The following is a 68,321-nucleotide window of genomic DNA, read 5'->3' as shown; positions in this document are numbered from 1 at the left end:
CCACTGCATTCTCTTACATGTATGTAATTATTTGAATGTTGTCTCCCTCATTAGATGATGAACTCCTTGAGAACAGAGCTCTGATTTTGGCCTTTCTTTGTAACCCCAGTACTTAGCACAGTGACCGGAACCTAGAAAGCACTTAATAAATGCATATTAACTGACAAACTCTCTTGGGTATTGCAATAGCCAGTTAATTGGTCTCCCTGCCACAAATCTCACCCTATTCTTCATGTATAGGCCATATAAGCCAAATGATGTGGGATGGCAAATTAATGTGATAAAATTGATTGTGAGTCATCCCAAAAGAATTGTAAGACTCAGTGACTCAGTTTCCCAAGTTTTATTGCAATATTGTGAGTGACCACAGGGAGAGCACTATGGAGGTGTCTCTCAAATAGGGAAAAGGAAAGACAGTTATATTTATAGTATGGATAAATTGATTATCAGTCTCATTATAATAATCTTCACCTTAGGGAGGTACAGGGGAGGGCCTATCCTAATTTGGACTTCCTGGGTTCCTAAGCCAACCCCTGAGGTGAGTACCTCAGGTGTGTTTTGAGGGTTTACATGTCATAAGGTGAGCTGGGCAAATTTGGCCTTTTCTGCGCATGTTACCTCAACTTGCCAAGGTCAGATTGTCCCTTTATTTTTCACTCCCAGGCTTAATTTCTATAGCCTGTCTCTATGTCTTTGTTATAGTTAAGGTCTCTATGACTTGCCTCTATATGTTCTTGTTATGAGTGGTGATTAATGTAGGTAACAATAACCTAGGCCCTGACTTGTATTAATGAAGGCCCAAGTCTTAAATTATCCATTAATCCCTTTTGGAACTGGGGTCTGAATCCCTTTTAGAGCTCAGATCTAGATCAGAGCCTGGGTCTTAAGTTTGTCTTTTAACCCTTTTTTTTTGCCTCCCACATCACTCTCACAAACTAGTCTTAGGTCTTGGAGTAAGACTTTGTCCTGCAGGGTTCTAGTCTAATCCCAGATGATTTCTATTTCATTGACTGTAAACTTAACCACTAGTGGGGAGACTTGGTGCTTTACCCCAAGCTTAGCAGTTGAGAATCATTTAGTCACCTAGCCTTAAGTAGCCTTTTTTTTTTTTTTTTTTTAGTGAGGCAATTGGGGTTAAGTGACTTGCCCAGGGTCACACAGCTAGTAAGTGTTAAGTGTCTGAGGCCGGACTTGAACTCAGGTACTCCTGACTCCAGGGCCAGTGCTTTATCCACTGCGCTACCTACCTGCCCCTTAAGTAGCCTTTTCAACAAGGGGATTAGCTAAATTGGTAGAGCAAATCGTGGTACAAAACATCCCCCAAAAGTGTGCAACACACTTTCCACACAAGTATATAAGATTCCAGGAGGAAAGTGGGCTCAAGTTTAGAGAGCACATGTGGCAAAGGGTAATGCATAACTCCTGGTTGCTAGAAGACCTTTTCTTTCATTCAAGGGGTACACAAGAAGTTCCCTATAAGCATGCTGAATCTTCATTCTTTTCCTAACTCCTGATATAGTCACTGCTGTCAGCTAATCCAGGAGTGCTGCTAGGACATTTCGAAGAAGATGGTAGATTCAACATTATCTGGACTTTTTGAAGCTCACAAGGTCCTTCTCTGGACAAAGGGAAGGTGGAAAGAGGCCTGTCCAAATTGGAAGCCAAGGTCTTGCCTCTGTGCTTCCCAACCCAGGTGGCTCCTCCTCAGGGGTTTACTGGAAAGCCACCCTTGCTCCAATTTCTAAACTTCCCCAGTTTCAGCTAACTGGATGGGGTTTTTTTGGTAGGGCAATAAGGGTTAAGTGACTTGCCCAGGGTCACACAGCTAGTAACTGTCAAGTGTATGAGTCCTGATTTTAACTCAGGTCCTTCTGAATCCAGGGCAGGTACTTTAACCACTGCCCTAGCTGCCCCTAGATGCTTTTATATAGGATAGGAAAGAATGGAATCAAATCCCCCTGACACTAGGAATAGACTTCAATAGGCTTTCAAAGACTTTTCACACTTAAGTCTTAAGGATTGTGATTGAAATGAATTGTTTGGGCATCTTATCACTTACTTTAAGTGGGGTAAGGAAACTGGATTGAGTCAATCAATCAAACTCCAAACCTGGAGTGTTTTCCTTCCTCACTTTCATCTCTTAATTCCCTTGGCTTCATTCAAGACTCAGTTCAAATGTCACTTTCTCTTAGTAGGCCTTTCCTGGTCCCCGACCTCCAGACCCAAATTTCCTTCTATCTATTCTATATGTACCTGGATATGTTGTCTCTCCCATCAGGGTGTGAGCTGTTTGAGGTCAAGGACTGTTTCTGCCTTCCTTTTTATCTCTTTGTATCACCAGGGCTTATCACTGTGTTTTATTTAAGACTGTTGACAGTGAGAGCTTCACTCTTTCCTATAAATCTCTTCAAGCCCACATCTCTCCCAGCTTCTTTCTTTTTCTGTTGTCTTCAAAAAATAAAAAAAACCAAACAAACACTGTTTTGGGGGGCAGCTAGGTGGCGCAGTGGATAGAGCACTGGCCATGGAGTTAGGAGGACCTGAGTTCAAATCCGAACTTAGACACTTGATACTTACTAGCTGTGTGACCCTAGGTAAGTCACTTAACCCTCATTGCCCCACGAAAACAAAACAAAACTCTGTTGTCTTAGATTCGATCTCATTTCTGACAGTCTATGTTCAAAGTTTTACTCAGCTCTAACATTAATAGCTCAATAATAATTGCCATTTATGTTGAGATTTAAGGTTTGCAAAGTACTTTACATATGCTATTTCATTTGATCTATAAATCAAATAACATTTATTATAACATAAACATTCGTTGTTGCTTATCGATGCTCACTAAAACTCTGGGAGTTCGGTACCACAATTATTCCCATTTTGCAGATGAGGAAAATTAGTTTGAGAGGTTGTGAATTGCCCAGGCTCACACAAATATTAAGTGTCTGAGGCAGAATTTGAACGCAGGTTTTCCTTGCTCCCAGTCCAGCACTCTTTTCATTGAACCACCTGGCGGTTCCTAATAATAGTTATTCACACTAATAAAAGAATAATTACATATATAATAAAATAATTTCACATTTGTGTATGTTTTAAGCTTTACAAAGTGCCGTGTAACCCTCATCGCCTTTGATCTATAGCCATTTGCGTTCTGTGTTCTGAGATTCTGTCCAGCTCCGACTTTCTGAGCATTGCTTCTTTTTCTCTACATCGTGGCTGAATTTCTTTTTTTTTTTTCTTTTCTTTTTTTTTCGTGGCTGAATTTCAAAGGGATGTCGAGATAATCAAAACAACCAAACCAAACCAACCAACCAAACAACAACAACAACAACAAACCCTTCCACTAACAAAACCCCAGCAAAACAAAAGCAAACAAAAAGCAATCTCCCAAACCCCAACCCCAACCCCAGTTCCCAGGGATTCCAGCCCTGGAGAAAATTATAAACTGAAACCAATTGGTCAGAGGGAGTTAGTTATTCTCTCCGCCCTCTCCGTGGCGTCCGCTCTCCTCACCCCCCATTCGGCTCTTTGTTTGCTCCCTCCGGGCGCGCGGAGAGGGAAGCTCTGTGCTCCAACCTCCCCTCCCCCGTCCCGGGGGCCTTTGCAGCTCCGGGCTCATTGCCCAGCCTAGGCCTGGAGCTGGCAGGTCCTTAGGGGCTGTTCCCAGCTGGCCCCAGGCTGCCCCCAGTGATATCCCAGGGGAAAGGAGTAACAGTGGCAAGGTCAAGGACAGATCTCTGAGAGGCTAAAAGACACGGTCAAGATGATCTAGTCCAACTCCCTCATTGTAGGAAACTAAGGCAGGAGAGGTTCCATTTATAAGCGGCAGTTGTAGGTATTTGAACCCGTCTTCAAACTCCAAGTCCAATGCCCATCCCATTACGCCCAGCCAAAAGGAAGAAAGGGCAGCGCTGGGACTCCGATCACCCTCGGAAGACTCGCTTCTCCGAGGGGCAGACGGGTTTGCATGCTCGGGAGGCTGGGGGTGCGAGGCTGGTCCACAGATGCTGCAGAGAGTTGTGGGGAAAAAACACATCATTCGAGGTGGGGCTGGGGTGGGAGGGTATATATAGTTCAAATTTGTAAAGAACCCCGGAGTTCCTGCTTCCCCCATCCTCAGATAGCCAGGAGTTGCTAACGCCCACTCCCCCACCCAGCGCAGGCTCTGTCCCTCCCCTCAGCTCCCACTCCGGCAGCCAGCGAGGCCAGAGAGCAGCCCCAGGCCCCACGCGCTCCACCCCACTCCCAGCTCGGCCCCGACTCCCCTCCTCCCTTTCCCCCAGTCACGTGACCATCCCGGCTACATCTCGGACTGGAGAGCCGGACTCAGGGGCTGTCTGGGGTTGGGGGGCGGTGACTGTAGCGAGCGTGGCGCGCGCGCGCGCGGCCCGAACGAACAGCATGGAACGCGCCCGGGAGGGCTCTCCTAGCTCCTACCCTCCTTCTCCTCCTCCTCCTCCTCCTCCTCCTCTTCCTCCTCCTCGCGCCTAGAACCTTGGAGTTGGGGAAGCTCCCCTCGGGGGAGGAGGAAAGGAGGGAGGAGAAAGTGCGCGAGACCCGGACCACCCCCTCCACCCTAGGGATAGGGGCGGGGCAGTGCCCCGAGCCTAGTGCATGCGGCGGGCTGGGGCATCCTGGAGGAGCCTCGGTGTCCGGCCCTCGCGCCGTGAGTGACCCTGCCGCGCGCGTGCGGGAGGGAGGAGGAGGAAGAGAAGGAAGCAGCCGCAGCAGCAGAACGCGGAGCCGGGCGCGGAAGGAGCCGAGAGATGGCCAGCGACGCGCTTCAGGTACAGGTCTGTGGGTGGCAAGGCGGCACCTGCCCCAGGCCTCTACTTCCAGCCGGCCCCCCGCACCCCGACCCTGCAGCCTGGGTGGGGAGACATCCTCCTTCTTACCACGATCCTCTATCCTTTCACGAGGGAAGGGGCCTCTGTATTTGTGGCACCTCTTATCTCTCCAACCTCCCCCGTACCCCCCAAAATAGAAACCACACCTGGGACACCCGTGTACACCTAAGATTCTTCCCATGCAAACCACCCACTCCTCGGCCACAGTGAAGTTTCCTGTGTCTGATTTAGCCCTCCTCCCCCCTTGTCGGGTCTCCAAAGTCAGTCCTGCGAGTCCTTCCGGCTCCGAGATCCTATGACTGATTCTTGGGGCCTGGGGCCTTCTTTCTGGCCCAGTGAGGGGGCTAGAATGGGGAAGGCGATTGCCCATCCCTGCCCCAGCTCAGAGGGCTGATCTCCTTCTGGTCCAGCGAAGAAATCATCCCCTCTCCACCTCACTATTTTCCCCCAGGCTGGGGACCTTGGAGAGCAGCCCCTAGCTCAGACCACAAGTTGAGAGGGCCAGGAGATTCTCTGGACCCCAAGTCCTCCTGAGTTCAGTGGTAGCTATATTTTCTTGGGGTGGGCGTCGAGAGGAAAGCTATGTTAATCTGATTCTGGGGACTGTATTTCTTAGCCCTATAGGCTGTCGACACCTCCCTCCATTATTTGTTGTATGTCCTGTGCTTGCCTTCCCTCGCCCGTCCCCCTCCCCCGCCCCCTCCCCCAGGAACTGAGGCAGCCTTCCCCATGGCCCCGCCTCCCCAGCAGGTGCAGCTCCACCTGTCAGCCCTGCCTCCTTCCTCCCCATCTGCCGGGAGTGCCAGATCCAATGATCATAGGATTTGGAGCTGGCAGGCAGCTTAGCGATAATCTAGTTCAACCTCATTTTACAGAGGGGGAAACTGAGGCCCAGAGAGAAGGAATTTGCCCAAGTTTGAACAGGTAGCAAGTAGAGGAGTCAAGATTCACAAACCCAGATCTTCAGCTTCAAATGCTGTTTTCTTTCTATTATCCCACACTGCCTAATTCAAACCCTAATTCCTCCAGGAATCCCTCCCAGACTTCCCCAGCCTGGTAATAATTTTTCATATTTGAACTGGAGTGTAGTGGGCAGTGGCTTACTAACTCGAGGCTCTGTGGGTGGCTATTGGCCTCCACCCTAGAGTTCAAAGAGAGGAAAGGGAAGGGACAGAGAAAGTCCCATAGGTACCTTTCCCAGTGTACTACGCTAAGCCCTGAGCTGTGCCAGAACATCAGGATCTGCTTCTCACCTCACCTTGGCCCCCACCTCCAAGAGTCTCAAACCTCGAGGCTGGGAATTAATGTTATTGGCACCTGTTGATAGATGCCTTTTTTGACCTGAGATAAGTGCTCTCAGAAAACAATCCAGGAAACCACATCTTCCATCTTGTCCAAGATACAGTTGGGCGATGGATTGTTTATAATCATAACTCCCAATTCTATTACTGGTATATGACTGGCACAAGTGCCTTTCTTCACAATGACCCTGTGACGGGAAACTCAGAGAATCGAGGTGACTTTCCCTATGGTCACACAGCTTGTACTTCAAACCCTATATCTCTCTGAGTCCAGCACTTCCTTCATCAAATCATACTGCACCCCCCTTCTGAAACCTAGAATCTGGATACCCAGAGTCATTCAGGTCACCTCCTGTGCCCTCCTCCACAATCACTGTCCTGACTACATATTCCCATCCTTGAGTCCTGAGTTGCAGAGACAATATGGTGTGGTGGAAAAGAGGTGGAGTCATGGAAATTCAAGTCAGAGGCCCAGTAATTTTAGGTGATTTGAGTTTACCCTGAAAATTTTGGAATGGAATTATAAATAGTTATTTCAGCGAGCACCGGCAATTTGTTTCCTGGATTTGGTCATTATTCCGCCACAGATTATTAAACCATTAAAAAAAGCTTAATTCATATCTAGCTTCAATGGAGCATAAATGCATTTTAAGAAACTTTAATAGAAATGCATTATAGGAAACTACCTTATTTAGATGTCAGAAGGTTTTTCTGAACATAGCAACTCTTAAAAAATTCACACCATTAAAAAACGAGTTACTGGGTTCTGCTGTGGACTCTCTGAGTAACCTTAGACAAATCCCTCCTCTCTGGGCCTCAGTTTTCCCATGTATAAAGCAAGTGAGATAGCATCTTTCAGCTCTGACATTCTATGAGTCTACAACTAACCATCAGGTAACCCTCCTTTCTAACATCATAAACTGAGGGCCCAGTCAAGTCTAAAAATGACTGTGTGCTCCTGTCTCCTGGTCTCCTAGTCTCCTGCCCCAGACCCACTGAGTTTCACAGTCCCAGAGCCAAAGGTGGAAATAGGTGTAATGTTTTCAATCACTATCTTCCCTCTCCCCCTCTCCCCAAAACTAACTCCCCTGCCTGTCCAGCTGTCGCTTTGTAACTGGGTTTTCATCTCCTTCTGCAACCTTCCTGTTCCTCTATCCTCTATCCCTTCTGTGTCTCTCCCTCCCTGGTGGCATTCCCTCCCCCTCCCATCTCTGTCCTTCCCCACTACCAAGTCTGGAGGGAGCACCCCTCGGCCAAGCTGATGGCAGGGCCCCTGTGTGGAGGAGCCAGCCGCGTCTGGTGCTGCCGATCGCACAAGGTTAGACACCAACCCACTGTTGATAATGTGGGCAGGGGACTGGGGGAGGGGGGAACATAGAGGTGTCTGGGAGAAGGAACATGCTGGGGAGGGGGCATGTAAATTACCTCCTGCTCCTCCTTTCCCCTTTCCAACAGAGCAGGGAGATATAAGCCTGGAGAAGGAGCAAACCATTGGGGGAGGATCACTAGATGCCCGGATCCCCAGCATCATAAGAGGAAAGGAGATGACTAATTTTCTCTGTGCCTGTTTCCCCATCCTGGAACACCTTCCCCCAGGAATCTAGTAGTCCTGTCTGTGATCAGTCTTCCTGGGTCCTGAGGAGGACCTGAAAGGAAGAGTTGACCCTGCTGTACACAGAAATATACCCTCTCACAGTGACAAATACTAGGGACACCGCCCCCCACCCCCCCACCCCCGGGTCATAGCTGGCTGTCAGGAAAGGGTAAGGGGTAACCTCAGTTCCCTGACAAATTTGGCGAAACTTCAATGCTTTGTTCAATTTAGGCCCTCTGATCCCCAAGTTAAAGTGAGCATGGTTTCCTCATCTGTAAACAAGGGTGACATCTGTGTTCTGCCTCAGTTTCCCACCCTGAATATAGTAGTTTTAAAAATTAAAAAGATCGGGGGCAGCTAGATGGTGCAGTGGTTAAAGCACTGGCCCTGGATTCAGGAGTACCTGAGTTCAAATCTGGCCTCAGACACTTGACACTTACTAGCTGTGTGACCCTGGGCAAGTCACTTAACCCCCATTGCCCTGCAAAAAAAAAAAAAAAAAGAATTAAAAAGATCCCTGCCTCTTCTAGCTTCAAGGCTGTGATTGCAGATTAGATTTGGGACCGTTGTTAAGCCTTTCTCCTTCCCGTATTTCTTCTGAGAGGAGACCCTGGGACAGTCCCAGGGTCAGTCTCCAAAACAGAAAGGCTAGTGCCTGGATCTAAATCCCTACCCAGAGGCAAAGTCCTGACCCCCAAGGAAGACTCTAAGAGACGCTAAGATACAGGGGGCAAGTACATGAGGAAGCACGGTTCTAGCCCAAGTTTCGTCCCTAGCTTTCTGTGTGACCTCATGTAAATCACTTAACCTCCACTGACCTAATTTTGCCCATCTTTAAATAAGGGAATTGAATTACACAGTCTCGGATCAGCTCCGATGATAATAATAATATCAGCTTATATTTATGTAACATTCATGGATGGCAAAGTGCTTTCTCAATGTCAAAATTGATATAAATGTGTTATTGTTACAAAGTGCTTAACATACATTATCTCAAATAATCCACCCAAGTCTTGTTATCTCCGTTTTACAAAGGAGGAAACTGAACCTGAGAGTCTGTGGCTTAACAGTATTTCATATTCCTGTGGCACTTTATGGCCTCCTCCTCCTGACAGACAGGAGACAGCTTGCAATCATGGAGAGAGCCCTGGGATGTGACATCAGAGGGTTCAGATCCCAGCTCTCCCACCAATGGGACGCCTCTCTCTGGGCCTCAGTTTCCTCCTCAGAAAATGAAGGGACTCACTAAAAAAAAAAAAAAAAAGGACCTGGGAACACTTACTAGCTGTGTGACCCTGGGCAAGTCACTTAACCCCAATTGCCTCACTAAAAAAAAAAAAAAAAGAAAATAAAGGGATTGAACTAGATGATTTCTAAGAGCCCTACTCCCCTATGAGATCAGTTAGTAGAGGTTTTAATGCCCTCATTTTACAGCAGAGGAAACTGAGGCTGAGAGGGGCTAGCTAAATGATTTGCCCGTGGCAGGAAGCGGTAAAAGTAGGACGGGGGACTGGGGTAAGGAAGGAGAGAATCTGCACTCAGTCCATCTGTCCCAGAACAGATGGTAGAGGGCGGCTTCTCAATTCCCTCTATCCCTCCATCAACTGTTCACCCCCCCACCCCTTATGATGGGGCCAGGGCATCTGGGGGAAGCTGCAGGTTCCCCTGTTTTTTCTTCCCCGAAGTCCTCATTCTAGGATAAGAACAAAGGATGCCTGGAGCTTCACCCCATGTCAGACTTCGGGAAGTGTGTGGGCTGGAGAAGGGAGCCTGGAGTCAGGACGCCTGGGTCCACAATGGGGGAAGGTGGGGCCTAGAGCTGTTTATTCAGGATGCTTAGGTCCTTGGGGGAGGAAGGAGCCCCTCCTCCCCATGACTCACCCCCCCCCCAGGGGCCAAGGGGTTAATTAACTGTCAAGGCCCTTGAGGGGAGGAGGAGATGCACAGGCATATCTGTGTGGCCTGCTGCCCTATCCTCCCCAGCTCAATACTTTTTCCTTCCTTCCCTCCCCATTTACTGGCCCTGAGTGGCCTCCCCAACCCCCCACGTTGCCTGTCCTGTCCCTCTGTCTGTCTATCTGTCTCCATGCTAACACAGTCTGTCTGTTTGTCCATACCGTATCCGGGTTAAGGATGTCCGGTCTCTGTTCAGGAAGCCTCGGAACCATTCAAAATGCCAGACATCACTGAGGGTGGGGATTCACTGGGGGTGGGGATGCCTGGGTCCTGGGTTGGTATGTAAGCTGTAGTAGGAGGATTCGGGGCTGGGGCTGCCTGGGACCTGGGGACCCTGTTACAGGAAGTGGTGATTCCTAGAGGTGGAACTAGCTGGCCCAGCTTGGCTCCCTGCTAGCTAGGTGACATGGGGCTAGTCTGGTAGCCCTTGCCCATTTTTATGTCAGTCTTGGCAGTCTGGTGAGGCCTAGGGAGAATATTGTTTTAAATGCATGAAATAAAATGCATATGATTATAAAGAAAACCAATTATATTGAAATACAATAATAAAAAAATATATTTTAAAACCCAACAGTTTGTGGACCCCAGGTTAAGAACCCAGGGCTTGTCACGATCTCTAAGGCTCTTTCTAGCTTTAAGTCATATAAATCCCATGACTCCTGAAGTCAGCCACAATTTTCAGCCTGGAGGAAGGGGAAAGTTTCCCCCTGACCTTAGGTGACCCTGGGGCAGCTGCAGGCCTAGGCCTCAAGGCCCTAAAGACAGAGCATCCCAGTCAGGGTGTGAGTAGGGAGTCCAGAGTAGGAATTGGGGCAGGCCCAGTGGCCTCTCTCCGCCCCACATTCCTGGGTGACTGAGGTCACCAGGTTCCAGCCCTGCTGCTTATGCAGCTGAGTTCAGCTGGCCAGAGAAATGAGGATTGGAGGAGTCTAATCAGTGACAAGAGACAGCCAGAACTCCATGCCCCCTCCCCATTCCTGGCCTTTCTGGGGGGGGGCCTCTCTGCCTCCCCCTGGAGTGGCAGGGTAATGAAAAGAACACTAAACATAGAACAAAGAAGACATGGGCTCAGATCTTGGCTCTGTTGCTTACTATGACCTTGGGCAACTTACTTCTCCCTGTAGGTCTCAGTTTCCTCATCTATAAAATGAGAAGGTAAAGGAGATCATTTTTAAGGTCCCCTCCAGCTTCCGTTTCTTCCTTCTTTCTCATGATCCTACCAGTGAGGGAGGAAGAAAAATTGTTCTTCTCTACTAATGAAGCTGGCTGGGTTGGGAGCCTGGACTCTTGGGTCCCAAGATTGTCAGGACTTAAAACGGCTGGGCTCCGAGAAGGCCCTATCGCCTAGAATTTGCTCTTTTTCTAGGCAGAGCTTCAGAGAGATAGGTTGTGTGCTGGGGAGACTACAAGAAGAATCTGGAGTTTGAGGTCTGAATCCTATTCTACTTATTACCTGTGTGACCTTGGGCAAGTCACCTCTCTGGCCCTCAGTATCCTCATCTGTAAAATCAGAGTGTTGGACTAAATGGCCTGTGAGGCCCCTTCCCTCTGTAGATCTGTGATCCTAAAACCCAAGTGCAATTCTTGAATTGGGGAATAGCGCTGAGACTGCTCATTTAGGCATAGGCCTCAGTGCCTGGGATGTTAAGGAGCAGGCTTAGAACAATGGAGAGCGGATGAGGGGTAGAGTGTGGGGTGCTGGGAAGGAGAGGGAACCTTCTGCTCAGGCTGGGGTGGTGGTGGCCTGAATAGGTCCTTTGTGGGGCCTGGCCCAGCTGGCCCCAGCCCTGGGGGGATTGGGTGACGGGCAGCTGGGAGAGGAAGGAGGTCACATTGCAGGCTAGGAGGTGTGGCTCCTGGGCTCCATGTTGGGTGGAGGAAGGAAAGGGTCCTTACCACAATGGAGACAACCACTTTCTCCTCCCTTCACCTCCCCCCACCAATTCTGCCCTTCTCTGGAAGGTGACCTAAACTTGGAATCACCCCATTAGATATGGGGTTCAGGGGAACCCAACCTCCAGCCCTAGGATTCACAGAGCAAGACCAATTCTAGAGTGGTCTTGTAAGAGAAAGAAGACTAGTTTTGGAATCAGAAAGGACTGATTTGACTCCTACTACTTTAGTCTCTTACTAGTTGTGTTTGGAAAAGTCACTGACTTCTCAGGAACAGAATGAAGAAGATTGGGTTTTGATGATCTATAAGGTGGTTTTTAGCTCTGGATCCCATGTTCTCTCCTGATCCAGCTCATCACAAGGGCAGCAGGAAGTGGGCTCCAGCCTGGGAGGAAACAGGAAGTCTGTTCTGAGAGACTTGGAAGGACAGGCCTTAGGTATGGGGGTGGGGAGATGGGAATTCCGGGAAAAAGGGAGCAAGGCCTGTTAAAAAGTTGTGTTATAGGGGGCAGCTAGGTGCTTTAGGTGGCGAAGCACCAGCCCTGGAGTCAGGAGGACGTGAGTTCAAATCCGGCCTCAGACACTTGACACTTACTAGCTGTGTGACTCTGGGCAAGTCACTTAACCTTCATTGTCCTGCCAAAAAAAAAAAAGTCCTAGAAATTAAAGAGAAGAAACCAATATAAAACCAGCACATAGCCTATAGTTCCCTGGCTGCAGGTGAGGGAAGAAATTTAAGTCTTCCCAGTGCCATGCAAATGATAATGGTTAAGAGTCCATTTTCCTATAAAAAACTAATACTGATGCTGTTAAGTAATTTCCATTACTTTAAAACACTTTCAATGATGCAAAAAAGTTGTGTTATAACAAAAAGAGCATTGGTTTTAGAGTAAAAAAGAGATGACTCGAATTATTTCCTCCTCTTACTAGGTATATTTGGATATCCTATAACTAATCTGTACCTCAGTTTACCCTTCTGTAAAAGAAAGAGATTGGACTAGAGGATTTCTAGTCCGTTCCACCTCTAAATCACATGAGCCATCAATCCCACAGGCCAAGATTGGTCTCTTTGTGCCTTTATAGGGACTTTGGGCCATGTGGCCTAATGTGGAAACGTGCAGTAGATGAAAAGGCCCACCAGGAGGCACCCTCACACACACGCTACCCCAGCCCTCCTTGATGACCCAAGTCATCCCTAGAGCAGGAGGAAGTGGGGGTGACCCTCACCCTTTCACTTTGACCCTCACCCTTTCACTTATCCTTCCTTTTAGGGGACCCCATATGTTCCAGCTGGAATCTAGCAGGCTAGTCCCCTCTGTGTCTAGGAGAGGGGATTACTCCTCTTCACCCAGTGTTCCCTTGAATCTCTGGTCCCCTTTCCCCCCTCCCCCAGGGGGACCCACATAGAGAGGCCTGGGACAGGCAGGAAAGAGGAAGTAGCAGATAACAGAGCTCTGGGCCCAGCCAGGAAGAGAGGGCGGAGCTACCCAAGGACCCAGGATGGCGGAAGCTGAGCCCCCCTCGGACCTGGAGCTAGAGGTGGGGGACTGGGCCACGGTTGGGGGGAACTTTGGGGTTTGGACTCGTAAGCACTGGGGATAGGGTCTATCCTTCCACCTTCTTCAGCTGTCTGTCTCCTCCCCCACTTCACTCCCTCCCCAGCTACTGTCAACACAGGAAGGCCCGAGCCAATGACATATCTTCTTTCTGGTACAACCAGGGTAAGGGGTCTAACTGGACAGTCCAGGAGGAGCTGATGTGGGATACAGAGCCACCGGCTACCTGGGGTCCCCACTAAGACGACTGAAGAATTTTCTTGGTCAGGGTTCCAAGTGACTTAAGGATCAGTCACAACAAGGATTCTGGGTGACCCTGGGACACTCCTGGTCAGGAATTTGGATTTATTGAAATCACTTCCCCACCAAAATTCTGGCTCATCGAGGGTCATTCCCTCTAGCACTTTGGGTGACACTATCACTTGAGTCAGGATTACTAAGGATCCTGACACATCTTTTCTGTCAGAACCCCTGTTACATACAGCTTTCACCCTAGGCCTGATTCTGACTTAAGGCTTCTCTGAGCTCAGGGGAAAAATATGTTCTAGGATGTTGGCAGGGGGAGAGGGAAGAAGGCAGCCCTCTGCCCTTAATTAGAAAAAGAAATATTTTAGGTCAAAGATATTTGAGCTATATGGATTCCCAAGAATTGATCAAACCAGGGGTGGGTCCTTGGGCCTCTGCCCCACAATCCTTCTGTAGTACTCCATCCAAGAAGTCTATACCTAGCACCTAGTGTGTTTATGATCAGCACTTTGCAGGGCTATGTTGGCTGGGAGGCTGAGACTGGGCTCTACCCACTGTCTGGCAAAGGAGCTCAGACTCCTTATCCCCTGCCTGCCCCTCTTGAAAACTGTGAGCTAGTATAGAGATGAGGTTCCATTTAAAAGGGTCCTAGGTCTCCAGAGAATAAAGACATCTCTATGGGCTGGGGTAGCCAGTGATAGCTTTCTGGAGGCCATGGGATTTCACATCCAAGGATGGAGAGAAATAGAGGGGTTTGCATCTGCTAAGGTAGGAAAGAGTCTGGCCTATTCTGGTTTAGGAGAAGGGGAATTTGGGGGAGCTTTACAGTGTGACCCTGGGCAAGTCACTTCCTCTCTATGGGACTCAGTTTCCCCCATGTAAAATGAAAGAAGGTTGGGCAAGATGATTTCTGAGGTCCCTTCTATTAAATCTTTAGGTCTGTGAAGGTGGGAACACATTTTCAGGAGCTTTCAAATGCTAGCCTAGCATTTAGAAGTGGAAGGTCATCTGGTCCAACCCCCTCATTTTGAGAGGGACTGGGACAGATTGAAACAGGCATGAAAAGGTAGCATGAGGGCAGCTAGGTGGCGCAGTGGATAAAGCACCAGCCTTGGATTCGGGAGGACCTGAGTTCAAATCCAGCCCCAGACACTTGACACTTACTAGCTGTGTGACCCTGGGCAAGTCACTTAACCCTCACTGTCCTGCAAAAAAAAAAAGGGGCAGCATGAATTGTTGGAGGTTACATACTAGCAGAACTGGGATTCAGGCTCAGGACGTCTGATTCAAACCCCTTTCCACTGCCTCTGTTTCCTCAAATGAAGAGATCTAATGGGGTGTTCCCTAAGCTGTCTCTTCCATCTCTAAGTCTTGTGATGCCATGAAGTGGGGCTTGCTTTCATGTCAGGTTGAGGAGGCTGATCATGGTCCCCCAAATGGGGTGTTTCCCCCTCTTACCCCCAGCTCTCCTAATGCCAGGTCCCTAGAGTGCTGAGCTATAGCCTTTCCCTCTATCCCCCTCACAGAGTGATCCCGGCAGTTGGTCGGTGCTGGAGCAGCTAGGCCTGGCAGGAGCAGACCTGGCAGCCCCAGGGGTCCAGCAGCGCCTGGAGCTGGAGGTGGAACGGCTGCGGCGAGAGATCCGAAAGGAGCTGAAGCTGAAGGAGGGGGCAGAAAACCTGCGGCGGGCAACCACAGACCTCGGCCGAAGCCTGGGGCCGGTGGAGCTGCTGCTTAGGGGTTCCACACGACGCCTGGACCAGCTGCACAGCCAGCTGCAAGAGCTCCATGGCCTTGTGGTGCTGCATGAGCCCAGTCAGGCCCAGCCCCAGCTCGGCCAGGCCCAGGGTGAGCCAGCAGAGACACTGGGCCCTGGGGAAGGGGGGGAGCTGCTGGGGATGGGGAGAGGGCCCAGGTTCAGGGGCAATGTGGATGCCAGGGGCTCCAAGGAGAAAAGAAGGACTCTACTCCTGATGCTCCAAGACCACAGTAGGGATTCCTCCACAACATCTCAGGGTGGTTCCAAAGTGTGGGAGGCCCGGGTCCACTCCTCATCTCTTGAAGCTGGGGGTAATAAGAAGCCTAGCTCCGGTCTCCAAACTCCATCTCCACCAGAGATATCATGGGGGGATGCAGAAGGGTCAGGATTCTAGGCCTCCAACCTCCCAGCCCCCAACTTGTCTTTCTGGCTTAGGGTGGAAACCACACCAGCGGCTCCCCTTACCTCAGCTCCCCATGAAATATTCAGACTGCAGCCAGGCAGGGCAGAAGCAAAGCAGCCGGCCACTCTGGACCGGGAGGTGGGACACTAAGCTCCCTAGTTTAGCTACTGTTTTTCAGGGAGAGAGAGTTCTCTAGCATTCCAGGAAGAGAGAGGGAAGCTTGGACTACTGTCCCAGGCCCAATCAGTCCAACCCTGGGAACTCCTGGTTGGGCCCTTGGGTAGAAGTGACTCTGACCTGCCCTCTCTCTGTGCCTCCTAGATGGCCCCCAGTCCCCCAACTGCACGGCCACCAGTCTGAGCCTGGTGGCTGGCTTGGAGAAGCAGCTGACCATCGAACTCAAGGTCAAACAAGGGGCAGAAAACATGATCCACACCTACAGCAATGGCAGCACCAAGGTGAGCTCAGAGCTGAGGCCTGGGCCTGGGGGAGGCCGGGGATGGGGAGACACTTCCCCAAGCTACTCTGCTAGGAGCTGGGGGGACAGGAAAGGAAGGATTAGGGGAAACTTAGCTTGGCCAAGACTTGGCTAATGCATCTGTGTTGTAGGGATAGAAACCCTAGACTCAGGCAGAGGACCTGAGGTAGAGCCCTACACCTACAGTTCACTAGCACTGTAACCTTGGGCAAATAAGTCCCCTTCCCCTTCTGGGCCTCCATTTCCTGTCTTTGAGATGATGATGTCATACCTTTTGGCTCTACAATTCCATGATTCTAAATTGGAGGCATCTAGAGCTCTGGGGAAGAGTGATGGCAGCCCAGATCAACCCATTGGCCATTCCCTATCCTCCCTCCCTTCATCTCCAAGATTCTGGGGTTTAGATTTGGAAAGGACTTTACAGAACATCTAATTCAAGTCATTTTACAACAGAAGAAACTGAGGCCCAAAGAAGGGAAATAATTTGCATAAGTTAGTAATAGAGATTTTAGCAGAACTGGGATTCCATCTGGGTCAGGGCTCTCTCCACTGCCTTCTGAGGTTAGGTCTGGCGGGGGGCACCCCAGGGGGAACACCCAGGGCAGAGGGAAAGGGAGGGGCAGCTTGAATTCCATCTTTTCCCTGGTCCTCCTTCATTTGCAAAATGACAAGTCCCTTCCAATTGGGATGCTCCAGGAAGGACTTGTATAGGAGAGAAGCATGAACTTTGCTAGAAGTCCCTTCTCTGCTTCTGAATTGTAATGTGACCTTCCCCTTGGCTGGGTCTCATTTGCCTCATCTGTAAATGAGGAGGTTAGGTTAGACAAACCCCAAGGTCTCTTCCAGTTCTGACTTTCTATGAGTCTATAAGGACATACATGAACAGAGATAATAAGCTTGCAAACTTTGGTGAACCTTGTCCTTCAAAACATAGACAGGGCCCACATCCAAGTCCATCAGCCCTGGGAGACACCCATGCAGAGGCACACACACATATCCTTCATATGCCAATACAAGAACATAGGTATCACATGATCCTGCAGGCACACATACTCTATCACCCCCCTCCCCCCATTCTCTACGTGTGTGTGGAGGGGGGGGGGTGCACGGTTTGGTGATTTCTCCCTCCCCTTTACCTATTTATTACGTCGCTCTCTTCCAGGACCGGAAGCTGCTGCTCACCGCCCAGCAGATGCTGCAGGACAGTAAGACCAAAATTGATATCATTCGCATGCAGATTCGAAGGGCCTTACAAGCCGGGCAGCTGGAGAACCAGGGCTCGGAAGAGTCCCATGGTGAGCCCCTGCACTGGGAACGTGCCCCTCACCCCCACCCCCACCCCCACGCCTGGCACAGGCTCCTTCCCCAGCCAGGAACGAGTGGGAGGGGTGGAGGTAGGGGGGTAGAGACAGACCGACACGGAGACAGACAGACAGACAGAGCCAAAGCTTTGGGAGGGAGGGAGGAGGGAAGGGCTGGCGGACGGCGGGAGGGAGTGTGTCCGATTGTGCTGGAGCCCCAGTGTAAGTCTGCAGCTAGGTGTGCACTGTGTGTGTGGCCTGGAATATCGTCGCCGCTGGTGGGATGGGGGACACCTCTTTTCACACGCACGCTAACTCCTCGGTGGCCACAGGGGGCCCGGACCTGGGGGCAGTGGAGCTGCGCATCGAGGAGTTGAGGCACCACTTCCGAGTGGAGCACGCCGTGGCCGAGGGGGCTAAGAACGTGTTGCGCCTGCTCAGTGCTGCCAAGGCCCCGGACCGCAAGGCTATCTCCGAGGTACCTGGCGAACCGACCTGGGAAGGAGACGCCATTGGAGGGCTCAAGGCAGAGGGGCGGGCCCGTGGGGGCGGGCCCTGGAGTGGGCGGGGTCCTTAAAGGGTGGCGGAACACTAGAAGGGGAGGGCTGGGAAGCAGAGGACCCGGGTCTGAGGATCCCTTCCTCTTCTGCCCCTCCGCTCCCCTCTGCTCCTCCTAATGCTCTGCCCCTCCCCGCTTACCCCACCCTACTTCAGGCCCAGGCCAAGCTGACAGAGTCCACCCAGAAGCTGGCGCTGCTTCGGGCAGCCTTGGAACTCCGCCTTGGGGAGCTGCCCGCCGAGCACCCCAAGGGGCGACTGCTGCTGGAGGAGCTGGCCATGGCTTCATCCTCCGCCTTCAGCGCCCGCCTTGGTCCCTTCCCCGCCACTCACTACAGCACGCTCTGCAAACCCTCGCCCCTCACAGGTGCGCCCTCCTGTACTGTGCGCCCCTCACAGTTGCGCCCAGCCTGCACCATCTGACCAAACACCAGAGCGTTGGGCGTCCAAGCCCAGGCCCAGGGCTCCCAGGATCCAGCCCAAACCTTGCCTCTTGATTCCCATCTTCAAGCATAGTAGCCCCCCCCCCCCTACACACACTTTCTGCTACAATGATGTCCAAACCTTGATTTCACTTCCCCTAGATGGCAAAGACTTCCTGACTGCATTGTTCAAACACCGATCCTACAAGACCTGTCTAGTGGCCAGACTGGATTTGGGTTCCCCACCCCACAAAGTCTTATCCAAACTCTGGCCCTGGGCTTGGAATCCCCACTGCTCAATCCCAGAGATTGGCTCCTAGCCTCCCAACCCATTTCTGAAACTCTATCCCTTGAAGACCCCTATAGAACCTGAACTCCAACACCTCTCCATCAGTCTGGTGCATCCCCCAAATCTCTCCCTGACCCTCTCCCCAAATAGTTATTCCAACTTCCTTCCCTCATTTCCTTAGGACAAGGAGGTCTGGCCCCTAGTTATACTTCAGCCCCATAAACTCCACAAAGCCCTCCTCAACTCTCCAAGCTCCACCCTTCACATTCCCTGGGATCTTGCTGAAAGTCCCATGCTCCCTTAAGACCCTTATCCAGGTCCTTCCTCTAAGTGTCTGAAGCCAATACTTTCTATTCTGGCTACTTTGCCCCTTGATTCCCCTGGGAATACAGTGCCTGGCCCCAAGATGTTCTTCAGGACCCCTGCATTCCAGACCCCTGCATCATCCCCACTCCAGGATCTAGGCCCTAGCTGCAGGTCATAAGCCTTACCCTTTTTGGTGCCTTACTGATCTGCTTCTCCCCACAGGGACTCTGTCAGTACGTGTGCTGGGCTGTAGTGGGCTTCCTGAGACTGTGCCTTGGAATTCTCCATCAACTTCAGGGAACTCAGGCACCCCTGAAGGCCGTACCCCTTTTCTGGGCCGCCCAGCCAGGGGCCTCTATAGCAGAAGTGGCAGCCTCAGTGGCAGGGGCAGCATCAAGACTGAGGAGCCAACCAGTTGAGTATCCCTCGGATATACTGAGGAGAAGGATAATATTGGGACTGAGTATTCATCAGTAGATGTTGGAGGAGATTTGTGGGGAAAAGGAACTGACTGACACCATGACCTCTTCACAGATGAGGTCAGTGCCGTGCTCAAGGTAGACAACACAGTGGTGGGCCAGACACCATGGAAGCCATGTGGCCTGAATGCTTGGGACCAGAGCTTCACCCTGGAGCTGGAAAGGGTAGGTGTTTGGCAGAAAAGGGTCTGGGAGGGACATGTAGGGGCCCCACAACTCGAGAGTGGTGCTCTCACTGTGGTGGAGGGAAGGCCATGGAAACACAAGGACCAAGGACAGTTCCCCTCTGATCTGTCCCCTCCCAGGCCCGAGAGCTTGAACTATCTGTATTCTGGAGGGACCAGCGTGGCCTGTGTGCCCTTAAATTCCTGAAGCTTGAGGATTTTCTGGACAACCAGAGACATCAGGTGCAATTGGAATTGGAGCCTCAAGGCTGTCTTCTGGCAGAGGTATGGCCCTGCACCCCTGTACCTCCCAGGGACCCCAGATCCCTATGCCTCTCCTTTCCTGAATGCCCAAACTTCCTAGGAATGTCCATTATCAGAAGTATGTCCTCCCACATGCCTAGTGCCACCATCCTTCCCCACAATTGCTCACTGCTGGAGGTTCAGCCCTCAGCCTCCAAACCTCCTGCTGGGATCCTGCTCTCTGAAGCACCATCCTCCCCAGTGCTCCACCCATGGTCTTGGACTCAGAGCTCAGGATTTGGAGGTATCTCCCTTCCCTCCCAGGTCATCTTCCACAACCCCGTGATCGAGCGGATCCCACGGCTCCAGAGGCAAAAGAAGGTGTTCTCCAAGCAGCAGGGTGAGTGAGGTGGCTTGGGCAAGGAGAGAGGGCAAGAATCAGGCCTTGGGTGCATGACCCTTTCTTCCTATTGATGCTCAGGCAAGGCTTTCCTTCGAGCCCGGCAAATGAACATTGACATTGCCACGTGGGTGCGGCTCCTTAGGCGGCTCCTTCCCAGTGCCAATTCCACAGGCACTTTCAGCCCTGGGGCCACCACAGCTGAAAGCCGAACCTCAGGGTAAGAACCCCTTTGCCCAACTCGTTTCCCTTCCCCAATCTCTGATCACACTAGAATCTTCTAGTATGAAACCATCATTACTTGAGCACACAGAGTAAGAAACTTTGGTGCCCCTTCCTCAAACCCTTAGCATAGGCTAAGGACACTGGGGCCCGGGATCACCCTCCCCCAAAGCCCAGGCTCATAGGATGTGGGACTTTTAACTCATATCCTTTTCTGAGACCCTTTCTGCCCCACTGCATATGGGATTCCCTACTCTCACATTCTCTCCAAGCATTGGGAACTGAGCTCAGGCATCCATTTCGACTCCTCTCCCTCACCCCTTAAGAAAGCAAGTATTTATTAAGCACCTACTGTGTGCCAGGCTCTGAGGATACAAAGACAAAAGCAAATTTGTTCCTGCCCTCCAAGAGCTTACATTCTTACTAGGGCAGATAAACATGGATGTGCATGTGCAGGTATATTCAAAATAGATACAAGGTAATTTTTTGATGGGGAGGGGAGCACGAATAGGTGAATGGATCTTGTAGAAAGTAGAACTTGGGTCTAGTCTTGAAGGAAACTAGGGGTTCTAAGAGACAGAGGTGAGGAGGAAATGCATTCTAGGCACTACCAGTGCAAAGGCATGGAGGGGGGTGATGGAGCATTGTGTGTGAGGAAGTGCAAGAAGGTCTGGTGGGCTGGTCTGGAGAGTGCTAGGGAGAGGACCAGGAAGGTAAGTTGGGGCCACTGTTTGAAGAGTTTGACCCCATAGACACCCAGCCAACTTGTATGTCCTATTCCTGGTTCTCTGCAGGGACATTTCCATTGAGAAGCTCAACCTGGACTCTGATAGCTCCACCCAGAAAAGTCCCCTGGATCTCCTCTCCAGCCCCTCCAGCCTTTCCAGCCCCTCCTCCCTGGTGAGAGCCCCTGCTCACTAATGGGGGTGGGGAACCTTAGCTGACAACGGGCTCTTCCGGCTCCCTGCATTTAGAGACCGGGGGAGTTTTACTTTGGGTAGAGCAGAGGCTCATTCAAAGCGATACTGAGTCTGGGGCACCCCAAAACTAGAAGCCAGATTATGTGGGTTCTGCTTCTTGATCAGAATGGAGACCCTTTGGGAGAGGAGCATGGGGCAGGAGAAGGATTTGGGGTTGAGAGGTAGGATTTTTCTTTCTCTCCCCTGATCAGAGTCCCAGAAGCCAAGATCCACCACAGTCCCTGGAATCGATGCCTGAAGACAAAGAGACCTCCGGACCCACCCCATCCAGGTAACACTGCCCTCCCCGCACCCCACTCCCCCTTTCTATCCAAACGCCTGGAGCTCCAAGACCCTCTCTCCCCTCCAGCCCCCTGAGGACATCCCCACTGAGCCTGAACGACTTCAAATTCCTGGCGGTACTGGGCCGAGGCCACTTTGGGAAGGTGAGGTGGGAGGGGCTGGCACGGGAGCGGGCTGAACCCTGGGTCCTTTAGAGTGAGGAGACGAGGGGCCCTGAGTCATACCTGCGCGTGCCCGCCCGCAGGTGCTGCTATCGGAGTATCTGCCCAACGGGGAGCTCTTTGCCATCAAAGCCCTGAAGAAGGGAGACATAGTGGCCCGGGACGAGGTGGAGAGGTAAATTGCGGGGTGGGGGCGGGGCTGGAGGGGGCGAGGCAGGGACGGGGCCGGGGTGGGGGGGCGCAGGAACTTCTGAGTCCGAACTCTTCCCTGCCTCCTCCTCAGCCTGATGTGTGAGAAGCGGATTCTGGCCGCTGTGACGGGCGCCGGCCATCCCTTCTTGGTCAATCTGTTCGGCTGCTTCCAGACCCTCGAGCACGTGTGCTTTGTCATGGAATACGCGGCCGGCGGGGACCTCATGCTGCACATCCACAGCGACGTCTTTACGGAACCTCGAGCGGTGTAAGCCTCGCCCCAGGCCCCCCTCTCCCGCACCCCAACTCCTGCCCCATGCCTGTCACGCACGGCCAAGGGAGCTCCGAGCCCCCCATGTGCAGGGTGCGCATCATCCCGCTCCCGCGGGATGCCCTCCTGGCAGTCATGCCGATCCGCTGTTGTTCAGTCGATTAGTGGTGTCTGACTTTTCGTGACCCCGTTTGGGGTTTTCTTGGCAAAGATACTGGAGTGGTTTGCCACTTCCTTCTCCAACTTGACTTGCCCAGTCACACACACTAAGGTCAAATCTGAACTCAGGTCCACCCCTCTAGCCACGGCGCCCCCTAGCGGCCTCCTGATTCCCTGATCTTATATTCACACTTCTTGGTTCCCAAGGGCTTCTCCCATGGGCCAGGGTGTCTTCCACTTGTCCCCAGCCCCCGCCCCCTCGAGAACCTCCTTCCTTCTCTGGGAGACACCGTCTCCTAGCTCTCCTCGCCCCAGACAGGACTGTAGCCACCTCCTTTACCTTCCTCTCCTCAGCTTCTATTCTGCTTGTGTGGTGCTGGGGCTGCAGTTTTTGCATGACCACAAGATTGTCTACAGGTGAGTAGGGAAAGTCTGGGCAGATTTCTGTGGGTGTGCTCCTGTGCGTGGGTGGGAGGTGTGTGGAGGGGATTAGACCCTGGGGGGTGCAGGTGGGGGTGAGTAGGACTCGAGCCCATGGCCAAGGAGTCCCTGGGCTAGGGAGGAGATCCTAATTACTACCTCCAAACCCTCTAGGGACCTGAAATTGGACAACTTACTGCTAGACACCGAAGGCTACGTGAAGATCGCCGACTTTGGGCTCTGCAAGGAAGGTGAGGGCCAAGGCCAGGCTTAGGAGTGGACAGACCTGGTGGAGACAGGGTCAATACACCAAGACAGTGACTCTTTCTCTGATGCCTTCCCGACTCATCCTTTGCTGTCTGCTTGTAGGGATGGGCTTCGGTGACCGAACCAGCACATTCTGTGGGACCCCAGAGTTCTTGGCTCCCGAAGTGCTGACTGATACATCTTACACGAGGGCAGTGGACTGGTGGGGGCTGGGCGTCCTTCTCTATGAGATGCTTGTGGGGGAGGTGAGTACTGTGACCTCAGTTTGAGGTGCCGTTTCTTGGTGTCCTTGACACCAGTCCAATATTCCAATGGTGTGGAAATCATAGGCTAGTAGATTTTAGAGCTGTAAGGTAGCTCAGGGGTCAACCAGTCTCACTTCTGTATTTTACAGACAAGGAAACTGAGGCCCAGAGAAGTGAAGTTTGGGTCTTAGGGTAGCACAGCTAGTAATCTGAATCTAGGTCTTCTTGTCTTTGAGTCCAGTGGCCAGGCTACTCAGCCAAAAGAGGCTTCTCTCCCTGTCCCTGTTTTGGGAGACGAGACACAGGTAGTTGGGATCCCTTCCATGGAGGTGTTATTGAGGCCTCAAGCTAGAATGCTCAGAGAAGCTTCCTGAGGGAGTCGAGACTTGGCCTGAGACCTGACAGAGGGATGGCCTTTAGAGAAGGGCCAAGGAGGTGGGGAAGGCAAGTCAAGCTTGGCAATGGGAGACACAGGCCATTTGGGACGTGAATGTGATTGGGGAAGTGGGAGAATCAGCTCCCGTTCCATGCTCTTTTTCCTTCCTTCCTAGTCCCCATTCCCTGGAGATGATGAAGAGGAGGTGTTTGACAGCATTGTCAATGATGAGGTCCGCTACCCTCGCTTCCTCTCAACAGAAGCCATTGGCATCATGCGCAGGGTGAGGGCCTCTGGACGCAAACTCCCATGGCCCCTGGCACACCCTGACCCTGTTTCTTGACCCTGGAGGCCCAGTCCTACCCCCTGCCCATCACACACACCAGTGGGTGTTTTGGTCTCTTTATCTCCCCCAGTCAGGGCAAGTCTGGGGCTGGTGTTTGGAGGACTCTGAGCCCCAAAGAGAAGGAAGGATCTGGGATCCTAGCTTCATGAGGGTTAAGAGTGGGGAACAGGGAGGAAGGTTCTAACTCTGCCCTCTTCCTAGCTACTTCGACGGAACCCAGAGAGACGTCTGGGCTCTGGTGAGCGGGATGCTGAGGATGTGAAGAAGCAACCATTCTTCCGGGTAAGACCCCTGTGCCTCAGTTTCCTTCCAGACCCTCTAACTTCTCCACATCCTTATGTTTTGTGTTGTTCTCCTCTTCATTCAGTCTACTTCCCCCGTCCTCCTACATCTTGTCTTCTGTACCCACTCACCACATCTCTGTGATACTCTTCCCCAGTTTCCCCACAGACACTTGATTATGTTGGAGGGACAGTGTGGGGTTCAGCTTAAGGGACAAGTGACCATGGGAAAAATCAGTCCTAGGAACACTATAGTTTGTAGGTGCTGAAGAGGGATACTGGGGTCACTTTTGGGGGGACACTGGGGTAAAGTGGAAGATAATGATGGGGATGTAGGGATTGGGGTGAAAGAATCAGGTTAGGAGGACACTGGAGTGTCATGGGGAGCATTTGGGTTGGTGCTGGGAACCCTGGGTATCAATTTTTTTTTGTGGGGCAATGAGGGTTAAGTGACTTGCCCATGGTCACACAAATAGTAAGAGTCAAGTGTCTGAGGCCGGATTTGAACTCAGGTCCTCCTGAATCCAGGGCCGGTGCTTTATCCACTATACCGCCTACCCCCCACCCCCATCAGTTTTAGGAGACACTGATTAGAATTGGGTGGAGAAAGGATAGTTGGATAGTTTTAGGGAACATTGCTAGTGTGTTGTTGGGGACTAGGGATAAATTTTGGGTGGGGGGAGCTCTGCTGGTTTGAACCTGGGAACATTAGAGGAAGAAGGTGCTCAATGCTGGGAATATTGACTTAAGTCACATAATGGATAGAGCACTGGGCCTGTAGTCAGGAAAACCTGAGTTCAAATCCTCCCATCTCAGACACTAGTTGTGTGACCCTGGGCAAGTCATTTAACCTCTGTTTGCTTCAGTATCCTCAGATGTAAAATGAAGATGATAGCAGCACCTACCTCCCAGGGTCATTGTGAGGATCAAATAAGAGGATATTTATAAAGCACTTAGCGCAGTGCCTGGCACAAAGTCGATGTTATATAAATGTTTATTCCCTTCCTCGCATTCCTTTCCAGACCCTGGGCTGGGAGGCATTACTTGCCCGCCAGCTGCCACCACCTTTTGTTCCCGTGATCAAGGGCCGGACAGACATCAGTAACTTTGATGAGGAGTTCACTGGGGAGACCCCAGCTCTGACACCTCCCCGGGAGGCTCGACCCCTCTCCGCTGCCGAGCAAGAAGCATTCAGGGACTTTGACTACGTTTCTAAGGGCTGCTAGCGCTGCCTCTCCCCAAAGGACAATGAATGGACTGAACCCTTCTCTCCACACCATTCTCTGCAGTTTGTAGTTTTTAAAAGGCCTTTGGGGTTTGCCCCCATCAGAGTAGCCTCTGCCTCCTTCTTATGCGCCAGGGGTTGTGTGGGGATGGGGGATGTCAGTGCCTGGAGAAGTGAGGGGGAGGCCATGAAGGGAGCTACTTATTATCTGTGACCGTAGGCAAATAACAACTGCTTTGGGCTTCATTTTCCTTATTGGAGAGGCTTCGATGATCGACAAGGTCTCTTCTAGGCTGAAATTTATGCTCCTGTTATCTGATGACCTTGACAGGAATGGGGCCTTGAGTGCTCTAGTTTGGGCTTTGGTGGGAGAAGGAATGGGAGAGGAGTTTCTACCCAAGAAGGAGAAGGAACTGTGCAGGAGATTCGGAGGGCTGTGGGATTGCAAAGAAAGCCAGAGTTTGAGTTTGGAAGAAGCTGAGAAGATGAAGGAGCAGGAAGATTCAAGTTGAAGGAGGACCGGAGGAGAGATGGAGGGGACAGTAAGTGAAGGCGAGGAGGTGTGGCTCTCAAGCTGCTAACAGGAAAAGAAGCGATGGCCCCACTTTTGAAGACCCTCATTTGCAGTTTGCCACAAGAGTTCTCTGGCAAATCTATCAAGAAGGAAGAGAGATGCTGAAGACCTCACTTCTAGCAAGGTACGGAGAACAGGCAGAAATCTGCAATGACCTGCAGAGAGTGAGGGATTAGAGATACACGGTGTTTCTATGTCTGCCCCGGCCACGTGGGGTTAGCTGTTATCAGTGTTCAAAGTCCAGGCTGGCCTCCCTCCTAGAAGACAAGGTATCCCACCTAGACAGGCTAATGCCTCTCTGCTCTCCAGTTACCAGGGAGAATTGTGGTCCTTTAAAGAGTCAAATGAATGGTTTCAGGGGGGAAACAAAATAAGAGATCTGAAGATGCAGCTGGGAATCCTCACCTGTGTGGGGAGCTCAGAAGGAGGAAGAGAAGAAAGATTACTGAGCTCTGACACAAATAGAATGAAGCTAGTCCTCAAGAGGAAGGAGCTAGATTCTAAAAGCTGTTGCTTCCTCTCCCTTCAAGGAAAGATGATGTAGATTCACAGGTGAGAGAGAATCCAGGAAGGGTAAGAGGAAGAGGAGGTCAGGAGTGGGGGGTTGTGGATATCTCTGCAGAAGGGGTAATAAGGAAGCTCTTTGTCACCCTGATAATAACAAAAAAAATCTGCTGTCTTCATGGGGCATATTTCCAGGAAGTGACAGAGAACCTTCCAACACTTGTCAAGCTATATAACTGCTACTCACTTCTTATGATCCAAAGTGTTCACAAATGTTTCTGCCAGGAAGGCTCTCGAAAGCACTGCTGGATATTGGGAAGCCCTGGGTTAGAAATCAAAGTCACTGCTATTGCTTGAAGGGAAAGACTTCTGATTTGGAAAGTGAATAGCTGGTTGAAGAACATAGTATCTGAGAATGGGTTATGCATTTCTGGATCATAGAATAAAATATAAGAATGACATACCCCTGGTCAGAGACTAATTGTACTGTAGGCTGGTAAGAGTTTATTTGCCTGTTATTTCAATCATGTCTGACTCTGTGATCCACATTTGGTGTTTGCTTGGTAGAGATACTGGAATGGTTTGCCATTTCCTTTTCCAGCTAATTTTTATAGATGAGGAAACTGAGGCAAACAGGGTTAAGTGACTTACCCAGGGTCATACAGCTAGTAAGCATCTGAGGCCACATTTGAACTCAGGTCTTCCTGACTAAGTCTGGTGCTGCAGCTGCCCTTGTATTTGCCTAGAGAGTTGAAAATGAATGAATGAATGAACGAATGAATGAATGAATGAATGAATGAACAAATGAAGCATTTATTAAGCATCTAGCATGTGCAAAGCATTGTGCTATACCCTGGAAATACAAATCAAAAAGTAAGACAGTCGTTGGCCTCAAGGAGTTCACATTCTAATGGGGCAGACAATCCAGATGGAAGGTATTGGTTATAAGTCAGACGGAAAGTCTTGTGATCCTAAGGATACAGCTGCAAAGCAGATGTTAATGTCTCTTCTTGAATCTCATTTCCACTGATTATCGCATACCATGTTCTTATGTTAAACCAGTTAATTAATAGTGCTGAGGATTTCATGACAAGAACTCTCTTTTGGCGGGGTGGGGGTCATCAGAGGCTGTGGCTGTAGCACCCATAGGAATTCTTGCTCAACTCTGTCTCCACAGGGCTTGCTTCCCAGGATGATGGCTGTGGGCATCACACTGGGCTGCAAAGCATTACTGCTCCAAAGGCTCTTGGGTTCAGGTTCAGGTTGTCTCCATCAGAATCCAAGGGAATATGGAGACCAAGGTGGTAATGATGGTGGTGGTTTAACTTGCCTGGGACACGCAGCCTCCTGTCACTCCCTCAGGGTGCCTTGCTGCTTCAGCCAGGCAAATCTTGAAAGTGAAAAGTAAGTGGCAGAGGGGATATTGTTCATGTACACACACCATGCTTGAGAGCATGAAAGGTTGCTACCACATAGGGTGGGAGAATAGCAGTAGAGACACCCAGAAATTGACTGGAGGCAAAATGCAAAGGAGACAACATTAAAATACTTGGCTTCAAATGTCTCTAAACATAATTCATGAAGTTTGGGTTACAAGCAAGGGAAGCCAGATCTCTTAACTCTAGGAGGCCAATTTGAACTCAGAGGTGTCACTGACACTTGCTGGGCTTTCAGACTCATGACTGAAACATGGCTCTGAAAGGGATGTATATGTACCTAATCTGAAAGGGGTAGGCTAGGTAAAGGGGTGGGGCACAGAGGAGTAGGCTTGGTAAAGGAGTAGGGCACAAGTAACTTCAAATTTGAACATTTATCCATGTGTAAAGAAATGCTAAGAACCAGAAACGTGGGGAATAGATCTGGCAGAAGTAGAAACACTATTGCCTTCTGAGCATGTCAGTCCACCTGAATATGAAGAACTAGGTGAGGAATTGAGGGAATAGCTCACAGCTATGGCATGGCATTATAATAGAATAGGGAGGGAGAACCTCAATGATCCAGATACCTGCTGGTATTCTTTCTCTACCCAAAAGCAAATCAACTAATAATTTCTGGACTCACCTTAGTGAAACCAAATTGCACCCTCCATCCCAATGGCATGGCCTACTTGGGGCAATAGAAACACATTCAGGACAGCTAGGTGGTGCAGTGGATAAAGCACTGGCACTGGATTCGGGAGGACCTGAGTTCAAATCCAGCCTCAGACACTAGACACTTACTAGCTGTGTGGTCCTGGGCAAGTCACTTAACCCCCATTGCCCCGCAAAAAGAAAGAAAGAAAGAAAGAAAGAAAGAAAGAAAGAAAGAAAGAAAGAAAGAAAGAAAGAAAGAAAGAAAGAAAAATCCTATATGTTTCTGTGTACCCCTCTGCTTTTCAGGCTCAAAGCAAGTGTCTCACTTGCCTTGTCCTTGGTAAAGCTCTGGGAGGAACCAGTGAGAGGAGCTTCAATTTCTAATCTGATTCTGAGCAATAAAGAGGAACTGCCTGCTGGGGTAGAAATGATGGCAACTTGAAATTGTCGATAGAAAAAGAGATGGGCGCTAGGTGGCGCAGTGGAGTCAGAAGGACCTGAAGTTCAAATCCATTCTCAGACACTACCTGTGTGACCCTGGGCAAGTCACTTAACCCTCTTCACCTAGGTTTCTTCATCTGTAAAATGAGCTGGAGTAAGAAATGGCAAACCACTCCAGTATCTTTGCCAAGAAAACCTCAAATAGGGTCATGGAGAATTGAACATGATTGAATAACAATAAAGAAAAGAAGATAAAGTCCAGTCTAACATTACCTAGAACTTAGGAGAGAAGATTTCAAAGGCTAGAGAGAAAGCTTAGGGAAGATACCATAACCTAAAATTCTCCTGGGGAAGTCAGCCCAGAGGAGTGGGACACTCCTGAATGAGGTAGAAAAGAGAGTTGCCTTAAGAGACTGTATGAGTTCAAAGGGAACCCACTGATCACCTTAGGGTTGTTGTTGTCATTGTTGTTATTTTTGATCACCTTAGATTTTTTTTGGTGAGGCAATTGGGGTTAAGTGACTTGCCCAGGGTCACGCAGCCAGTAAGTGTTAAGTGTCTGAAGCCGGATTTGAACTCAGGTCCTCCTGACTCCAGGGCCAGTGCTCTAACCACTGTGCCACCTAGCTGCCCCACCTTAGATTTTTTAAGACATGAAAATAAGGAAAGGTAACAAGATAAATGTAAAATAATTTTATCAGTAGTGTCAGCCAGTCAAAAATGTTTTAAGTACCTGCTATGTGCAAGGCACTATGTTATGTGCCAGTGATACAAAAAGAGGCAGAAGATAGTCCCTGCCTCTGGGAGCTTACAAACTAATGTTAGCAATGCTAAAGCTCAGAATAAGCTGGGTCTGGTAAAAGTTGTTGTTTTTTTTTTTGAGAGATAGGACCACTGCTCAGGTGGAGGAAATAATAATGACCAACATCCTAGAGAAGGAAGAACTGCTAACTTCTTTTGCTTTTGTCTTCTCTGCCAATAAGGAAAGAATATGAACTAGAAAGGATGGAACAAAAATGAGCTTTAGGGAGCTGATAAACAAGATAAGTTGGGAGAATGAGAGCAACCAGTTCCCCTTGATTTCAAATCACCTTGCCCAGATGAACTGCCTCTGAACACAAAGACCTGGCAGATATGATTGCCAAACCATTTATATAGGCCATCTCATATGATCCTTATAACAACCCTGTAAGGTAGGTGTTTTTTATTTCTTTTTTTTTTCTTCTTCTTTTTTTGTTTTTTGCAGGGCAATGAGGGTTAAGTGAATTGCCCAAGGTCACACAGCTAGTAAGTATCAAATGTCTGAGGCCAAATTTGAACTCAGGTCCTCCCGAATCCAGGGCTGGTGCTTTATCTGCTGTGCCACCTAGCTGCCCCCCTGGTGTTTTTTCTCATCCCCATTTTACAGATGGGGACACTGAGGATGAAAGGGCTGAAGTGACTTGGCCAGAGTCAAACAGCTAGTAAGTTTCTGAGACAGGATTTGAACCCAAGTCTTCCTGACTCTTAAATCCAACACAGGATCCCAGTCTACCATCTTGCAGATCTTTAGAGAACGGGGGGGGGGGGGGGGGACGACACAGGACTAAAGAAGGTCATCTAGATTTTCCGAAAAGGAAACATGGAAGTCTGCAGGCTATAGGTCAGCAGGCTTGACTTGGATTCCTGGCAAAATTCTAGAACATGTTATTAAAGGGCAAGTTAGTGAATGTCTAGAAAAGGAAGTGGTGATCACCAAGAGCCAGCATGGCTTCATCAAGGTCATTCCAGGATAGCCTCATTTCTTTTTATAGCACGAGATGGACTGAGCAAGGGAAGACTGTAGCCACATGCACACCTAGACTCTAGCCAATCATTTGATAAAGGCTTTTATGCTCTCTGTGCAGAAAGCTAGATCAGAGTTCAGCAAGAGAGGGTGATGGCCACACAGGTCAAAGGGCCAGACTTGAAAAAATAGTCATTGAAGGTTTAGTTTCAGATTGGAGGCTGGTCTCTACTGCCGTGCTGCTGAACCATTTTGGACGATGATTTGGATGAAGGCAGGAGATGCTTATTAGTTTGGTAGATGAAAAAAAGCTGGGCAAGAAATAATGTGTGAGCCAGTGATAGGCTCCAATGAGATGTTGGGCTGCAATGTCAGTTCTGACTGAAGAAGATAACACTTAATGGGATAGACATAAAGTCTTTGATTAATAACCTCAAATGGATTTGGGACCTCATCCATTCGGGATGCTATCCTCCATGATGTAGATCAAAACTCTGGCTCTTCCCTTTACTACTTGTGTGGCTTTGAGCAAATAATGCAGGAAGGAAGGAAACAAGCATTTATTAAGTGCCTACAATGTGCCAAGTACCGGGCTAAGTGCTTTACAAATATCTCATTTTATCCTCACAATAGCCCTAGGAAGTAAGTATTATTGTTATCGCCATTTTAAAGATGGAGAAACTGAGGCAGGTAGGGGCTTAAGTGACTTGCCCAGGGTCACACAACTAAGTAACTATCCGAGGTGAGATTTGAACTCAGGTCCTCTTGACTTCAGGGCCAGTGCTTTTTCCACTGTGCCACCTAGCTGCCCCCAAAATATTTTATATGTAGGATGAATGAGAGGGAGGGCAAAGTTGTAAGCCTAGGTGCCTAGGAAGATGTTGGTGCCCTCACTAGGAACAGGGAAGTTCAGAAGAGTATGGGGTTGGGACGGGGTGGTGGAGATAAGATCTATTTTGGTTATATTGATTTTGACATGCAGATGGGACATCCAGTTTGCAAATTCTGAAGCACTATATGCATGTTAGAGTGTATTATTATTATAAGAGGGAAGAACTGCAGTTAGTCATTTGTTCCTTGGAAAAAGATCTGGGGATTTTGGTAAAGTCAATGTGACTCAGTGGCGTGATCAGGACAACCAAGAAAATTCACGTGATCTTCAGCTGCAGAGCTCTAACCCTCTGGGCAATCCTTCAGGACTCTAAGTTATAGAGAAGGTGATGAGCTGGATTGGTATAGGGAATTCTCATCCAAGAGTTTCCTGTGTTGATGAAATCACATGCCTTGTCCCTGTCCGGAATTCAAATATCCACAGGCTCTTGGGAGGCAATGAGAGTCTGGCAGTTCTCTGCCCTCATCAGGCTACATATGGAGCACTGGTGTCAGTTCTAGATGCCACATCTGAGGAAAGACATTGAGAAGCTGGAGTGTATCCTGAAGAGGACAGTCAGAATGGTGAAAGACCTTGAGATCTTGCCATATGGACATTGGTTAAAGAATCAGGGAGTTGGGGGCAGCTAGGTGGTGCAGTGGATAAAGCACCAGCCCTGGATTCAGGAGGACCTGAGTTCAAATCCAGCCTCAGACACTTGACACTTACTAGCTGTGTGACCTTGGGCAAGTCACTTAACCCTAATTGCCTCACCAAAAAAAAAAAAAAGACTTGGGGATATAAAGGATTGGAAGAGCAGTCACCTTACATGTGCATTGGAGGATGTATTCTGTTTTGCCCCAGAGTATTTGCTCCAAATAAATATATACAAAGCAAATAATATAGGGGATAAATAGGAAGCAATCAAAAGAGGGGATACACTGGAATTAAGAAGGCTTCCTGCAGAAGGTGAGATTTCAGCAGGGACCTAAAGGAAGTCCGAGAGGTCAGAGGTCTAAGTGGAGGAGAAAGAGTAGTCCAGCCATGGAAGACAGGCAGAGAAAATGGTCTAGGAGAAATGAGGGGAAGTTACAAAGCAGAAAATTTGGGTTTGAAGTAAGGGAAAATTTCCTAACAGTCACCCTGGAATGGAAAAAGCTGCTTTGGAAAGTAGTGGGCTCTTGTTGGATGTACTGTAAACTGTATACTTTTTGGAGATGCTGTAAAGCATTCCTACGATCACATTTAAAGTCCGAAGTGACCTTAGAGGTCACCCGGTCCAGCCCCCTTGTTTTTAGATGTGGAAAGAGAGGTCCAGAGAAGTTCAGGGATTTGCCCTGGATCACACAGAGCTGGGATCTCAGTCTAGGGTCACAGATTCCACATCCATCCAATACTTTTGATATTGTTGATTTTTTAAAAACCAAAGTAAGTTTCCAACTACATCACTGAAGAGAACATCCCATATGGTTTCTATTAAATTTCATCTTGTCAACCAGCAAACCCCCTCTGTCTCAGGAAGGTGATTGTAGTTTAGGTATGGGTGGGTCTCCAAGGCCCCTTCCAGCTCTGAGATTGCTGATGATAAGCCTAAAAGTCCTTAAAGGAGCCTGGATTGAAAACGGAGATTATGGTAAGAAGAGTGGATCTGGGAAGGGGCTGGGAAAGAAAGGGTTAAAAGGGTCTGTTTGGAGAGGGGACAGTAAAAGGAGGGAGGGGCCCATGTATGAGTAGTTGTTGTTCAGTCACATCGGGACTCTTCATGACCCCATTTGGGGTTTTCTTGGCAAAGATCCTGGAGTGGTTTGCCATTTCCTTCTTCAGCCCAGGAATGGGAAATTAGAAGACTTGTGAGTGACCCTTGTTTAGGCTCTTATCACCTGGACCTCTAGTCTCCAAACTAGACTTTCCATTTCCCTTCTCCCATCTGTCTTCCACCTAGATACCAAATTGATATTCCCCAAACTCTTCTCTGACCATATCATCCACCCCTAACTTAAAAATCTCCAGTGTCTCTCTATTGTCTCTCAGATAACCTACAACACCCTCATACTAGCACTGAAAGCCCTCCTCGGTGGGGCTCTCACCTGCCTTTTACTTCAATAAATATTTGTTAAATACCTCCTCTGTGCAAGGCACTGTGCTAAGCACTGAGAATACCAAAATAGGCAAAAGCTCCCTGCCCTCAAAGAGCTTACAATCTAATGGGGGAGACAACATGCAAACACATTTTATACAAAGCAAGCTATATATAAGATAAATAGAAAACAAGCAAAAGGGGGGAAACGCTCGAATGAAGAACAGTTAGGGAGGCTTCATGCAGAAGGTGGGTTTTCATTGGGACTTAAAGGAAGCCAGGGAGGTGAACAGCCTTGTGGAACAGCCAGGAGGCCAGTCACTGGATCAGAGAATATGGGTTGGGGAGGAAGGTGTGAGAAGGCTGGAAAAGCAGGAGGGGCTGGCTGGCCTCTGAAGGGCTGTGGATGCCAAACAGAGCATTTTGAATGTGCTTCCCTCTGCAACAGGAGCCCCTGGGGTTTTTTCCTATCACTGCCCTTCATGCACTTCCTGGTCCAGTTATTCTGGCCTGTTAGCTGTTGCTTGTACGAGAGATCTCCGTTCCAGGCAGCTAGGTGGCACAGTGGATAGAGCACTGGCTGGATTCAGGAGGACCTGAGTTCAAATCCGACCTGACACTTAATACTAGCTGTGTGACTCTGGGCAAGTCACTTAACCCCAATTGCCTCATAAAAAAAAAAAAAAACCAAAAACGAGAGGTCTCCATTCTCTCTCAGGTTCATAATGGAAATGCACCTCACCTAGGACTCAGAGGATGTACAGGAGCTTCCTTCCAAGCACAGCCCAGGGACCATCTCCCTCCCCCAGCAGGCCTTTCTCAGATCTCCTCCATCCTTCCCCATGTTAGTGCTTTTCCTCTCTATGGATTACTTTGTGTTTCTTATGAATCTCCTCCAAGTAAAAATAATAATAGCTAGCACATATAGAGCTTTAAGGTTTGCAAAGGACTTTAAAAATATCTTCTCATTTTTCTTTTCTTTTTTTTTTTAATCCTGATGACTCTGAGAGTCCACAATGGGTCAAGATTGAACTAACCTTAACAATCAAGAATTGAGCTGTGGAAAGAATTCCATGAAAAGAAAGGACATTGGGGGCAGCTAGGTGGCACAGTGGATAAAGCACCGGCCCTGGATTCAGGAGGACCTGAGTTCAAATTTGACCTCAGACACTTGACATTTACTAGCTGTGTGACCCTGGGCAAGTCACTTAACCCTCATTGCCTCCAAAAAGAAAAAGAAAAGAAAGGAAAGGACATCAAGGCCTTGCAATACCAGAGGCATAAGCTGCCTGGCTATTATTATCTCTGTTTTACAGGTGGGGAAATGGAGACACACAGAAGTTAAGTGACTTGCCTAGGGTCTTCACAGCTAAGTGGCTGAGTCTAGAGGGTTTCTGCTCAGTTACAGCTGCCTTTGAGTAGAATGTAAGCTCCTTGAGGGCAGGGACTGTATTTGTATCTCTGGAATCTAGCACTTAATATCATGCAGCTAGCTGATTCAGTGGATAGAATTCTGGGACTAGAGTCAGGAAGACCTGAGTTCAAATTCAGCCTCAGAAACATATTAGCTGTGTTACCCTAGGCAAGTCATTTAACCTGTTTGCCTTAATCTACTGGAGAAGGAAATGGCAAACCACTGCAGTACCTTTGCCAAGAACACCCCATGTACAGCACTGGTGTGGTATTGTCCACCATGGAAAAAGCACTTAATACATGTTTGTTGAATTGAATTGAATGAGGGAATAGGGCTGTAAATGGAGGGAGGAATCTGAAGAAGAGGTTTGTTGAGGTGAAGGGCTGAGAAAGGAAGGGTCATATGAGGGGAGGAGACAGTGAGGGAAGGAGTTGGTAAAGTGTGGAGAGGGGGCAGTCAATGGAAGAGGGAAGGGGGAAAGGAGTATGGGAAGGAAGGCGCCCCACATCCTCCCATACTCTTTCATCCTGGACATTTCCTAACTTGCCACCTCATCATTACTCCTCTTCACCTCTTGCTCCAGGAACTGCCTCTCAAAAGGACTTGTCAGTTGCCTGGGACTATGTCACTTCTATCCTTGTAAACCCCATATTTAGTACAGTACTTGGCACATAGTAAGTACTTATCAATGCTTCTTGCTTTCATTAATTCATTGTGAGAGGAGAAAGTTGTGAGGAAAGAGGCTGTGAATCAGGTGATCAACTGGAATTTAAGAGCCTACTGTGTTAACTCCTGAGGATACAAAACCAAATATTACACAGCCCCTGCTCTGAAAGAGCTTAAATTCACTGGGAAGACAATGTACACACCTATAAGATAACTGATATTGGGGTAGGGGATAGCATATCTATGACCAATTGGTTTCCCCATCCCCCCCGAGTGATATAGTCACAGAAAGCAGAGGGTAGATTGCAGAGGAAATGAGGTATTAATATATTAGTGGAGATGCATCTACTTGCTGTCTCACCTTACAAAGTGCAGAAATATTTCTGTGATTGAATTGGAAGAGATGTTTAGGACTGGCTGAGAATTGGTTATGTCCCTGGAGGCCTTTAAATAGCTAATCCTGCCAGTCCCTGGAAGCAGTCAGTGGAGAATTCAAGAGAAATTTTAAGCCAGGAGCAACTTTGCAGCATGTCCCCTTTACCTACACCAGAGGGCAGCAAGCTATATGGAAGAGGGAATTTTTCTCTCCTCCCCTTCCCCCATCTGACATTCTGCTTAGTAATGGAGCTACTTACTCAGGAGAAAACACCCCATCCATCAGTTTTGGAGTTTATTTTAAGAGTTCAAGGAATAGTTGAGGGAGTTGGGAGACAAGTTCCAGTCAGACAAAGACACAGAGATGCAGGGACTTGAGGGAGAGAGCAATTTTAAGGAGTCTAACCAGAAGGCAACAGAGAAGAGCCCACAATGGGTCAAGATTGAACTAACCTTGACAATCAAGAATTGAGCTCTGGAGAGAACTCCATAAAAAGAAAGGACATTAAGGCCTTGCAATACTAGAGGCATAATCTGCCTGGCTAACTATGTTTACTGCCTCACTATTCATGATCCCCTCCCTGTGTCCACTTTTCCCATAGTTTTTTGTTTTTGTTTTTGGTTTTGGTTTTGTTTTTTTTTTTAATATTTGCAGAGAGGATTTTTTGTGGGGATGGGAAATGAGATGTTTTGTACCACTGTTTTTTTGTTTTGTTTTGTTTTGTTTTCAGGGTAATGGGGGTTAAGTGACTTGCCCAAGGTCACACAGCTAGTAAATGTCAAGTGTCTGAGGCTGGATTTGAACTCAGGTCCTCCTGAATCCAGGGCCGATGCTTTATCCACTGTGCCACCTAGCTGTTTGTACTACTGTTTTTAACGTTCCCTCTTAAATTAATGACTGCTTTGAGCTATTGTATCTACTGGCTGAGTGTTCATAGGAATCGCATTGATGGGGGCTTGTACTATTAGGTATGGTGACCCATAGAGGACCCCCAGAACTGTATAAGTAATAGCCACTCTCTGGAGACCCAAGCTGCAAAGATGTTTATTCTGAAATCAATGAGCTCCCCTTATATGGCTAAGTGTTTGTTGGTACAAAATAAATAAAAAGTAATCTGAGGACGGGCACTAGCAGGGAGATAATGAAAGGCCTCGTGTAGGAGGTGCCATTTGAGCTTGGTTCTAGGGGACACAGTGAGGATTGTGAGGGGAGGGGGTTTTTCAGCGAGGGGCTATGAAGGAAAAGACTAGGCAGGGAGCAGGGGCTAGGCTGGGAGGGGAGGCTGAGGGAAAGGAAGGCTGAGGTATTTCCTTTATTCCCCTTTCTGCCTTTGGCACAGCTTTGCCGCAGAGCAGGCTGGGAAGAGCCTTGAAGGGCCGGGGCAGCTCAACAGAGTTGTGCGCATGCTCTAGATCTGCCTCCGCTACTCTTCCCTTCCCCCCACCCCCACTTTCTTTTCCTTCCCCCTCCCCAGTCTGTGGTTGGGACTTGGCCTCTGGCTCGCTGTTGTCCGCCGCCCCACCCCTCCTGGTTGGATTTAGATCCTGGGCCGGGTTCCCTGGGGCTGCGGTCCGCCCAGTGCTGGGACGGGGGTGGGGTGGGAGTAGGTAGGGAGTTATGGGGATGGGCGACCCAGCCCCAGAATCATACTGTAGGCACTGTCGGATCGTGTGCCTGCTGCCCTCATCTGGCCCAAGGTGGGAAAACAGGCCCCTCGTGGCGGCGCTGAGAGCGCCTCTGCCTCCACCTTGTGGCCGAAGCCGTCACTGCCGCCTCCCTGCTCCTCCGCCCCTCCCTGCCTTCCCTGTCCTCTGCCCACCGGGGCAGTGAACTGGGAGAGCCACATAGTGTCAGAGGCTGGAAGGGATCTCACAGACCATCGATGCCCATGCTTCACTGAGGGCTGGGAGGCAAACCGCATCATCCGATCAGTGGCAGGGACACACACTCGAGGAAAATGCAAAATATCTTTATTTCCCTTGGGCTCCGCCCTGCGGACCACCCCTACCCCATCTCCCTCCTGGCCAGTGCCTGGAAGTCCCGGGTGAGCAGGAGGCAAAAGCTGCTGCTGCTGTTCGTCGCTCTCTCGTCGTCTTCCCATCCCTCCCCCACCTCGCAAGTAGGCAGTTTAATAGCTGCCCCGGTCAGTCTCTCTTAATTGCCCTCCCCACCTCCTCCCGGGCCTTCCTCCTTGGTTGACGCCTCGGGGCTTCACAGCTCCTTCTCAGTCCGGCACAAGCCTTGCGCAATCCAGCCTGGCCACTGACCCTAGCCCAGGTGGAAGACCACTAGAAGCGGCCAATGGTGCTGTGCTGAGAGGTGCGCAAGGAGCTAGTATCCCAGGCTCCCCTGGGCAAGCCCTTGGCCTCGTGCCAGGGCGGGAAGAGGCGAAGCAGCTGGCGCAGCACAGCTTGGCGCAGCAGGATGTAGACCCAGGGGTCCAAGATCTGATTCCAGGAGGCCAAACGAACTGCTAGGAAGAGCAGGCGATGCAAGGAGCCTGAGCTCCAGCCTCCCACGGCAAGCACCACCAACACCTGAGGAGGAAGGAGCGGGCAAGAAGGAAGAGGACAGAGGAGGAAGAAAGGGCAGCATTATAACAGTTTCTATTTCTTTTGTGATCCAAAGGGTCACTGAGCATTTTCTTTACAACTTCCTTAGGAGGTCCCATTTTGCAGACAAGGAAACTTAGGCTCAGTGAGTTTACATGACTTCTATCCCATGCCTCCTTTAGGGAGCCCACAACCAAGTGAGCAGGGGAACAGAGGAACAAGCCCAGGGCCAACACTGTCCAAACTGGGGGAAAGGAGCTTAGCTCTGGGAAGGGAAAGACCTAAGGTTTGAGATTCTGAAAGATGGGGAATCAAGAATTGGGACGTCTCTAGGGGTGGAGAGGCTCAGGAATTTCTCATGGAAGGCATTTGGAGCAGTGGTCTGGAAAGGAGAATGGGATGGAATGACTGGGGATATTGACTTAGATCGGGAAAATGGGACTGTTGGGATCATGGGCGTAAATATCCAAAGGTTCCTCCACACTCCAATTCTTCCTCCGAGGATTCCTTGGAGGAGTATATCCACTAGGAGACATCCACTTGCCCAAGGAAGCCGGCTTGGGGGTATCCATCAGGAGATGCCCACACAGGGAAGTCTGCCCAGGGGTGCATCCACTCACCAGTAAAGGGCTCCAGCAGATGCAGGATACCACCATGATGCCCACCAGCTGGCCAACCATCTCCACATCGTGGGCCCGAGCTCGGCGTGGGGCAGGGGAGGAATAGGAAGAGAAGGAAGATGAAGCCGAAGAGGATAAGGAGCCACCCCCTCCACCACGGGCCACCCTGCGACTGCTCCCCTGGCGCCGCCTCCAACGTGCTCGGACCAGTGAGAGTCCACTGAGCATGTTGCACACCAGGGCAGCGAGCAGAGAGGCCAAGCCGAGGCCAGAGAAGAGCACTGCCAGAATGGCCTCACCCCAGCCCCTTGGCTGGGCCAGTCCTATGAAGCACCAGGTTCCCGGGTACTGCAGCTCATAGCGCCCCACATGCAGCAGGGGCAGGAGAGCTATGCCTAAGGCAATGCCCCAAAGTCCCCCAAGTGCCAGGCGGGCTCGGGCAGCTGAGACCAAGCTGGCATGGAGCAGGGGTCGGGTCACTCCTACACAACGCTCCACTGCCATTCCACAGCCCAGCAGCAGTGGGCACAGGCCAAAAAAGACCATGCAGGCTCCCATGAATTGGCAGGCGGGTCCGGCAGGAGCCAGACCTGTGGCATAGAGCCGCAGGACCAGGGCCCCTGGGATCACATGGCCAGCAAAGTCTGTGGCCACTAAGCCCGTGGCAAAGAGCAGGAAGGGGGCACGAGTGCGGCGGCGGCGGAATCGGATGAAGGCCCGAGCAAGGATGGCCAAAGCCAGGACATTAGAGATGGCGCCCAGTGTCATGGAAAAGATGGGCATGGCTGGTGATGGGGCTGGGTGGGGTTCTGAGCTGTTGGTCTCTGGGCATGTTGAGTTCTCCCCTTGCCAGCTGAGGTTGTACAATGGGCAAAGGGACATGTCAGGTAGCAGTGGATGTCTGAGCAAGAGGAGAAAAAAGGAGAGGGAGGATGACAGCCAAGTCAGGAGGTCCCCATCCGATGGCTCCTCTAGTCTTCATTCCTTTATACTCCAGCGTCCCTGCGTTCCCCCACACCCCCCCCCACCTGCCCAGCCCTTCTTGCCCAGTATTACCTCTCCCCACTATCCCTGAGTCCTCATCTCTCAACACTGCCACCCCTACTTCCAAGCCCCACCCAATTACATTATCCATTATCTACCACCCTTGCCCTTATTCGGGACCCTGCAACCCCAAAGAATGGGGCAGATTTGCTTCATTCCCTTGCAGGTGGGATGAGGAGAGACCTTTGATCTGGATCTGATCCCAGGTATCCCAAGAAGGACCAGGAGGAAAGGGTAAAGGGGGCAGGTTCAGAGAGAGGGACAAAAGAAGCGGATGGTAGGTATGGGGCCAGATAGAATGGGAAAGAGATGGGACTGTGGGGACAGATGAAGCTGAGCAGAAACACTGAGCTAGACAGAGGGGAGAAGAAGACATGGGCAGACCAGGACTGAGACAGCTCCAGCAGAAAGGTTGGTGAGACAAGCAAGAAGGCAGAGGAGAGGGAAGAAGAGAGGGTGGGGATAAAGGGGAGGATCAGACCCAAGTTGGGGGATAGAAAGGTGAGGAGGGATAGAGTGGAGAAATGGGCAGATGACCCACTGGGTTGGGGTAGACAGATGAGGGGGAATAGAAGGGCTTCTCCCTGCTCTGCACTTTCCCAGGCAGCCCCACCCCAGCCCCTCAAGACACTGCTCCCTTTATCTCCCAGGCAGGATGAGCTGGGGAGCCCAGGCTCCTGGGCGCTGCCCACTGTGGCCTCTTTTACCTGATCCTCCTCTTGTGGCCCTGGGCCCCGGGGACCCATCCCTTCAGGCTCTGCTCCGCAGCAGCTCTCCCTCGCAGCCTCGGCGCCCAGCTGCTCTCTCCCCAAGGCCGTAGCTCTCCAGGGCCCCGGCTCACTGAGCTCAGGGGGGCGGCTCCTTTGCTCCCTCCCGCCCCCATCCCGCCTCCAGCAGCCTAGAGCCGCTCCTCCTGCACCACCCTAACCCCCTATCACCCCTCATCCCTCTCCCCTAACCTGAAAGAGCTTTAGAGGGAAGGACTGATTACTAGGATCTCCAAGCACTGACGCTATTAGCAAGCAGATGCCCCCTCCCCTTCTTTAATACAGCAGCACCCAGCTTTCTTCCTGGGAGCCAGGGTCCGTGAGAGGGAAGTACCCAGTTTCTAGGTAGGTGTGGGGTGGGTAGGGGTAGGAAGAACCTCAGGGGCGCTGTTGGCACTGCAGCAGCCCTGTCCCCTGAGGCCTCATGCTGCCAGGGCCACTTGGCAGCCCTCCTCTGTCTGTGGCCCAAGAGGAGTCCCCTCCCTCACAGTAGATGCTAGGTCTGGGTCCAATGGGACCCACAAAGGGGGGGGGAATATATGCTTACTACATGGTCCTGCTGGTTATATTGTGACCAGAGAGAGGGTCAAGAGATTAACAATCGATATGCTCCATGTCCACAGCACATTAAAGTTTACCAAATGCTTTCCCCACAACCACCCTGTGAGGTAGGCAATGCAAAGATTACTCTTGCTTTTACAGATGAGGAATTGGAGACCCAAAGGGGGTGGATTTGCCCGTGTCAGAGTCAGGATTTGAACTGTCCCCAACCAATACCAGTCTTTTCCCCACTACACCACGCGACAACCATCTGCTCTTTTAGGCCGGGGGAGGGGGGGGTGTCTGACCTTCTGCCCCCATCATCTCACCTCCACTAGACCTACAAAGAAGCCTATAGTTTCGTAGAATCGTTGGCTTTAGAGCTGGCAGGGTTCTTGGAGATTATCTAACCCAACCCTTTCCCAATTGAGAGGAAACTGAGCCATCCCCCCCCCATCCTCTCTAGTTCCTTACCCCCCATTCTCAGGCATGGGGCCCTCATACTTTTCTCATTAATAACAATAATAATGCCGGGAAAATCCAAACACTGGAAAATGTGAGTGTCTCAGATACACATTCCCCTTTTCTCCCCCCACTGCAGCCCTCTCTCTGGGGCTTCAGGCAGCAGGGCATCCCAGGTGAGAGGACCCCTTCCCAGCCCCTTGTACCACTCTGTTCCTGTCTTCCCAATGAGCCCAAGGACTTCAGAGCTGGGAGGAATCTCAGAAGTGATCTAGTCCAAGCCTCTCATTTCCAATAGAGAAGTTAGGTGAATCTCCCAAGGTCACAAAGAATGGCTAAGGCAGGATTCCAACTTGTCTCCTCACCCCAAATCCAGGGTCCTGCCGCTTATGGTGCTGATCTCTGTCCTCCCCCAAACAGTTCATGGATGGGCAGGGACTCCTAGGGAACACAGGCTTATAAACAGGGCTCTGCTGGGGGGACTGGCTGTGGAGCCAACCCTGCTCAGTGATGGGGCACCAGGCATCAGTGCCAGGAATGATGAGTTGAGGAGAGGAAGGAGGTGATGTTCTTTCATTGGGTGGGGGGAGGAATGGATGGCGGGAGGCTACCGCACCCCCCCCATTCTTTTATTTATGTCAGGCTTAGGCTGGAGGCGGTTCCCCAAGAACATGTAATCCCTGAGGAGGCTGGAGCTGGGATGAGGACAAGGAGTGGGTTGAAGAGGAGACCCAGGAGTCCTGCCCCCTATCAACTTCTCCTCCCCCTTAAAGTCCATCCTACTCCTCTCTGGGACCCATTCTGAACTCTGCAGTTCTAGACCCCAAGGACTCACACCCACCCCTCACTCATACCCAGAGAGAGAATCGTACAATGAGACAGAGTCATCCAGTTAGATACAGAATGGGAGACCCATCGCCAACCCAGAAGCAGCCCCTTTCACACTCCATGGGGGAGGGATCCCCCTCTGCTCAGCCAGTTCTCCTCCCCTTCTCCACTCCTGTCCCTACCCAGAACCCTGGGGGTTGAAGCTGGTTTTCCTGATTCCCCCCTCCCCCCCATTTCCCTGAGGCCCCTCTCCTTCTTCCCAGGGATGAAGAGCTGTCAAAACAATGGTGTCAGGTTTATGTCAGTATTCCTGCATCTTCCTCCATCGGCTTGGCCCAAGGCCTGAGGGGTCCGTGCTCACGGCGGGTAGGGGAGGGTTCTGGCTGCCAGCTGCTTTGGTTACTACTGTTCAGCAGGGTCCGGTCATCGTCTCTTGCTGCCCCCTACTCTGAAAGGCTGGTAAGATTATCCTTGCAATATGTCTGGCCCAAGGAAGAAACCGAGGCCCAGAGAGAGTAAGCTACTTGACTAAGATCAGATGCCCAGGGGGCAGCTAGGTGGCGCAGTGGATAGAGCACCGGCCCTGGAGTCAGGAGGACCTGGGTTCAAATCTGACCTCAGACACTTAATACTTACTAGCTGTGTGACCCTGGGCAAGTCACTTAACCCCAATTGCCTCACTAAAAAAAAAAAAAAAGATCAGATGCCCAGAGCCAGGACTTCTAATGACCTTTAGGATTTGGATCTGGAAAGCATTAGAACTAGTCTAACTGCATCACTTTACAGAAGAGGAAACTGAGGCTGAGCAAGTGGAAGTGACCTGCTTAGTAACTCAGTGAATATTATGTTGAAGCCACAACTTGCCCAAAGACACCATCCCTACACAGGGAGGGAGGAAGGGAGAGGAAGGGGTTCCTACCCCTCTGCATCCCATCTACCCCATCTCATTGTTTCATTTTTGGGGCCACACTTGGGGACTTAGATATTCCCACTAAGAATACTGAATTTGAATCAACAGATATGGATTCTAGACCCCACTCTGGGCCTCAGTTTCCTCAACTCTAAAATGGGAAATCAATTCTTGTTTATCTCCTCCTTAGAGGAGAATGTTTTCTAAACTGTAAAACATAAAAATGTGTTATTCCTGATGGGACAAGGTCCTTGCTATGTGGCTGGTGTCCAGAGATACAGGGACCTAGATAGACCAGAAGGGTGAGGGTGAGCCCAGTGTTTCTGCCTCTTTAGGAGTTGTGAAGCCAACAGGCATAAAGGGCCTCAGAAGTGGAAAGGACGCTGGAGACCAGTGAAATACAACCTCCTGAACTCACACAGAGAGGAAGGGGAGGCCCATGGTGGGGAAGGTCACCCCGAGTTAGTGGCACAGGGCAGCTGAAAGCTCCCCTTGCTGAGAAGCCTGGAGGGAGGGCCTGGGCTCTAATCAGGCAGAACAGTGGGCGGGAGGAGGCAGGGGAGACTGGGCCAAGGTCTCCTAATTCAATTTGGGGCACAGAGGGGATGGATTTCAGTCTACACATTCTTTCCCAGCTCAAGCTTAGTCCCCCACCCCTTAGGCCACGCAGCTCAGCTCCACTCAAGAGATCTCTTTATGTTAAAGACAACTCAAATATAAAACCCCCCAGTCAAGGCCTGCCCCCTGCCCCCCTCAGAGTCAGTGAGAGCAGTTGGGGACCCCTGAGGACACCTAAGGGAAGTCAGTCCTAGGCCAGGGGAAGGGTTCACAGCAGTCAAGTTCAAATACAGAGGTAACAGGTCTGGGGAGTCTCAGAGTGGTGATGGTGGCCTTATTGCAGTGGCTGGAGTGAGAGCTGGTGGGGGGTGGGGAGGAGTGGCCGCTTGGTCGACATTCCCCTCCCCTGCGTCAGGGAAACCGGCAGAGGTCACAGCCTCCCCCCTGCAACCCAGCTAGGCGCCCCAGGGAGGGGAGTGGGGCCAGTTTGGCAGCTAAAGTGGAAAAGTAGAGGCGGGAACAAGGGGGAGGCTTACCAGTTCTCCCTCCCCCAATCTAGACACTGAGGTAGGTGGGAAAGGGAAGAGTGGGGCTCCCTGGGGACCCCAGGCTGGCTGAGGGAGGGGTTGTACCGACTGCATGGAGAGCACTGAGGGTCAGGCCTTCTCCCTCCTCTGGCTGTGTGGGGAATGTCGGATTCCAGTGGCGGCCATGGTGGGGAGGGCCCGGGGGGCCTGGCTCCTGGGCTCAGCGCCTCTCTGACCCCTCTTCCCTCTCTCTCTGAAGCCCCCAGACAAAGACCTCTTCAGTGCTCTCTCCCCTAGATCGCAATTATGCTGCTGGGAGGGGCCCCAGGTATCTGGTCTCCCAGACATTTTGCTGCCAAGGCCCCACGGCCCTGGCTCATGTTAATGCCGTCCCACATTTCCTCAGTCAGTCCAATCTGAGTCCTAGTAGCGCCCCACTTTGGCATCTCCGATCGCTCCCCACACATCGAAGACAAACTCGTCAGGGAAGGCAAAGTCCCCCAGTCGTTCGTCCAACGCCTCCGCCAACTCGTCGGGGTTCCGCTTGTCCCGGCCCAGCTCCACCATGGTGGCTGCTGCTCAAAGGAAGGGGTGGGTTCAGGAGACGAGGCCTCGTGCCGTAGCCCTGACCGCCCGGCTGACCACCTCCAAGTCCACCTCCCCGTCCCAAGGAGCTCACCCAGTTCTGTGTCCCGGATGCCCATGTAACTCTCCAGCAGGTCATCCACCTTCTCGATGGCCTTCTCCTCGAAGGCTGAAGGCTGAGGGCGGGGAGAGAGAACAAATCACCTACTATGTATATGAGGCACTGCAAAGGAGGACCGGCCAGGGAACACAAGGCAGGGGACAGGACCATGGGCCCGAGCACCACCACTCACCAGCTCCTCCACTGTAGCTGGACCCCGGGAACGGAGGCGAAGGGTGCCCCTGCCGGTACCAAGTTGGGGTCCCGAGCCGGGGCGGGCCCCTGCTGACCGCTGACTGATCATGTCTGAGATAGGCAACAAGGGCGTCATTAGTCTGAGAACCTGCTGGGACCCTCCCTATCCGCGCCCGCCCCCCCCTTCAGAGATGAGGCTTTAAACCAAAGCTAATGAGTAGCAGGGCTTGGATTCAGGCCCCCAGACTGGAGAGCTCTTTCCATCACCCCCATGGCGGCCTCCCCACCCAGCCCCAGTCCAGCTGGGGTGCAAGGGCTCCTCTCCAGGGCCACGGGACTCAGAACTGTTGGCAGTGGGCTGGGAACCGAGACCTATCAAAGGAAAGTGGCTTGCCGAAGGGAACAAACTCCTAAGTGGCCCAGGCAGGATCCAAATCCGAGTCTCTTGACCCCTAACATAAAACTCTCAACTGCCTCAAACTGCTTTGAGAGGTGTCCTGGTCCCTGATCCTTCCTCCCTTGGGGCCCCCTCCCAGGGCCGGGACAGGATCCAGGCATTCCACTGGGGGCTGGAGAAGGCACAGTGCGGGGAGGGGGAAGGGAAGGGTTGGCTGGGGTCAGGGGCTCCAGGGCTGGGAAAGGCCTCTAGTTGGAGGGAGGAAGGATAGGACAGGAAAGCCTTGGAGGCTGGTGCTGATAAAGCACTGGATCTGGAGGGGCTGGGTTTGAATTCTGACGACTACTTATCCAGAACACTTTGGGCAAGTCTCCTCATTCGGGGCCTGTTTTCCTTACTTGTGACATAGGTGTTGGACAGGAGGATCCCAAAGGTCCCCTCCAGCTCTAACTCCTGGGCTCCTACAGGGCAGCCAGGAGGCTGATAGGGAAATAGCTGCCAGAGTTCCAGGGGAGTGGGCAAACAAGAAGTCTGGGTTCTTCAGTAGCACCTCCCTGCCCAACCCTAGGCTGCCCCAGGCCAGATCCCAGAGCAAGGAAGTGCAGTGGGGAGGGGGCCATTGGGAACAGGATGCCTAGCCCCTTTCTCTCCTCCCCCCTTTCCAATATGGGAGCAGCCTTCCTGGCCCCCATCCAGCCTCCAACATTTCAGCCTCCTCCCTCCCCCTTCCCCCTTCTTGGCCCAGGGCTGTGGTCCCATTCCTGAGAGGCAGCAGAGCCAGACGCAGGGGGCTGGAGATGGCATCAGTTATGGGCAGCCAAGCATCCCCAGCAGGGGCTCCCTGTGGCTTGGAACCTAGAGATGGGCACCTTAAGGGTGTGGGGAGTCTGAGTATGAGGGAAGAGGGAATTTTGCGGGGCTGAACTAGGGGAGGCTGGAGTGGGTTGAGTACTGGGGAGGGAATTAGTGAGTCTGGAGGAGGAAAGGGGAAGGGCTGGGGGGCAGGGAGACCTTAGGGAGGTTTTTAGGTGAAGAAGCATACAGAGGTTTAGTGAAATTGAATTGGGGAAAGAAAGGAAGTTTGTAGAGGTTGAGGACCTGGGGGAGAGATAGAGATTTAGTTTTGGGTTGGGGGACAAAGCTGGGGCCCAAGCATTAGATCCAGCGAACACAGGGCTGCTAGAGAGATCACCAAGACAGGAACATGCCAGGGGGTGGCAGGTGCTACCACCTGAGACCAGTGTTGGGGGGAGGGGCATATGACGCAGGAGCTGGGGGGAGGCCCCACCCCCACCGGCTTGTAGAGCCTTGAGGAAAGCAAACCCATTAGTCCTGGGCCTCTTCCCTGGTAGGGAGCTCCCCCTACAGCCTGAATATGAGCAAGGGGGAAGGAACACTTGTTAGCTGTCAGGGTTGGGGGCATATGAAGAATAAGAGGCATAGGAGAAAGAGATCACAACCTACTTCGGTGGAGGATCTCAGAAGGTGGAGGGTTACCCCATGCCTCCCCCAGTGTCCCCAGTCTAGGCATGAAGCCCAGGCTACTTTCTTAGCCCAGTTCTAGGGTCCAACAGCCCCAGCCCACTTCCTGGTGCCCGCCCTCTCCTGTAGACCCTGTGGCTGCAGGCTCCCCCCTCACCAAAGGCCTTGCGGGGCTCTGTAAGCTTGAGGGTGAAGGTGCGGCCTCGGGGCAGGTCCTTGAGCATCTTGGCCACCTCGTAGTGGCGGCAGCCCAGCAGGTTCTGTCCGTTGATGGATTCTATCATGTCGCCCACATTGATCACTTGGATCCGGTCAATGACGCTGCCCTCCTTGATGCGCTGTTGAAGGAGACACACCCAGCTCCTCCATTCAGCCAGGGCTCCACAGGCTTTCATTACCCTAGCCCAGGCTGCTTAGGGTTCCTCGGCTGCCCCATGATATATATCTATATATATCTATATGTGTGTGTGTGTGTGTGTGTGTGTGTGCGCGTGTGCGCGCGAGTGCGTGCACGCATGTCTCTGATGTTCACAGGCCTCTGGGTAGGGGCTGGTCAGTCTCCACATCCCCCTTCATTTGACAAATGAAGTAACTGGAGATTCCAGAAGTCAGAAGACTTAGCCAAGGTCACACAGTTAAAACCTGTTACAACTGGGTGAGCCAATGTCCTCTAACCTCCACTCTTCTGTGTAAGAGCCCCCGATCAGGGCTTCCCGAGGCCCCTCCCCCAGTACCTTGATGAAGGCGTAGCCAGCCCCATTGTCTGTGATGGTCAGCCCCAGGGCCTCCTCTGACTTGAACACTTCTACTTCCTTGCGCTGGCCTTTGATGTGGGCGAAGATGAAATCCTCCAGCCCTATCTGGCCTCCAAGCAGTTTCTCCATGTCCACTTTGTGTGTGTTGAGAGTGCAGAACATTACCTGGGAGGAGAAGCCAGCCTGAGGATGGGCAAAGGACCAGTACCCAAACCTACCAGCTCTAGCCCCCTCGTGGTGGTGAGATGCAGGCAGACCTCTGATAAGAGTGACACGTGGTTAAATGTCTATATCTCAGGAAGAAGACCCATCTAGATCCTAATTCCCAGGGAAGCTACTCTCTAGTCTTGCAGAGCCACCCCAAGATGATGCCCAACATCTGGATGCCGTCTCACAATGCAGACACCAACACCCACCACAACTCCTGTCTCCATCCCACGATCACAGTGGTGGAGGCCACTCTCCAGCCTGGCCTTTCTTCTGCCTCCCCGGTTAGAACATAGTATTAACAAGAAGGAAGCAGCAGTCACAAAGAACCTCACCTGAGTTCTTTTGGGCAGGGTTACTAAAGCAGAAGATCCAGGGATTCCTACAGATACAGTGTACTTATATTGTAGCAAACCACAGGATGAAAGGGTTGCTATTGTGGAAAAGATGGGGAAATGTGGGTCAGACAACATTAAAATTAGATTGGAAACTAGCTGAATGGCCAATATCAAACAGTATCAGGAGTTTGGCCAAGCATCCACACAGGAAAGATGAAGTGGCTGAAGACTACCTATGACATAGGATGGATCACTTAGGCGATGTGGCTGTCAGTATGTATATCTGGAACAGACAGTACACATGGATGAGCCTGGCCCAGAATGAAACAGGTGAAGAGCACTTTGGAACACCTTCAGGAAACCGCAAATGACCCCAAGCTTCTTTTAGAAGTAAAAGTCCCATCTTTAGAACACCATATTCTAACAGTGATGTTATATGGATACAAGATAGGGAATGCAACTGTCTCTGAAGAACTGGAAATATCACACAGAGGGGAATAGGAGATGCCTGGATGAAGCTGCAAAATATAAGCAATGAAGAACGTCTGAGAACAGGAGTAAAAGGTGTCACCAGGGGAAGTTATGATAGGAAGAAAAGTGAGGCTGGTTATGTGGTGAGGGCAAGGATGACACATGGACAGCCTGTACTCCACTGGCATCTTTTCAGTGTCGGGAGAAAACAAGGAAGGTCTCTAGCTCATCGGGTGAACCTATGGGAGGGCATGGGGAACAACAGCACAGGATGGTGTGAGATCTGCATTGCCGAAGGGAACTGTTTAAGTATTTGAACGAGTCAACTTGGAAGGACATCTCCGGTGGAGTGTCCTAATGAATCTGTGTTTGGCCCTGTGATGTGTAAGATTCTGATCAATGATTTGTGAATAAAGTCAAAGATGATATGTCCCTATCAAACATGAAGATGATATACAGCTGAGATGGATTGCAAGTGCGCTGGACGATGGATTTAAGATCCCAAAAGATCCTGACAGGATAGAAAATTGGGCCGAATCAAATAAGATGAAATGTAATAGGGATCAATGTAAAGTCCTCTACCTGGGTACAAAAAAGCCAGTACCAGCACTTGCACAAGTACAAGACAAGGTGGGAATTGATCAGATAGCCATTTGTCTGAAAATGACCTGGGAATTTTGGTGGGTGGCATTAAGAGATGCAGAGATTCCAGGAATCAAGTGATAGACCTGTCTGGCTCTTCTCAGATGACATCTGGGGTTTTGTGTCCAGGTCTTAGCAGCACATTTTAGGAAGGCTACTGATAAGCTAGAGCTCATCCATAGGAGAGCAAGAAGAAAGGTCAAGTATGCTGAATAGGAAGATCACGAGAAGGAACTGTGCACGTTTAGCCTAGAGAAGAGAAGGGGGGTGGGAGCCACGGACACGATAGTTGTCTGGAACTATCTGAAAGGTCTCATCTGGAAGACATGGCATTTCTTTCACTTAGTCTCAGAAGGCAGTACCAGGAAGCTGCAGAGACAAAGTTCCTGACCATGAGACGGATCCCAAAGTGGAAGGAGCAGAGCAGAGGCTGTGTGACCATCTGTTGGCCTGTTGCAATGGAGATGCTTTGGAAGCTATCAGATGGACTGGATGGCTACTGAGGTTCCTCCCAACTCAGAAATTCTGGGACCTTTTTTTTTTTTAATTCTGGGATTCTTGTGACCTTGGCAACTAGCCTTCTCTTGGTCCAGGATCCAGGCCGAGGGTGTGGACCCCCAGTTTCTGACCTTCCCTCCAGCCCATCTAAGTTGTCTGGGCACTGCCTCCCTGGTACAACCCCACCCCACCTACCCCATCCTACATGTAGGTCAGGGTCTCAGCTCCCCGAAGCCATACCTCAGCAGGGGGCAAGCGGAAGGCCTCAGCAATCTTGCCATACAATTCCTTCACATTTGTGAATCCTTCGATTCGACCAGTAGGGCTTCCATGGGCCAGCTGGGTGTGGAACACCAGTCGGGGCCGAAGAGATGGGGGTGGGGGAGGTAGGCCCACATGGGGCCCCCCTCCCCCACCCCCACCCAGGGGACCTGACTCCCCTACACCCAACCCACCCCGTCCAGGCTCTGCCTCCTCATTTTCCACCAGGGGTGGTGCCTTCTTTCGCCGGCCAAGTCCCAGAGGCATGGGAGGTGTTGAAGGGGGCGCTCCCAGGAGATCTGTGGATGGCAAAAAGGGTATCCTTTCAAGCCCAATTCAAGCCCAGGCAGGTCAATGGAAGGGAAGAATCGTCTGACGACCAGACCCATGTGACCCCTGGCACTGGCACCACCTCTTTGTGCCTCCCTTTTCTCATCCACAAAAGGAGGCGGAACCCCATGGTTGCTAGGAGCTCTTCCAATTCTCAAGTTCTGATCTTATGAGTCTTCTACTCCAGGAAGGCTCCCCTGACTACAGTGATGCTGAAGCCTTGGGCCCATAAGACCTTCCCTCTCCTCCTACTGCTTATTGATCACATTGAGTGCTTCTCAGTGTCCCAGCCAAAACAGATGCTGCTACCCCTAGTCCTCACCTTGTCCTGCCCTCCCTCGAGGTATTGGCTCACGTTATCCCTCATGATTGTCCACTTCTCTCTGTTGAAATTGCTCTGTTCAAGGCCCCATCAGCAGTGCTGCTCCCTGCGTGAAGCCTTGACCAACTTCCCAAGCTGAAAGTGATCTCCTCAGACTCACATTTCCCATAACTCTTTGCCTGAGGACCCCTCATTGGCACTTAGCATAAAGTCCTCCCTCATATCAGTTATCTATATGCTTTAATTGCCCATGAGGCAGTGTGGTAGAGCTCAAGGCTTCTTAAACTTTTTCCACTCATGCCCCTTTTCACCCAAGACATTTTTACGTGACTCTAGGTATATAGGCATACAAAATAGGTATACATAACCTTTTACTGTTGCCAGATTTTTCATGGCTCCCACATTCAGTTATGTGGGACCCCTTATGGGATGGCAAGTCACAGTGTAAGAAGCTAGGATATAGTGGAATAAGTACTTGGTTTGAAGTTGCAGGATATGGGTTTGAATCTCATGTCTGACACCACCTGTGAGACCCTGCATAAGTCACTTCTCTAGGCTAAACAGCTAGGGAGGCTGTTCTCAGATTCTCTGTGCCTCAGTCTCCTCATCTGTAAAAAGAAGAGATTGTACCAGATGACAGAGTTCCTCCTAGCTTGAAATCTACATGACACTAGGGCCTGTGTCATATCTGTCTTTGTATGCACAAGGATTTGTATACATTAGGAGCCTAATGTTGATTTCTTGAATGGATGCTTTAAAATAAATGAAGCCTCAGTTCAGTTCAATTCAGCAAACATGTATTAAGTGCCTACTTCATGACTGTACCATGTTGGGCGCTGGGGAGATGCAAAGTTTCAATCAGAACCTTGCCCTTTCTTCCTGATGTTTATGATCTAGTAGAGAGATAAAGCACAAAGATTAAGTGTAATGCACAATTAGCATATGTATGCCAAAGTAAATCAGAGATATGGGGAAACAAAGAAAGGTACCAGTGAGATCCAAAGAAAATGCTTATTCCAGAGATCAGGGAAGTCTTCCTGGAGGATGGAACATTTAGGCTGTGCTTGAGTGGGCTAAGTTAGGATATAACAAGTGGGAAGTAGAAGATTCTAGGGCAGGGGGAAGGGAAGAAGTGCTAGAAGTCTGGGAAGGTTGAGTGGTACTAGAATCGATAGTATACCTTTCCCTGTATCCCCAATCCCTGGCACAGTATTCTCTTAGATGTGGAAGGCACTTGATAAATGTTTGAACTGAACTGAAATGAAATGATTCTTGATTCATTCATTTATCCATCAATCCATTACTGAAAGCCTGATGCCAGGCACTGATGGGGAGATATGGGAATCAGGAGCAGTGATGGCCCTGAGGGAACTCACTCCTCTTCTCTCAATTCTTATTCTCTCTTTTTATCGCCTTCTCTCTAACTAGCTTCTGAGCTCGGAGGGTGGTGTCAGTGCCTGCTGCTTCTCTGGTTTCCCTCCATTGTGCCTAGCACAGGGCCAACTTACTCACGAATACTTTGTGAACATATGATGTGCCATCACTTCGATCAGACTGTGAACTGTGTAAGGACAGGCCCAGGACCTAGTCTATCTTCCTCTTCACTCCCCAGTGCTGAGCACGCGGCCCTGCTGTATCCTGTCAGAGCCTTCAGCCTAGGCTCCTGTGGCCCAGTGCGAGTATCTCTCCCTCCAACCTCCCATTTTTCTAAGTTTTCATTCCCCTTTCTCCCAATCGTTAAGGGAGAGAGGAGAGCATTCCAGATGTTCAGAAAGGAGCTTGTCTGCTGGAATAGAGAACTGGCTGGGAATATACTAAGGCTCTTGGGGATCCAGGGGAGATTTAGGGCAGCTGGGAAGCAGAAACTCCAGGTTCCCACCCTTTTCAGACTAAGAAGATCGAGAAACACCACGAAACTTGATTTTTACTGGCTGTGTGCCCAGGTGAGGTCTCTTCAACTTCTTTGACCCTCAATTTCCTCATCTGTGAAATAGGTATAAATATACCCTGCCTACCTCACAGATAAGAAAAGGAAGCACTATGTAGACCTTAACAGATGATAAAATGCAAGTTAGGGAGAAAAAAATTGGGGGAGGAAGGGGTTTCTTTAACCTTATAGGGCAAGGTGCTAGGGGGTAAAAGAAGAGAGCACCCTGCTCTGGCTCCCCCAGTTCATCTGGGGCGTTGTTCTGGATGGAATGAGGGCGGGCCAGGCAGCGCTGATTCAGCCAGACAAACCAAACCGGCTACTGGGTGTTTCCTGGGGAGAGAATGCTGGCTAGACGCCTGCCCTACTCAGCAGAGATGAGACCCAAGCATTTTCAGCATCCCCCCACCTCCCACCTCCAAGCTGTTCTCCCAAGACCCAGGATACCTGAGTCTCCACAGAACTACCTCACCTCCTCTCAAGTTCAAGTTTTAGTTAATAATAAGTCCCATTGGGGCAGCTAGGTGGTGCAGTGGATAGAGCACTGGCCCTGGATTCAGAGGGATCTGGGTTCAAATCCAGCCTCAGACACTTAACACTTACTAGCTGTGTGACCCTGGGCAAGTCACTTAACCCCAATCGCCTCACCAAAAAAAAAAAAAAAGTCCCATTTCTACAGGGTTTATGGTTGGCAAAGCATCTCCCTTAAAACAACTCTGAGGTAGTGAGATGAGTATTATACCCATTTTATAAATGAAGAAAACTGAGATCCAGAGAAGTAAAGTGACTTCTCCACACAGCTTATAAACAGCAGAGCTAGGATTCAAATGCAGGTCTCTCCAACTCCAAATTCAAAGCCTGCATAGGTTATTCTATATTTGTTTTTATTTTTTTTTGCAGGGCAATGAGGGTTAAGTGACCTGCCCAGGATCACACAGCTAGTTAAGTGTCAAGTGTCTGAGGCTGGATTTGAACTCAGGTCCTCCTGAATCCAAGGCCAGTGCTTTATCCACTGCGCCATCTAGCTGCCCTTATAGGTTATTCTAAATGGGACTTTTGAGGATGGGAGAGGTAGAAGGGTAGGGAAATTCTAGTGGATCCCTTTTCTGGGAACCAGTGCCCAGCAACCTCCCTAAAACAAAAGATTAGGTGGAGGTGGTGAAACCTGTAGCAGGTGCCCACTCCACCCAGCAGGGACAAGAACAAGAGAAAACTAGAGTCCTGACTCACAGGGGGCAGTCCCAGGAGCTCCAAGGGGAGGGGTTGGGCCACCACAGCCACACCTCTCCACCCTGGGTTGGGGATACTCTCTCACGAATATTCCAATATAGCCAGAAGCCTGGGGACCAGAACACAATTCTTGACCCCTACATCATCAGTACAGTCTGGAGAGGAAAAACCCTCCAGGTTTAAGGGGGCCTTAGTGGGGATGTGTAGGGAAAGGAGGGACTGGATAGGGGGGCTCCCCTCCTGGTAGCCCAGCACTGACCCCCTCCCTGCGGGTCTGCGAAGCCAGCCTGGGACTCGAGGGTCAAGGTCCTAGCATTCGTCCCTGGACTCCCACTCCCCACAAGCCCTGCGGCTCCCGACGAGTTCCCCTTAGGCTCTCTCGGACCCCGCCCCCCACTCCCCCAGACTGGTCCCCTCGAGAAGGGTTCCAAGGCCTGCAGAGCTACCCGGCCCCTCGGCCATCTGTGGCTGCTCCATCTTTGTGAATGTGTTCCCAGATGCCCTCTAGGCCTAGGGCCTTTGTGTCCATCCCCACAGTGCGACCACACTCCACGTTGGGACATGCCCCACAGCCCCACCATCCATCCCTTCCCGCGTGTCCCTGGCCGTCAGGGTCACTCCAGCTGCCCACCCTTGTCCCGGCTGTATCCCGGTACCTCGGCCTGTCCGGTCCTCGGTGCACTGGGTCCCCATCCCCTTATGCTTCCGTGTCTGTGAGCCTGTCCCCACTCACGTCCTCTCTAGTCCTGTGTTCCAGTGTCCCAGAACAGGTTTGGATCCCCCACCTCATGGGTACCTCTGAACCTGCACTGGCCAAGCGCCCCCCCACGACCCTCCCTGAATCCTCCCGTGTCTGTGCCCTCGAATCCACGTCGCGGGACGCCCCGCCGCTCCGGCCTTTCGCGTCCCCGCATGTTTGAGCCCCCTGGGTTCCCACGCCCGTCAGCCCCGTGAGTGTTCGTGGGCGTCCCTGTCCTCGCGCGTCTGCGACCCACTGTCGCGCCCGACCCCCAAAGTACCGAGATCTGGTCCCCAGGGGGGCACTCACCTGCGGCCGCCGCCTCCGCGAGAGGATAGTCCCTCCGCGAACTCCAGCCGGCCGCTACCGGGGCCTCCCTCTCCCGCAGCGGCGCCCAAGAGAGGGGCGGGGCTGATTCTTGAGGAAGACCAATCGCCGACCACCTCTTGGGCTACTGGACCAATCAACGCTGTAACAGAGTCGGGGTGGGGTCGGAGGACACATTCCAGAGGGATCCCTCCGCCTTGTCCTGCCTCTTCTTCATCCACCCCACCCCATACTCCCCCACTCCCCGTCAGAGTGGACCAGCCCTACTTGCCCAAGTTGGGATGGACCATACCACTTAGAAGGGTGCATAGGGAGGAGAAGGGAATACTCAAGAGCAGAGGCCTAAAACTCTAGGCCAATCACAAGAATGGAAAGGAGACGTGCTACCAATCAGATCGTGGTGTCGCAGAACCACGTGCTGTACCCTGGGTGTCAGTCAAAAGGGCTGGTATCCACCGGACGGGAATCTAGTGACTGAGGGTGGGAATGAGGGAGCGGACCCCGGAGAGAGAAGAGAGCGCAGGGACAGGAAGAGTGGGGGCACACCTCGTGACCACGCATTAACTCCACAAATACAAATACCGAGCGGGGCCCCTCTAAATAAGAATAAGAACGACAGTTTACATTTCCCTAGCTCCTTGTTTGCGGCCATCCTAGCAAGTGTCCTCATTCCCTTTTTTTTTTTTCCTGGTGAGGCAATTGGGGTTAAGTGACTTGCCCAGGGTCACACAGCTAGTAAGTGTCAAGTGTCTGAGGTCGGATTTTAACTCAGGTCCTCCTGAATCCAGGGCCAGTGCTTCATCCACTGCGCCACCTAGCTGCCCCCTCTTTTTAAAAACTTTTACAAAAATTTCTATTTGTTTGTTTATTCATTCATTTATTTATCTATTTATTTATTCATTCATCCATCTATCTATCTATCTATTTATTCAGCATTCCCATTTTGCAGCTAAAGAAACCGAGGCTACAGAGGTGAAGAAGTCAGTCGCCGAAGGTCGCACAGTTGTCAAATGTAAGAACCAAGACAGCGATTTTATTATTGGGAACTACCGGGCCAGAAAAATCCCTCTACCAATGCAGCTCTCCACGGCCTCTGGAACTTCAGAGTCCGAAGGAACTGCCTAGAGAGAGTTTAAGTGACTTCCTCAGAGTCACACAGCCAGTATGTCGCCACGATGCTTCTTTGCAACCCTTAAATCACTAAATTCTGGTTGCTGTTATTTTGTTTCCAAGATTAGCGCTAATCCTACTACACGTGTTGTGTTTTCTAAAATAACCTCACAGCCTTCTCTCAGGAGTCAGGAAGACCTGTATTCAAATTCGGCTCAGTGTGATCCTGGGCAAGGACACTTACTTGTGTCTGCCTCATTTTCCTCAACTGTGAAACGCAGACCTAAAATAGCACCTATCTCATAGGGTTGTTGTGAGGAGCAAGTGAGGTAATATTTGTAAGCCGATTAGCATAGTGCCTGGCACCTAGTAGGTGCTTAATGAATGCTTGGTCCCTTAACCTTTCCTTATGCCTGGTCTTACTTCATGATGCATCAACGGAAAATAGGAGTCATTAGGAGGCAGATTCACTATCCCCAGAGACTCTTTAGCCTTCTCCTAAAAAGCCCAATAGAAAACATGGGATAGAATTTTAAGTGCAAAAGCCTTGGGGAAATGAGATTTTATGAATCATTCCGGTACATCTGCAGAGATGATAGGGGCGGGATTTGCAATCAAATGCTAGCCTTGGATAAATCTCCTTTGGGACTGTCTTCCACTGTAAAATGAGAAAGTTGGATTATTTTTTTTATTATTTTTGGGGGTTTTTTTTTGCAGGGCAATGAGGGTTAAGTGACTTGCCCAGGGTCACACAGCTACTAAGTGTCAAGTGTCTGAGGCCGGATTTGAACTCAGGTACTCTTGAATCCAGGGCCGGTGCTTCACCACTGTGCCATCTAGCTGCCCCCGAGAAAGTTGGATTAAATAATCTCTAATATTTCTTCTGGTTCCCAAAGAATTCTATGATATATTCCAGGGACCCAGGAGATAACTTCATGAGACCTACCTCGGAAAGGAGTGAGCTTTTTTTTTAATAGGCATTCGGGGAATTGTAGTTCTCTCAGCCTCCCCTGGGAAACTGGCAGGGTGGGTGGTGTTTATTCCCTTTCGCCTCTACATCAGTATATAACTGATTCCTGCTGTTCCCAGTCTGGAGGGAAAGGCCGGAAGCTGCTCTCAGATGAGGTTGCTAGGGACAGACTGATTACTGAGGGAATGTGTGGCTTATAGGGCAAAAATGGAGCAAAGTAGAGGAAAAATCCGGAGACAGCATCTCCTACCCCCCACCCCTTTAGGGCAAACAGATCAATCTTGTTGTATCAGGAAGTCAGGGACAACAGAGTTACTGTCCCTTCTCCCTTGGGGGGGGGGAGGGAGGGGTAGCCTCTGCCATCCCATTAGAGCGACTGGTTGTCATAGTGAATGCCAATACTCTGGAGATGGCGAACTCTAAAGAGGCTCCCTCAGCACCCCAAACTTGTCTCACCCAAGCAACACTCACAGGATCTAGAACTGGAAGGAACCATAGAGATCACTCAGGACAGTCCTCACTTTACAGAGGAAGAAACTGAGGTTGAGAGAGAAGAGCCTGCCTGCCTCAGGTCAGGCAGCTACTAAGAAGAGCTAGAATTCAACGTCAGGTCTTCCGATGCCAAATTCAGTTTGGAAGGGAAGGAGGCAGAGGGGGGTTGCAGCAGGGACAACAGAAGACAGACAAGGGCTAGCAAGGGGCACCTGTTGCTAGGAATTGAAACTCCCCAGGCAATAAGCAGGGAGCAGTGAGAAAGAACTCTGGATTGGGAGTCTGGGTCACACTTATTAGCTGCGTGATTTTGGATGGCTTGCTCCACTTATCTGAGTTTTCTCTGTAAAACATAGACCTAAAATCTCTTCCCATACCAAATACTATGACCTCATCCAACCATGTCATTTTACAGATGGGTAGGATAAATCCCAGAGATTAAGTAGCACGACTGAGATTCAAACCCAGCTTTCCCCTGCTCTCCCCCCCCCCCCCAATCAATCCAGGGCCTTTTGCTTGTTAGACGACCTCTAAGGCTCCTTCCTAGTTCTAAATCCTATCATTTTATGACCTCTAGATATTCTGATTAAAAGTAACAAAACCATTGTGTCGCTGGGGGAGGGCAGGGAAAGACAGTGAGGCTGAAGGACATGAGAAAATAGGCCCAGTAGGATGGGAAGAGGATTAAGAAGGTGGAAAAGGACAGGGCCGGGAAGGGGCCTACAGCTCAGCTAGGATTTCGAGTTGGAAGGCCAGTAAGAGATCAGCTACACCACCCCCACCCCCTCATTTTACAGATGAGGACACTGAGATCTGCGGGTAGAGAGTAAGCGGCACAAGTAGCAAGTTAGAGATGTGGGATGTGAATAGAGGTCTTCTCATCTGCTTCCCCACTCCCCCCCATTTCCGCACCATTCTAGGATGCAGTTTGTTGATGTGCCTGAATGAAGTTCAGTGCTCACGCTGCCCTTCGTGAGCACAAGTGCAACCTCTAGCTCACCCAACCAGCCCGACAGGATTGGGCTGGGCAAGGAAGGGCACTGCTGGGAAAGGAAACCTGAGGCGGAAAGGCCAGAAGCAGAGGCAGGGATTCAGGACAGATCCTTTTCCTGGTCAAAGCGACCACTCCAAAGGCAAAGGGGTGCCTAGGAACTCTGAGGAGACAAGCTGAAGAGCTCTGCCCACGGCATGGGGGTGGTGTTCAAACAGCCCTTGATGAACAGCTGGGTGAAAGCCTCACTCGGAATCGGTTTGGTGCACTTACTCAGACACACAGCGGTCCAGTGGAAAGAGCCCTGGGTTCAGCACCAGATTTGGCTTCCAATTTCACTTTTTGACATTCTTTTCACCTGTGTGACTCTAAGCAAATTGCCTAACCTCTCTGTGCCTCCTCACTTTACACATCTGTAAAATGAGGGGGAGGTTGGATTAGATCAATCAACCAGCACTTATTAGAAGCCAAGTCCTGTGCTAAGCTACTGGGGACACAATGGGAGGCACAACAAGTCCCTGTTCTGTAGAAGCTTATGTTCTAGTGGGTGAGACTGCATGTAGATAATTAGGTATGTGCCACTGAGCAGGTCTGGGAGAAGGGAAGGAGGCAGGAAAGGTCCCCTTTAGAAGGTGATGTTTGCATTGAGTATTTATTTATTCGTTCATTCATTTATTTATTTAGGGTTGGGGCAATGAGAGTTAAGTGACTTGCCCAGGGGGCAGCTAGATGGCACAGTGGTTAAAGTGCTGGCCCTGGATTCAGGAGGACCTGAGTTCAAATCCAGCCTCAGACACTTGACACTTACTAGCTGTGTGACCCTGGGCAAGTCACTTAACCCCCATTGCCCCGACAAAAAAAAAGTGATTTGCCCAGGGTCACACAGCTAGTAAGTGTCAAGTATCTTGAGGCCAGATTTGAACTCAGGTCCTCCTGAATCCAGGGCCAGTGCTTTATCTACTGCCCCACCTAGCTGCCCCATGTTTGCATTGAGTGTTAAAGGAAGCCAGGGATTCTAATAAGTGGGTGGTCAGGAAGGTGAAAATTCCAGGGGTGGTGGTAGGGGGGAACAGGCACTGTAATGCCATGGGGACTGAGTTCGAGGTAGAGTGTGCCAGTATGGCTAGATTGCAGAGTGAGTGGAGGAGAAGTGAAACATGAAAAGACTGGAAAGGTACATTTGTAGCTTTAAATACCAGAACAAGTGGCCTTGGATAGCCTCTAAATCTATGATCCTTCTGAACAGAACACGGGATTGACAAGCAGGAGACCCAGGTTCAAATTTCAGCTCTGCTGCTTACCACCTGTGTGACTTGAATCAAGTTACTTTGTCACTCTCAGGTTCAGTTTCTTCTATAAAATGAGGGGGCTGGCCCCTAACAGCTCTAAATTCTTCGATTCTGTCACTGACTTGATTAAGGGCATTTTCCTAGATGGATGAGAGGCACTGATGGAGTCCTGGAGGAATCCCTGAATTTGAATCCTGCCTCAGGAGTTTAGCAGATTCCTAGTACTTAATCTCTTTGAGCTTGTTTCATCTACAAAATGAGGATGATGGCACCTGTTTCACAGGCTTATTATGAGGAACAAAAGAGCTAATGTATGGAAAGTGTTTTGTAAAACTTTAAAGCATTATCTGAACCGGGCTGTCATTAGTGATTGTACGAAGGTGCCTTCCGGTTGACAGTCTATCTTAGGTCTGTCATCAAGTACTAGCGTGTAGGCCTAGAAGCAGGGGGAGGGGGAGAGCCTAGAAAGATGCCGGCTGCCTTTGGCAAAAACCTTTCCCTAGCCTTAGAAGAGTCTCCGGCAGAGGCTAGTCAGGGAAGAGAGGGCTCTAAGCTGCTGGTTCCCAGGCCAGATCACTGAGGGCACAGAGGGGTTAGCTTTAAATCCCAAAGCTCAGCAGAAAAGGGCATTATCACCCTCAGCTGACAGCATAGCCACTGAATTCCTTTCAAAGCCAACCTCCAAGCTTACTCCATACAAGCACCAGCTTCCTTCCTCTCTAAAACTGTCTGTGACTCCTAACCTGGCCCTTGTCCTAGAAGCTCCCTTACTAAGCCCTGCAAATGAGCTCTCCAGTCCCTTCTTGAACAGGGATCATGGAGGCAGAGAGAGGGGAAGTTGTGATAGCAATGAAACCAAATTGGCTTCAGGAATAAAATCTGGAGCTGAAAGGACAGGGGGAAATCATTGATTCCAACCCTTATCTATGTAGGAATAAAGTAAGGCCCACACAGAATGGTGACATGTTCAAAATTGCACAGTTAGTAGCAGAGCAGTAGCCTGTGTCCTCTGGCTCCAAAACAACTTCATTCCATGATTTCCGTATGTCTGTGTGTGCACGCACTAAGGTATATCTCACACATCCATCTAGATCTGCCCATGCATCTCTCCACACATCTGTGTTGTATCCCATCCCTTTGAAATGTAACTGTTTCATTTTAATTTTTGTATCTAATGCAGTGCCTGGCACATAGTGGATGATGAATAAATGCTTGATCGATCCAATTTCCATTTCAGCTAGCCTTTAGAGCCAAGCTCAGAATTCAGATGCAGTGTGAGATCTGGGTTTGAGATCTCCTCACAGAGACATCACCTACACTTTACCAGACCAGGTGGGAGTTAAGTCCTTTGAAAACATGAACTGACATTAGGGCATCAGTGCTGGATGAAATAGCACAGCAAACCAGAAAAAGTGTGTTACCCATTGTCAGAAAGAGTGGGGTTCCAATCTGGCTGGGTCTTCCAGTGCTGTGACCATGGCTTAATAACTTCATGCTTCCAAAACTTTTTCCTCATCTGAAAATGAATTTAGTATTGTCTACCCTAGAGCTGGACTTTTTTTTTTGGGGGGGGGGAGGCAGGGCAATGAGGGTTAAGTGACTTGTCCAGAGTCACACAGCTAGTGTCAAGTGTCTGAGGCTGGATTTGAACTCAGGTCCTCCTGAATCCAGGGCCTGTGCTTTATCCACTGCACCATCTAATGCCCCACCCAAGAAATTTTTACACAGAAGGGGTAGATATATCAAACCTTTTGCTGTTGCCAAATTTTTTTTGTGACCCCCCCACATTCAGTTACATGACTCCATATTGGGTCAAGACCCAGTTTAAGAAGCTTTGATGTAGGGGCAGCTAGGTGGCGCAGTGGATAGAGCACCAACCTTGGATTCAGGAGGACCTGAGTTCAAATGTGACCTAGGACTCTTACTAGCTGTGTGATCCTGGGCAAGTCACTTAACCCCAATTGCCTCACCCCCCCCCCCAAAAAAGAAAGAAAAAAAAGCAGCTTTGATCTAATTTGTGGAATTGGGCTAAATCATCTTTTAAGGCTCTATTTTTTGGCCATTAAGCATAAGCTTTTTTCTATTTCATTCATTTTGGATGGAAGTTGTTGGGAATATTTACTCCAGGGTTTTAGCATGAAAGGTCCCTCACTAAATTACCTCATTACTGATATATGCAGTGATGCTTGACTTTAGAAAGGAGGGGGCTTGGTAGTTTTGTGAGGTAGGGTCCACTTCAGTACATCAACTCCTTGAGGACAGAGACTAGTTTATTTTTTGTATTTCCGTGGCTTAGCACATAGTAGGTGTTTAACAAATGTTCATGTTGGGCTGGATTAGATAGGGGGCAAAAAAATTCTATCTCAGAATTAGCCCTACAACAGCAAAACAGCAATTATTTTACTATGTTTTGAGATGAGCAAAAACAAATTTTTTTTTTGGGCAGGGCAATGAGGGTTAAGTGACTTGCCCAGGGTCACACAGCTAGTAAGTGTCAAGTGTCTGAGGCTGGATTTGAATTCAGGAACTCCTGAATTCAGGGCCGGTGCTTTATCCACTGCGCCACCCAGCTGCCCAACAAATCTACTTTAACAAGTTTTTAGAAGGGTCACTCTGGGTGGAGATTCCCCAGGTAGAACTAGGAACCAGGGTACAAGATGACATTAACTCAGGTAACTATTGCTTCTCAACCCTGACTGCTTGTTTTTTAATGTTTGATTGAATTGTACACCTGCCTTCTAAGGGGGTGGGAATAAAGACCACTGGAGAATTGGTTAGATGGCAATCAAAAACCCTCAGGAATGCCTGGAAAAGCCAGCTAGAGGGTCTCAGGACTAATTCTCAGGACCTGAGAAGAAAAGTTTCCCTGGCTCCTTCCTTGTGTCCCTGGGTATTACCAAAGCCCATCCCACCCCTACCAGCCCCCTCCCTCCAGTTCTAGAATACCCCGAAACAGAGTCGTGGGAAGGCTCTCCTGTGGTTTAGCATCAGTCTTTAATCCTGACGTACTGCACATTGACAAGTCATATGCTTTGGTCTCGTGTCTGCAGCAGCAACCTTACAATTAAATCTACAGGCCTGAGCACCAGACCCATTTCCAGGGAAGAGACAAAGTTGTTCCAAAAAAAACAACCCCAAAAATTTCATTTTAATTCCAATATGGCCCCATACAGAGAGCAGCAGCTGTAATGCATTGGGTTTTTTTAAGTGCACACCAAATTTATACAGATTTATACAAAAATTATTTACAGAAGTTCCATGGTGCTCCTGTATCAGAAGCAAAGACCCTTTTATCAAAAGGGATTATAACTAGGGCTGTGCTAAATTCAAAAGGATTGGATCCCTTTGAGAGTCCAGAGTCCATTTTGTTCACACTGGGTTAAGGGATTTGCAGGGTTAATGCTAAATCCTGTACATCCCAGGTGGTCCAAAAAGAGGAAAAGACAATAATGGACCCCAACCTATGAATGGGCTATAGAGAAATGACTATAGAGAAAAAATTTTAGAATACCCCATTGGTTACCCAAGCCAAGTCTCCCATTTTCTCTCTTTCTGTTGGCTTTTGGACACCATCAAGGCAATTCTGAAGGTAAATTATAAAGGTTTCATTCTGGGACAGCAAGAAAGGATGTAATTATTTTTTGGAAGCAAAAACAAGACACATGAAGACAAAGTTGGAATAAAATACATATCAATAACACCACAAACAGCAATGAGGAGCAGAAATGGTCTTGCAACCAGGACTGTACTCCAGGCAGACATCAACTAACAATAAGAGCCAAAACTGCTAAAGAACAGCAGAGTCCAATTGTGGGTCTAATGCTTTCCATCTAAAGGAGGGAGTGTGTATGTGGGGGTAGTTGATATAGCTCAGGGTCTGAGCTGGAGATGACAGAAAACTTGTATTGTTCCTGGGAAAAGGGGGAGGAGTCTAGTTATACTGGCACCATTTAAAGAGGGTCAAATTCCTTGGAATGCTTTTGTGCTACTCCATTACCTGTGAACCTATTGTTTGAAAAACCACTGAGGCCTAATGCAAGACTTTGAAAGATTGTAATATATTCTCTGGAAACATTCAGCATATGAAAACCCTCTGTGGTCCCTCCCACCCTGGGGGCCCACAACTGTTGGAGATGGTCCAGAAAACCTTGAGCTTTGGAAATGTCCTTGGTTCAGTCCTTAGGGAGCAGAGATTGCTATATAGGCAGGATCTGCTCCAGGACGGTTCTTGAAGACTGGGGAATTCTGTCAGGGAAATTCACTTCAAACTCAATTATGAGGTCTCCACGTTTCTCTGGTGTTTTGGGGAGGGGAAGGCCTTCTCCAGGAACCTTCCGCCTCATTCCAGGCCTGATGACATCCTTGAACACTATGGGTATGGTCCTGCCATCCAGCGTTGGGACATTCACTGTACAGCCACACAGGGCCTAAAAGCAAAGGCATAAGATTAAATAAAGACTTTGACTGGGTAGGGATGACTCTTTACTGGGGTAAGTAGCTAAGACTTTCCCTTCAATTTGTCTCGTATAGACCCCTGTAGCAATTCCAGAAAGTGTCTCTGCACAGATTCACATGACTAATCACATAAAAGCAATCAAAACATCTGTCTCTAAATTCTGCTGAGAGATATTTAAGTTTTAGGTAAGGGAGAACACAGTGTATACAGACACTATACTAAACTTGGGATCAAAAGGCCTGGAATGTCATTGCTGGTGGTCACTTTCAGGCCACAAGTCTATTTCTCTAAGGTTTGTAAAGCCCAGACTCCTATGACTTATATTTATCGATGTCCTGCCTTACCTCACGGAGGGAGATCCTCGCTGGGTAAATTACATCAGACCCATCTCTCTTAAATATATTGTGTGGCTTGTCCTTTAAAACAAAGACAATGTCAGCTGGAATGTTGGTTGAAGTTTGGTCCCCCTCTTTTGGGAAGGTAATCTTGGTCCCCTCTTTCCACCCTCTTTTCACTTCAATGGTCAGGATCTTGTCCTCATTGCGGATGCTCTTCCCATCGGGGTTAAGCCGCTTGTGGGAGATCTTCATCTTTTTGGTACAACCACTATAGATCTCCTCAAGTGAGACCCGAAGGTCGTGAGTAACCGGGGGATCCTGTTTTCGGCGACTGTGTTCCTGGGCTGGACGGGGTCGGCCAAAGTTCATATTGGTAAAGCCACCCATACCCAATGGGAAGTTGGAAAATGGGTCATCAACGTCCATGCCTTCTTCCCCGTTTCGTTGACCAAAAAAGGTGTCAAAAGGGTTGCGGCCACCAAAGAACTCAGCAAACATGGCATGAGGGTCCCCATGGAAAGTGTAGCTGAAGGAGGCACCGTTAGGACCAGCACTGCTACCACTACTAGGGCCACCTCCCTTCAGTCCTGAAAAAGGAGAAATAAGAATTCAAATAAAACTGTTTTTCTTGTTCTAGAACTCCCTCTTTTTCCCCAGCCAAGGAGAGAGGATCTGGGCATCAGCAGGGAATTAAAAAGCATTGCTTTTTTGCTCCATTTTCTATACTCCTGTTTTTCCCACTTAGAAACGATTTTATTTCAGAACAGAGAGACAGTATGTTATAAATAGGAAGAAGAAGCTAGGCTTTTGCATCCTAGCCTTGGACTGCCTAGCTTATGAGGAAAATTACTAGAACATATTTTGGTGCTAGCCCAAGCAATAAGGGTTGAAAATTTAAAAGCAGTATTAACTTCTACTTGACATGCCTAGATTTCAGCTGGTTACTCCTTGAGGTCAAAATATACAAGGCTCAAAAGTTTTCAGCTTTACTAGCTTAAAATTTCAGTAAAGTTTCTGTTGCATCCTGTATAAAATCCTTCTTTCTAAATGGCAAAATACGACATTTCCAGTTACTTATAGTCAGTACTTTTAAAGAATGGCTACTCTTTGATCCTGATGCCCTTTGAGCCTTGACTGCCACATCAGTACTTTAAAGTATTTCCCCTGTTCCTTTAAGGTATATAAGATGCTCAGAAAGATCATTTTATTAGAGCTTGGGGAAAAAAAAACCAAACCACAACACCCCCCCCTCCTTTTTTCAAAGCACAATTCGACCATCCAGAGCATCCTCTAGTTCTGCAACTCCTGACTGTTATATGCTTCACATCCAAGACATCTAGATCTTTTTCTTACCGAGTTAAGGTAGGGAAAACCCCCCAGTTTACCTATTGGATTCAGGAGTTAGCATAAACTATTATTAATATTCCCATGTGAAAGCATACTAAGTGCATTTCCAGGGGAATGGGGCTAAGGGGAGTCATCAAACAAGTTTGCTAAGGAGTGGGGAGGAACAAAAGCAGACCCCGCCTAATGTACTTGTAGATCCTTTGCCCACACCCAAAGGCTGGTGAAGGCCCACAGTAAAACCTGACAATCTCCCTGCCTCCGGTCTAACTTCTTTGGGGGTATGACTAACAAACATGCTAGAAGCTTCTACGGACATGACAGCCAGCTGGTGAGCCAGCCAGGTCTCCACCTCTCATCGAATGGCTGCCAATCGGAATGCAGAGCAGCGTAGCCAATGGGCACGGGGGCCGGGGGCCAGCAGCCCCACCGGGGATGAGGAGGGAAAAAGTAACACTTGTTTATTGCAAAACCCGAAGGCGGGCAGCGGGGCGAGCAAACGTCAGATAGAGGTGCCCCGTCTCCCGGGAGGGAGGCTCCGGGCGGACGGCGCAGGCTCGCAGGAGCCCGGCCTCGCCGCGAGCGCCATCCCCGGGGCCCGGCGGCTCCGAGCTCAAAGAGGCGCCTGGTTTTCCGGAGGCGGCCTCTTGCAGCGCTGCCCGGGCTGCTCCCAGCTGACCCCACTCCCGCTCCAGCGGGCCCCTGACTCACCCTCCTCCCCGTAGCGGTCAAAGATGTCCCTCTTGCGCGGGTCGCTGAGCACGTCGTAGGCCTCGGCGATCTCCTTGAACTTCTCCTCGGCGCCGGGCTCCTTGTTCTTGTCTGGGTGGTAGCGTAGCGCTTGCCGGCGGTAGGCTCGCTTGATCTCTTCGTCCGAGGCGCCCCGGGCCAGGCCCAGCGTCTGGTAGTAATCCTTACCCATGACCCCCACCCTCCCGCCGCCGTCCCTACGGCTCCGCCGCCGCCGCCCCGGCCCGGACGCTATATACCCGCCCGGCGGAAGCTTCCAGAGCCCGCCAGCCCTCTCCAGAACCTTCCGCTCCGCCCCTCGCGCCGCACTGCCCAATCCCGGGCGCCGGAGTCGCACCACGTGACCCTTGGGGGGCGGGGTAGGATTGCCAACGGTTGCGGTCTCGAGACGCACTCCTCCGCCTTCTTTGCTCCTCCCTTTTGCAACGCCCCCGCCCCCCGCAGGGCGCGAGTCAGTTCTCCCGCGGCCTTCTGGGACCCCCACCTAGTTCAACAAGCTCCCCGCCCCAGGGCCCCGCCCTTCTCGAATCTACTCTACCCGGGTGTAGGAGCCGAGGCCTCTGTACCCTACCCACACCTGGGGAT

At 50.3% G+C, this 68,321-nt stretch overlaps 4 protein-coding genes across 9 annotated transcripts; 1 reads left to right on the top strand and 3 right to left on the bottom strand.

The window, feature by feature from the left end:
• Positions 1 to 4,168: 4,168 nt before the first annotated feature.
• Positions 4,169 to 27,161, top strand: PKN1 (protein kinase N1). 3 transcript variants are annotated; one of them, XM_043976151.1, is made up of 23 exons: positions 4,169 to 4,787; positions 12,985 to 13,130; positions 14,920 to 15,241; positions 15,877 to 16,013; positions 17,196 to 17,328; positions 17,667 to 17,812; positions 18,049 to 18,259; positions 19,132 to 19,323; positions 19,444 to 19,553; positions 19,694 to 19,837; positions 20,120 to 20,195; positions 20,277 to 20,415; positions 21,212 to 21,317; positions 21,589 to 21,668; positions 21,747 to 21,822; positions 21,924 to 22,015; positions 22,124 to 22,300; positions 22,817 to 22,879; positions 23,057 to 23,133; positions 23,252 to 23,394; positions 23,946 to 24,053; positions 24,318 to 24,398; positions 25,420 to 27,161. In XM_043976151.1, exons 2-23 carry the CDS (start codon positions 13,092 to 13,094, stop codon positions 25,621 to 25,623), a joined length of 2,856 nt encoding a protein of 951 aa, XP_043832086.1. In that variant the 5' UTR covers positions 4,169 to 4,787; positions 12,985 to 13,091; the 3' UTR covers positions 25,624 to 27,161. The 3 variants fall into 3 exon arrangements, with proteins under 3 accessions (XP_043832086.1, XP_043832085.1, XP_043832088.1); XM_043976150.1 differs by lacking the exon at positions 12,985 to 13,130 and adding an exon at positions 7,381 to 7,466; XM_043976153.1 differs by lacking the exon at positions 12,985 to 13,130 and having other exon boundaries at positions 4,172 to 4,787.
• Positions 27,162 to 38,336: 11,175 nt separating this feature from the next.
• On the bottom strand, positions 38,337 to 41,470 carry PTGER1 (prostaglandin E receptor 1). Its single transcript, XM_043976158.1, has 3 exons — positions 41,306 to 41,470; positions 39,555 to 40,455; positions 38,337 to 38,919 (listed from the first exon to the last, which is right to left on the bottom strand). Exons 2-3 carry the CDS (start codon positions 40,434 to 40,436, stop codon positions 38,671 to 38,673), a joined length of 1,131 nt encoding a protein of 376 aa, XP_043832093.1. The 5' UTR covers positions 40,437 to 40,455; positions 41,306 to 41,470; the 3' UTR covers positions 38,337 to 38,670.
• A 176-nt stretch (positions 41,471 to 41,646) lies between these two features.
• Positions 41,647 to 56,108, bottom strand: GIPC1 (GIPC PDZ domain containing family member 1). 4 transcript variants are annotated; one of them, XM_043976159.1, is made up of 7 exons: positions 55,587 to 55,724; positions 51,101 to 51,420; positions 48,684 to 48,869; positions 48,107 to 48,287; positions 46,069 to 46,181; positions 45,870 to 45,951; positions 41,654 to 45,765 (listed from the first exon to the last, which is right to left on the bottom strand). In XM_043976159.1, exons 1-7 carry the CDS (start codon positions 55,621 to 55,623, stop codon positions 45,614 to 45,616), a joined length of 1,071 nt encoding a protein of 356 aa, XP_043832094.1. In that variant the 5' UTR covers positions 55,624 to 55,724; the 3' UTR covers positions 41,654 to 45,613. The 4 variants fall into 4 exon arrangements, with proteins under 4 accessions (XP_043832096.1, XP_043832097.1, XP_043832094.1 ...); XM_043976160.1 differs by lacking the exon at positions 55,587 to 55,724 and adding an exon at positions 55,979 to 56,108 and having other exon boundaries at positions 41,656 to 45,765; XM_043976161.1 differs by lacking the exon at positions 48,684 to 48,869 and having other exon boundaries at positions 41,647 to 45,765; positions 55,587 to 55,729.
• Positions 56,109 to 63,823: 7,715 nt separating this feature from the next.
• On the bottom strand, positions 63,824 to 67,953 carry DNAJB1 (DnaJ heat shock protein family (Hsp40) member B1). The gene is made up of 3 exons (XM_043976163.1): positions 67,698 to 67,953; positions 65,649 to 66,229; positions 63,824 to 65,275 (listed from the first exon to the last, which is right to left on the bottom strand). Exons 1-3 carry the CDS (start codon positions 67,906 to 67,908, stop codon positions 65,045 to 65,047), a joined length of 1,023 nt encoding a protein of 340 aa, XP_043832098.1. The 5' UTR covers positions 67,909 to 67,953; the 3' UTR covers positions 63,824 to 65,044.
• Positions 67,954 to 68,321: the final 368 nt, after the last annotated feature.

The sequence above is a fragment of the Dromiciops gliroides genome, chromosome 1 (assembly GCF_019393635.1).
Source record: "Dromiciops gliroides isolate mDroGli1 chromosome 1, mDroGli1.pri, whole genome shotgun sequence".
NCBI classification, from domain to species: Eukaryota; Metazoa; Chordata; class Mammalia; order Microbiotheria; family Microbiotheriidae; genus Dromiciops; species Dromiciops gliroides.
Note: the sequence above shows the minus strand (reverse complement) of the source record. Positions and strands in the feature narration are given on the sequence as shown.

Coding starts and splice junctions, on each gene's coding strand:
- PKN1 (XM_043976150.1), top strand. CDS start 7,410: ATGGCAGGGCCCCTGTGTGGAGGAGCCAGCCGCGTCTGGTGCTGCCGA. Junction 15,242..15,876: donor CCAGCTCGGCCAGGCCCAGG/GTGAGCCAGCAG, acceptor TGTGCCTCCTAG/ATGGCCCCCAGTCCCCCAAC. Junction 24,399..25,419: donor AGAAGCAACCATTCTTCCGG/GTAAGACCCCTG, acceptor ATTCCTTTCCAG/ACCCTGGGCTGGGAGGCATT.
- PTGER1 (XM_043976158.1), bottom strand. CDS start 40,436: ATGTCCCTTTGCCCATTGTACAACCTCAGCTGGCAAGGGGAGAACTCA. Junction 38,920..39,554: donor TCTGCTGGAGCCCTTTACTG/GTGAGTGGATGC, acceptor CTTCCTCCTCAG/GTGTTGGTGGTGCTTGCCGT.
- GIPC1 (XM_043976159.1), bottom strand. CDS start 55,623: ATGGGGACCCAGTGCACCGAGGACCGGACAGGCCGAG. Junction 48,288..48,683: donor CTGGCTACGCCTTCATCAAG/GTACTGGGGGAG, acceptor CTCCTTCAACAG/CGCATCAAGGAGGGCAGCGT. Junction 45,766..45,869: donor CATCCGGGACACAGAACTGG/GTGAGCTCCTTG, acceptor TCCTTTGAGCAG/CAGCCACCATGGTGGAGCTG.
- DNAJB1 (XM_043976163.1), bottom strand. CDS start 67,908: ATGGGTAAGGATTACTACCAGACGCTGGGCCTGGCCCGGGGCGCCTCG. Junction 66,230..67,697: donor TGACCGCTACGGGGAGGAGG/GTGAGTCAGGGG, acceptor CTCCTTTTTCAG/GACTGAAGGGAGGTGGCCCT. Junction 65,276..65,648: donor CGAGGATCTCCCTCCGTGAG/GTAAGGCAGGAC, acceptor CTTTGCTTTTAG/GCCCTGTGTGGCTGTACAGT.